Source organism: Mustela nivalis (genome assembly GCF_964662115.1).
Source record: "Mustela nivalis genome assembly, chromosome: 9".
Lineage (NCBI taxonomy): Eukaryota > Metazoa > Chordata > Mammalia > Carnivora > Mustelidae > Mustela > Mustela nivalis.
Genome location: NC_139028.1, coordinates 111070875 through 111131822, shown reverse-complemented (window position 1 = coordinate 111131822; position 60948 = coordinate 111070875). Strand labels below are relative to the sequence as shown.

The 60948-nt window shown below is 42.4% G+C and overlaps 1 protein-coding gene and 1 long non-coding RNA gene across 3 annotated transcripts; both read right to left on the bottom strand.

Annotated features, from left to right (window-relative positions):
* Positions 1-4456: 4456 nt before the first annotated feature.
* Positions 4457-26914, bottom strand: ASRGL1 (asparaginase and isoaspartyl peptidase 1). 2 transcript variants are annotated; one of them, XM_082748126.1, is made up of 7 exons: positions 26615-26914; positions 25401-25601; positions 15972-16114; positions 15233-15390; positions 7215-7333; positions 6355-6465; positions 4457-5685 (listed from the first exon to the last, which is right to left on the bottom strand). In XM_082748126.1, exons 2-7 carry the CDS (start codon positions 25588-25590, stop codon positions 5480-5482), a joined length of 927 nt encoding a protein of 308 aa, XP_082604252.1. In that variant the 5' UTR covers positions 25591-25601; positions 26615-26914; the 3' UTR covers positions 4457-5479. The 2 variants fall into 2 exon arrangements, with proteins under 2 accessions (XP_082604252.1, XP_082604253.1); XM_082748127.1 differs by having other exon boundaries at positions 26800-26909.
* A 21996-nt stretch (positions 26915-48910) lies between these two features.
* Positions 48911-53047, bottom strand: LOC309873101. The gene is made up of 3 exons (XR_014316186.1): positions 52644-53047; positions 50214-50401; positions 48911-49032 (listed from the first exon to the last, which is right to left on the bottom strand). It is a non-coding gene; the product is annotated as an uncharacterized lncRNA (long non-coding RNA).
* Between the last annotated feature and the right edge of the window lie 7901 nt (positions 53048-60948).

Genomic DNA, 60948 nt, shown 5'->3' with positions numbered 1-60948 from the left:
GAACTCCGGAGAATAGCCACGGGGCCCGTCACTCATCCAGACTGACTGTGGGATTTGGATACACCTGTTGTTGGCGGTGTTTTTTCTTGAGAAAACTGCAGACATTTGGTGAAAGTTTATTGACATGGAAAGGTGGATTGTTAACTGAAAAAGGTTTTATTATTTTTTTAAATTGTTTTTAAAATTATTTAAAAAATTTTAAAAAGATTTTATTTATTTGACAGAGCTAGAGATCACAAGTAGGCAGTGAGGCAGGCAGAGAGAGAAGGGGAGGCAGGGAGCCTGACGCTGAGCAGAGAGCCCGATTCGGGGCTCGATCCCAGGACCCTGAGACCATGACCTAAGCCAAAGGCAGAGGCTTAACCCACTGAGCCACCCAGGCACTCCAGAAGAAAGGTTTTAAAAAGCATGGATGGTATGATTTCATTTTGGAAGATAGACTCACGAATATACAACAGGTGTTAATAGCGTAGTTACCGGGTGGTAGGAAATGGTCCCTCTATTTTTTTTTTTTTTTTGTTTTGCAGGATCTATATTTTCTTGTAACTTATTTAAGAATTGCTATTTCTTCCAAGTCCTACAATGCACACATAGCTCTTTTACTTAATTACAAGGTTATTTTTAACTTAAAAATGTTGATTAAAAATTGCTACCCTGGAAGGGAACAATCCAGGGGCTGTTTGAACCAGAGCATTGGGTGGTGGACCCTCAGTCTCACCTCAGAGACTGGGAAGAACTGACCTCTTTTCTGCTTTTCTGCTAGTTATAGTTTAGAGCCAAAACCCCGTCCAAGTTCTGCACAGAATCCAGAAAGTGGTGATATTTGCGGAACAAAAAACAGTTAACTCTGAGATGATCAGTGATTTAAAAAAAAAAAAAAAAAGGAAATGGAAAAGCAAAAAGACTGAGAATCCCAGTCTGCTGTCCTCTGTCAGCCCCACACATGCCTGCTCCTTCTTGCTCACTGCTTGAAAAATCCAACTTCATTTTATTATTTTTTTTCAAAGATTTTATTTATTTGATAGAGACACGGTGAGAGAAAAAACAAGCCAGAGTGGGAGAGAGAGAAGCAGGCTTCCTGCTTAGCAGGGAGCCCAATTCAGGGCTTGATCCCAGGACCCTGGGATTATGACCTGAGCAGAAGTCAGACACTTAAGGACTGAGCCACGCAGGTGTCCCCCGCCCACAACTTCGCTCTAATAGAGGGTTAGGAGGAAAAGCAGAGTTCGAAGGATAAAGTTGTTAAAACGTGGTGTTCTCTCCTGGTTCTCACCTGTAGGCTCTTGGGATGGCCCCTATGCTCTGTGCGGGTCTTGGAAAGTGCTGGGAGCCGTGAGAGAGATCATGAGGATGGACAGGGAACAAAGAGGCTGAGATCAACCTCAGTTTAATCTGAGGAAACTCCAGTTTTCCGGCCCTTTTTTCATCTTTCAAAAGGTGTCCTTGTGGGAGTCCCCCCATCTTTAGGTCCCTGCAGGACACAAGCTATGTATGACCGTGGCAGTTGTTTTGGGGTGGATGGAAGTGAGGTAGGGTATGGGGGAAAGGCACTTGCCCACTGAATAGAGCTCGCACCCTGGTTGGGACCACTCTGGGCACCCACATCCACTCCCGGCCCCAAGCCTACCTGTGGTCCAGGCCCAGATCTCCCAACCCCTTTCCCGGGCCTGGTGCGCCTCCGTCCTTCAGTCTGGCCCCTATCGCCTTGGGGGCTACACAGGGAGGAGGAGGAGGATGCCTGGGTTTCTCCAAGCTGGACCAGCTTCTCTGGGCACCTCCTTACTCCCTGGTTGGTATGAAGTCTGAAAGCAGTGCTGGTCTATGCCAAGATCGAGGCTGCCCGAGGACCACAGGGCAGGTGTGGGGCTGAAGGGCCATGTCTCCTGCCAACTTCTCCGAACACCACCCACTTCGAATGAGAGGGATCCCGACAAGGACCAAAGCACACGTCTCATTCTACCTTCCTTCGCACTCAGAGTCTGTAATCTCTCATGCCAGAAAGGAACACGTTCGGGAAGGATGTCATTTGGGGAAAAAAAAAAAAAATATTGTGCCATAGCTACGAGGTTAAGGCTCCTTCCAGCCCACTGCTGACCAGGGCATCTGCTGGAGCAGACGCCCGCTCTGGACTCTGGGCCCCTCTTGTGCTCCTTCTCACCTCACCATTTTAGCAAGTTTAGTCCAAAGAGAGTCTTCCTGGCTGGAAGGAGCAACCGAGGGCAGAGGCTGGGGCTGTCTGAGTGTGCTCACCCGGGGGTCGCTGGCATCGGGCGTCAGGTGTGGAATGTGCTTCTGTTTTAAGAGTCAGAGATGTGGTTTAAGAGTCAGAGACATGATTGATCTTGATGGGTCACTGGACAATGCTGCTCTAAAATAAACTGTAGTGTTTGGATGAAAATGAAGGTCAGGGACAGGAGCCCTCTTTTCGTCCCAAATTTTCTGACTAGGTTATACTGATGCAATCAAAGATCGGTTGGTCAGAGATGATGCTGAGTGAAATAAGTCAAGCAGAGAGAGTCAATTATCTTATGGTTTCACTTATTTGTGGAGCATAACAAATAGCATGGAGGACAAGGGGAGATGGAGAGGAGAAGGGAGTTGGGGGAAATTGGAAGGGGAGGTGAACCATGAGAGACTATGGACTCTGAAAAACCATCTGAGGGGTTTGAAGGGGTGGGGGGGTGGAATGTTCGGGGAACCAGGTGGTGGGTATTAGAGAGGGCACGGACTGTATGGAGCACTGGGTGCGGTGCAAAAACAATGAATAATGTTGCGCTGAAAAGAAAAAATTAAAAAAAAAAAAAAAAGATCAGTTGGTCTCCCTTGTGCGCCCCGGGCAACGCTGGACGTTTTATGGTTTGCTGCCCTCTTGTGGTGCAGAAATGGTGACAAGAGTCTCCACAACATCTGGCTCCGGGGAGAATGTTCGGGGCAAAACCGCTATAGGAGGTCTCTGCTGAGGGATTTCCCAGGCTAGTGGAGGTGAACCACGGTCCGAGGGCAACAGTCCACGCCTTGGGCTGTACAGGGGGCTGACATACATACCCTTCCCTAACTGGGGCGCCCGGCCCAAGAGGTGAGAGGCCCCCAGAGCCTCCAGCGGTCTTTGACAACTAGAGTTGCTTTCCTTCGGAATGGTGGAAGTGATGGGCACAGCACGAGAAGCTTCAGCTGGGCTTCCTCCTGCCTCAGCCCCCGCCCCCCGCCCCTTATCCTCTGAGTGACGCCTACCTTCTTCCACCTCTCCTTCCCCAACCTCTCATGTCATCCTGCTTTGCCTCCTTTTCGGGCTGAATTGTATCCCCTCAAAACTGGTATGTGAAAGTCCTAACCCCCAGTACTTCCGCACGTGACCGTATTTGGAGACAGGGCCTTGGAAGAGGGGGTCGAGTTAATGGGGCCGCTAGGGTGAGCCCTCACCCAGTCGGACCGGTGACCCCATCAGAAGAGGGAAGTTGGCTACGGACGTGTGTAAAGACCACGTGAGGACCCAGTGAGAAGGCGGCCATCGGCCAGCCAAGGACAGGCCTCAGGAGACACCGTGGCTTCCAGCCTCCAGAGCTGTGAGAACGTAACTGGCCATTGCTGAAGCCCATGTCTGTGGTGTTCGTTCTTGGCACAGCCCTAGCAAACGAATACAGCCCTAACATAGTACTTTATTTCTACAGGGAAGTGGTTGTATTTTTGAGGTTTTTTTCCCCCTCTTTTTCTTTAATTTAGAGAGAGAGAGAGAGAGAGAGAGAGAGAGAGCGGGCGAGCGCCGAAGGGGGCAGAGGGAGAGGGAGAAAGAGAATCTCAAGCCGACTCCCTGCTGAGTGTGGTCAGCGCAGGGCTTGAGCTCATGACAACTCAGGGTCATGACTGAGCCACCCAGGTGCCCCAACATTTTGAGGTTTTTAAGGATAGAAATACACCCAGTCCCTTGTGGGCCCAGCCACAGTTTCTCCATCTGTCCAGAGGATCCTTAAGATAAACACGGAGCAGTTTTCCTTTAATCTCGTTTAGTCTTTATGGCAATCCATTCCACAGATGAAAACATTCCTAAAGTTAACTTGCCCAGGGTCACCCAAATGGTGGGGACAGTCAGGATTCAGACTCAGCTGGGCCCCTGAGTGCCACCTCCTTGTCCGTAGCTCAGAGCGGACGGCCAGCCTGGGAAGGTCATGGGTAAGGGATCAGGAAGGGGCTGGCTGTTGGGTAAACTTCGAGAACATTGACCATTTTCCCTGCTGATCCTTGCAAACGGTGGTCTGGTTTCTCTTTTAACCCACCAAGAAAAAGCTCCATTTCTCTGAAAAACTGTCCAATCTACTCCATGGGGCAGGACATATGGACACCCCCACACCACCCTCCACTCGAAAGTCCTCTGGAGTTAGTACGCCCGTCTGAACTGACTGAAACAACAGGAGCTTGTGGACACTCTGGTCTTTGTCAACAGTGACTCCTAACCACACTGTTATTCTTTCAAAATATATTTTATTAGTAGCACATGGAATTTAAAGTTAAGACATTTCTTTCCAGAGAGAAGGTAAGACCTGACAGACTAAAAAACCGTCACAGCAGAAATATCATTTCCAGTGTAAAGAGAGATGGGTAGGAACAGTTTCCGCCAAGGAAATTACGTTTTCTGTCACGCTGACCATGCTGAACACGCGGCACCTGCAGTCACGTGGGGGCCCACGGCCCTGGACAGCGAGGGAATGCAGTAGGTCGAGGGGCATCCCATGGGCTCTGGTTAGAGCAGCGGCAGAGAGAGAGCTCATGAGCCCCCTTCCTCAGCACGAGCACCAGGAGGGCCTGCAGCAGGTAGAGGCTGGTGGGAAATGCTAGGCTAGCAGACTCACCTGGGAGCCCACGAGACCTGCAGGAACCCCGCAGAGTCTCCGTTACACCCTTCACCTCCAGACTGGGGGCTATGGGTTACCAGAGGCTACTTTTAAAGGATCTAGAAACATGTCTACATTAGTAAGTCAGAGGAGATATGAACCTTCTTAGAAAGAAAAATCAGCTTCTCCTCTCATGGGTTCTTTTCCCTGATATTCTTCTGACTTAACATGAACTCTGCAACCAAGATAGCCCTGGGAGGTGTTGGCCTCCCCCCAGCTTTTGAGCCTGCCGTTCTGTCCCTGCGGCGGGTCTTCTGATCCCATATGGAACTCCCTGCACTGAGGTGGCTGCTGTTCTGCTCAGATCATGTCGTTTCTCCTTTCTAATCTAAGATACTGGGGACAATTCATAAGAAAGACTCAGGACGTGGTCATCTACACTGGTCTTACTTTGACCTTAGTGGGGCGTGTCTCTTGGCACTTCCCGATCCGCCCCTCAACCAAACACTCAGATACTCATTGATCAAGGCGACAAAACGAGTAACAGACTGCAGAATTTTCCATTTCTAGATCTAATTGATTAAGCCAAGTCTCCACACCAGGAAACCGGCCTCTCCCTCCAAGCTAGCTTCTACAATACAATCTTCGGGGCCCTAGGGCAGATCAGCGACACTGGTCTCATGGAGATCTATTCCAGAGTGCAGCTTGCCATCCTTGGCGGCTGCCCAGGGCATGGAGGTGGAGGTCCACTTTACCGCCCAGTCTCCTGCTTTGCTGACCAAGATGACACCGCCTAAACCCTTCAGCTTTGACTTCATATAACCCAACGACATATCGGCTGCCTCTTCCAAGGTCTTTCCTGAAAACAAGGAAAGGTTGAGAAACAACACGCATTGTAATGAAAGGAATCTGGTGGGAGAATCAGTTGCAGTTTAAAAACCTAAATGAGTTAACAAAAGGTTTTGGGCAAATGATTTCTTTTTCTTTCTTTTTTTAAAAATAGAATTTATTTTTTTAAGATTTTTATTTATTTATTTGACAGACAGGAATCACAAGTAGGCAGAGAGGCAGGTAGAGAGAGAGAGAGAGGAAGAAGCAGGCTCCCTGCTGAGCAGAGAGCCCGATGCAGGACCCTGGGATCACGACCCGAGCCAAAGGCAAAGGCTTAACCTACTGAGCCACCCAGGTGCCCCGGGCAAATGATTTCTATTTGAATGCTTCAAAGAAGGGTCCTCACCACAGAGGCCCTCTTTGCATGGAGATGGAACCCATCAGCCTAAGTGGAGCTGCCTTCTCTTCCACACTCAGACTCAAAGTCTCTCTACTGCCCCTGAGATGCCCAACATGACAGCAGTCTAAGTGCACTTCTTTCCAGATCCTAACACAAGGTGGGAAGAAGTCAAAGTAGTGTTAACAACCTGAAAGGAACATCTAAAGCAAATGGGAAAGGGTTTCAGATACTTCACAGCCTATTTATAAAGCGCTTCCATTCACTTGTCTTCAGACCATATGAACTTGCTCTATGTACCTTGTTCTACGTGGAAGAGAGTCAGTCTGGCCAGATTCACCTTCAGGATGCTCTCCCCGTGCCCCGTTGTTGAAATGGCACCAATGTCATTGTCAGCATAACCTCCGGATCCTGCTCAAAAAAGGTGGACTGGTTCTAACTGAGCAGCAACAGTGAAGAAATTCAAACACGTATCAAATCTAATGCTACCTAAATGCTAATCCCAGAGTGCCAAAGTATGAAGGAAGGTCAGTAGCCGTGACCTTGAGATGCAAAGGTGGAGTAGAAATGGCCAGGTAATGACCCTGAAATCAGTGGTGGTGGTGGTGGGGGGAGGGGTTGGCCTGAGCTCTCAGGGAGCAGCTCCTCCAGGAAGGCTCCTTCTCCTCCTCAGAGCCCATTCCGCCACTCCCAGCCAGGCCACGCACCCACACCCGGGGAACTAGAGGATGTACTTCAATGTCAACGCAAACACTTCCATTTGTAGCAGCACTACGTCACTTCCATACCACTCAAATCTAGTGGTATGAAATCAACCTAAATTCTCAGCTTTTTCTCAGTGTGTTAATTTGAGCCCATGCCTGGGCTCAAAGAGGCTTTGTGTATGTAACTCTTCCGGACTAGGACCACAGAGCCTGAACCTGGAGCTAGAGAGAAGAAAGAGGCCCTTGGGGGCTTGCTAGGGGCCACCTGAGCCTCCCCACGTCGTCCCCAGAGCCACCAGCCTCGGAGAAGCCCTCCCTTGCTCGATACAGGTGCCCCCTACCCCCACCCCCGCACTCCCGGAAATGCCGGAGCGGCTGGAAGAGGCGGGGAGGGAAGAGAGGAGACCAGTGGACGGTAGCAGAAGGGGCGGGGCAGCAGCCAGCCAGGAAGCCTACCTACGCATGGAGTGTCCCCAACCCGGCCGACCATTTTATTAACGATGCCACCCGTCGAGGTTGCGTAGGCTACGTTTCCTTTGCAGTCCAAGGCGACGGCCCCCACTGTTCCCAAGTCTCTGCCAAAAATAAAAAAGTGACAGACTGAGACGAGACACACCATCACAAGTTAACATTGTAGCTGAACGGCCCTTAAGTTCCCACCTTAGGTGCTAAGGGCAAACGGGACACGCTTTGATTCCAACATCTACGGCTCATGTTAGCTTTTTATTCTACAGGTCAGATAGGTTGCTAGACATCCCTTTAGATCTCAGCCTTGAGAGCACATCCCATCCCAGCACCACCGTCCTTTAGCCATGTGACTTAATTACTAAGTTTTTTTTTCTGTGTCTCATTTTCCCCTCCTATAAAACAGGGGTAAAAACAATTGAGTGCATCTCAAATGTTGTGTGCATAAAAATCTCTTGGATCCCTGGGCCCACCCCCGAGATCCTGAATTGGTGGGTACGGGGGACCCAAGACCTTGTATTTCTCAGAGCCTCCCAGGTAATGCTGATGCTGCCTGTCACACCTCACTTTGCCTGTGTCACAGGGCTTGCTGTAAAGATGTAATATGCGACTGTTTTCTGTAACGTATTATACATTTCGCGTAAAAAGAATTGGAAGAAACTGAACAACAGCTATAATACCCACCACCCAGATTCTATAATGAACTATATTCGAGGCATGTAGTAAGTGCTGGGCATGGCAGTGAAGTGAACGGACAAAGTCCCTTCTCCTGTGCAGCTTGCATTTGGGGGCAGAGGGCAACAGGGTGATAAAAAATTTTTTATGGAACAACAGTAAAAATGATGACTCCAGCAGTGTGGAGAAGGCTTTATGCAGGGCCTCTCTGAAGGAGGTGAGGGCAATCCCCAGGCTTGCTGGGGAGGAGTCTCCTGAAGCTGGAACATGGTTGTGAAACTCATGGAATTTGGAGGTCACTGTGGTTGCAGTGAATAAAGTGAGGGACAGAGGATAGGGGGCCTCAGGGAATGGCCAGCAGCCAGACCATGGAGGCTCTGATGGGTGGGGGGACTGTACCCTGGTGACCCAGAACGGTCCTGATTTATCCCTATGTAACAGTTCCTTCACTCTCAAAGTCAAGTTCTGATCTGAACACTAAATTATAGGGTCCTCCTACACACAGGCCCTGAGTGAGATGGGAAGACATTGCCAAACCTGAGCCGAGATGTGTCACAAGATGAGTTCAGTTTTAAAAATATCATTCTTTACCACTACACCCTTCCATCAGGATGGCGAAAAATGAAGACTGCTACCCAGTAGCAGGTGTGGGTCAGGATATGCAGAACTGGAACGCTCAGTCACTACTGCTAGAAACATAAACTGGGTCAACTCTTTGGAAAACCATCTGGCAGAATCTACCAACGCTGACTTGGCAATCACACTCCCACATTTCTGCATTCTCCCAACAGAAATGTGGAGCTCCATTCACCAAAAAACATACAGCAAAATGTTCACAGCAGGACTGTTTGTAGTAACAGAAACCTGAAAGTGATGTAAATGTCCAGCAAAGGCAGAGGGGGTGGGCTGAGATGTAGGCATGGAACAGAATCCTCTATGGCCATGAGAATGAGCTACTGTGGATGTGACACATGGAAGGGTCTCAGAAATACAATGAGGAAAGAAGGCACCAAATAAAGTACATACTATATGGTTGCACTTAAATCAAGTTCAAAAACTGGCAATGGCCGTCTACAGTGTTAGAAGCCAGGTAAGTGGCTGCCTTTAGGGCAGGACTGGGAATGGAAGGGAGCATGACGGGGTTGGGGGGTGAGGGGTGGGGAGGGCATCGGGTGATGATCTGTTTCCCCACCTGGAGGCTGGTTATATGGGTCCACTGTGAAAAGTCATCAGAGGTGATGTAAGACTTGTGCACTTCCAGAGGTAGGCTGTACATATACGAAAAGTTTCTCTTAGAATAATTACTCTGGCAATTGTGTGTGGACTGAGGGAGACCAGAGTGGAACTAGAGACTGTCAGGAGGCTTGAAGGGTCACTGGCCTCATTAGGGTGCCCCTGGGACACAGAGAAGTGGGCTTGGCTTAGGACACTGAAGGCAGAGCTGACGGACTTTGCGGGCATGCTGGGTAAGAAAGAGATTAGGGATGGCTCTAAGGCTTTGGCTTCCAGAACCAAAAGGGTACAGAAACCATTCACTGAAATGCAGACTATTAGGAATAGGTTTTTTGGTGTCTGTTGGTTCACAGTGCATGGGGAGCAAGGTTAGGTGGGGGAAATGCTGGGTTCAGTTGTGGACACAAGCTTGAGGTACCTATTGGGCAATCACACGGAGGGAGCAAATTGCAGCTGGATGTGGGCTGGCATTCAGGGGGCTACAAAGAGAAATTTGGCAGTCTGCTAGGAAGAAAACAGGAACCCTGTCTTCCTGCATTCACAAAAATCAACTCCAGAGAGTTCAAGGCCTGAATATAAAACATAAAACAGAATTCTTCAGGAAAGTCTAGGGGACTACAGACATCTCAGGGTAGGAAATACCTTCTATGTTTCTAGTCCTACAAACTATACGAGAGAGGTGGACTGTGTATTTGATTACAAAAAATTAACAACTTGTGTATGGCAAAAATACCATAAGCAAAGCAAAAGTAAGACTAAAAATAACAGATTTGGAATTTTTTTTTTTTTTTTAAACAGAGTAGACAGCCTTAAGACTGAGAAGAAGGGACCTAACAGTGAAAGAGAAAAAAAAATGATCATAGGACAAAAATAGGCAAATCCATAGAAACAAATGGCCCACCAACAAATGCCAAAAGCTCACATGTGTTGATAGGGGATACAACTTAAAGTGACAGTGTTACCCTCCTCATGCGGGGGACACCCCCAGACTCTGCTGGTGGCAGGCGCACCCCTAACATTCATAAGGTGTGGAGGCATGACTACAAGGTACAAACGGTAGCCATTACACCATCTGTTCACTTTTTAGAAGCTGTAGATACGTTCTTTTATCTTAGTGTGGTGCATATGTCTTCAAAAATATTGTAAAGCCATTTTTTTTACATGACCAAAAGTGGACAAACTACCAATAATGACTTAATGTAATTATTATTGTGCCCATCTGGGTCTTTTGTTGATCAGCTATTGATGGCTGGATGAGTGGGACACACACACACACACACACACACACCTATAAATTATTAAGTGTTTACTCCATGAGGTTGATTTTCCTGCTTTCATTCCAGGAAGCAGTAAGTTCTTATAATCGTATGTCTGTACAACATGCATTCTCTTGACAAACTGCCACCTAAGACAGATCTTTTTTGAGTCTGTGTAGTTCTTTGCAGGTTTTTAATTTGGAGAAGCTTCCCTCTGCTGAGGCAGCAGCAACTGGGATGCGCAACAAAATTCTTAACGCAATCCTCAGATTTGGAAAGGAACTCCTGATTTGAACATTACCAGCTCAAATGCTACCAGGCATGCAGGATACATTTCTGTAACAGAAGACACTATTTCATAATTTGATCATACATGTCACGATCGCTCCCCGTAGTCATTTATACCGTCTCTTCAGCGGCACCTAGATCCATGCAGCTCTTTCACATTTCACTGCCAGTGTATTATAAAGAAGACTGAAAGTAGCAGCTGTGTTGTTTTTGGCCAAGTCTCTCTTCAAATGGCAGTATGCTCTGATACACAACAGACAGAAAGACAGCCTCTATGGGAGCTGATTTGGGGATTATTTGAATGTGAATCTTCTCCTTCAAGGTAGGCAACAATTTTTGTTGACTTCTTTCAGGTTCCTTTTATTTTACGGAATGCTATTCTTCTTCTTCTTCCTTCTTCTCTTTTTAGAGAGTGCAGAGTGCTCAAGTGGCTGGGAGGCAGAGAGGGAGAGGGAAAGAGAACCCCAATCAGGCGCCACACCCAGTGCGGAAGCCTGGGACTTGATCTCATGGCCCTGAATCATGACCTGAGCTGAAATCAAGAGCTGGACACTCTTAAGTAACAGACTGAGCCACCCAGGAGCCCCTGGAATGTATTCTTCTTGCATATTTTCCATGCAGTGTGATTTTGTTTTTCTCTAAACTTATTTTAATAATATATATTCAATAATATATTTATGATATGTTTTCAATCTTTTTAAAAGTGAAATAGCCAAAAAGATTTTTAAAGCTTTTATTAAGCTTATCAATAGAAATTAAGAGTTCATATTAAGTGACTGTAGGTAGCAACAAAATTAATTTCACTAAGTCCGTAATTTACTCTTTGAGAATCTTCTGTGATTTCATGGAATTTTAAAATCTAAATTCAATGTAATTACTTTAACAGAACTGAGTTGGTCATTGCCACCATCTGTAAGAGATTTGTTCCAAGGTCAGATAGGAGTTTGAGCACGCCGTTCCATTTTGGGCCTGTCTAGAGAATCCTATGTTGGACCTTCTCCTGTCCACAACGTCGGCGCTGGTGCACACTGGGGGCACACTTCCTAGAAGTAGTTTCAAACTGTGAGCCTACACGTCACATCAAAAACTTCTGGGCTCTTGGCTAAACTTCATGTTTATCTATCTTTTATTTACCAACCATGTTCACTCCATTATCACAGGCTTGCCTTTGACAGTCTTTTACTTTTTTAAAGCTTTATTTTAGAGAAAGTGAGCATGTGCAGATGGGTAAAGGGGAGAGGCAGAGGGAGGATCTCAAGCAGACTCTGCACTGAGTGTGGAGCCTGACACGGGGCTTGATGTCACAGCCCTGAGATCATGGCCTGCGTCAAAATCAAGAGTTGGTTACTTAATCGACTGAGCTACCCAGGTGCCACATGACCTTTGATGGGTCTTTTAAACTGATGCCTAAGATGGAAAGTTCTCCCCACTTCTTCTCTAAATCCAAAATGTCTACTTCCAAAACGCAGATGAGTTAGACTTGTTTTTCTTCTCGGGGTGGCACAGCAATACATTCAATAAATGTTAGTTGCTTGACGTGTCTTCTGACCATGGTACCTTCCAGTTGAACTGAATATTTTGTTAAAACATTTTAGGTATTTGATTTCCTCTCTCACTTATCACCCACTAAATTAATGTCTGAATTCTCTATCCTAGATAGCGATAGTCGGTTTTATTATTTTTTGTCTTAATTACATTATTGAATTCTGAAATAATTTTTATTAAGCCTAGAAATGTCCCACTGTGTTTTGTAAACACAGTGCTGATGACGAGTGCCATGGCTAAATATCGGGCACACTGTATTATTCTTTCAAAAACATTACATCCTTGTTTCAGATGGTCTTTTTCTTTTTCCTCTATCCTACTGCCCAATCCTACTGCCTGCACATGTCCTTTTGGTGTGTGATTCTTTGTGATGAGCAATTAGCTCTTCCTGCAGTAAAGGACGGAGAACCGCTGGGATTTCATTGGAACTGTACAAACTGAGGATGTGGCAAGAATAATATTCTTAATAATTTCCACTGTTCCAAAAGGTAATTAAATCTTCACTGGACCAAGAATTTGGAATGTCCTGCTTGTGAACATTAGGTGGACCATCCTGAAAGACGCCTCTTTACTACGTTCCTTTTTAAAATGAATGTGGACTGTATCCTGGAAGATTATTTTCCTTTTTACCTCTCAGTTTTTTGTTTTCTTTTGTTCACTTTTGTATTCTTTTTCTATCAAAATCTTGACTTAACATGCATTTTTCAATAATCTAGGGATTAAAAAGATGTAATTGTCTTGAAAGTGTACAAAATTAGAATTATTTTAACCAAAAATGAACAGCAAATATAACTGAGTAAATACAAATGAATTGCAGATATAACTTCAAAAAGTTAGGCTTTTTCCTAAAATATACCAAATTACCTATTAATAGTACAGGTAAAACATGAATTATAATTAGTGAATATAACATTTTAAAATTCCTTAAAAGCTAAAAATTTTAACATATTTTTATAAATAAAATCATAGCTAACATACAATGTCCATTTAGTTGCCAACATAGAGCTGGTTCTTCAGGCAGGTTCTGTCTAGACCCACACTGTCCAATGTGGCTGGCATGAGCTACCTGCACCACTGGCCACTGGAAGTGTGGGCAGCCCCCAGGGTGAGGTGGGGAGGTGTGCTGCAAGCCTAGCACATGGGTCAGATTTCTGAAGATTTAGTGTGAAAGAAGACTGTAAAATATCTCAAATAATTTCTTATATTGATTACATGCTGAAATGAAAAAATTTTGGTTATATTGGGATAAATATATTAATTTCATCTGTGTATTATTATTATTATTATTTTTTTTTTGTTAGAGACAGAGAGAGTGTGAGGTGGGGTGGGGAGGAGCAGTGGGAGAGAATCTCAAGCAGACCAGCGCTGAGTGTGGAGCCTGATGTGGGGCTTGATCTCATGACCCTGGGATCATGACCTGAGCCAAAATCAAGAGTCAGATGTTTAACTGACTGAGCCACCCAGGTGCCCCATACCTGTTTCTTTTTACTTTTTTACTGTGGCCACTAGAAATATTTTAAATTGCAAATGCATTTCATCTTCCTGTTGGACAGTGCTGGTCTAGACCTACGCATGTACATATTTTAGACTCATGGGCATCTGTCCTCATATGCAAGTCTTGCAGATATTGTACTAATCCACGAATCCCACCAGAACCATAGCATAGAACATGTAAGGAGGCAAGAAAATGGATACTTGGCACTACTGGGAAACAATTACTTTGTTATATAAGAATTTATTTGACAAGTTATTAATTTGTCTTGTCTTTTCCTCTTACCTAAGTCCTTCTGCTGTTCAATTCTTCCCCCCACTCCGAAGCAGTGTCCATTTCCGGTATCAGCAGTGGCACAATCCATAAATCTTTAGATTTAGGTGGCCTTCGCTTTCAAGACATAGAGCAAGAGATGCAGAGAAGCATTTCCCTGGGGGCTGAGTGGTATTAATCACAAGAGTGGATGGTGAGGGTTAAGGGTCATGCTATGCCACTGCTGAGTGACAGAGGTGCCCCAAGTGTCGGCAATAAGCCAACTGTTTTGTATATTTGTGATGGGGGTGGTGTTCCTCTGAAGCGCAGGACCCAGGACGGGGGCCCTCTCGCTTATATCTAAGGGGAATACTGGCTGGTAGAGATGTGAGCTGTTGCAGAATTTCTGGAAAGTGATGTGGTAACATCTGGTAAAACACCCAAGAACCATCGATAAAGCAGCCCCATTCCTGTGACTCTAGCCTACACACTTGGTAAGGTTATCAAAAGCTACCAGTACATGGCTGATTTTGTAAAACAGATTCTTAATCTGGGGACACATCAGAACTACCTGGGAAACTTTCTCCTGATACATCTGCCTGGCCTCTTCACCTCAAATCTATTAAATTAAATTCTTCAGGGAAGGGGACCAGGCATGTGTATTTTGAAAAAGCTCCCTAGGTAATATTAAAGTATACTGCTGGTTCAAAATGACAGATCTTAGAAGGAGTGTGCAGAGTTAATAATTATATCCCACTATAAACTCCTAGCCCATATTCCAATTTTATTTTTCAAATTTTGCTTTGAATAAGGGGGCTTTTATTTTGGGCTTCTGAAATCTGTAACACAGAAAATCGTAATTCAGAACAAATGATTAATTCAAACTTCTACAAACTGTACGGATTTCTCTGCACTAGGGCAGCACACTCAAGTAACTTCAGAGGGTACACGAGATCCCAGACAGCTTGTTTTGTCTGCTTATGGTACAAACTGATCAAGAGGCATCGGCAGTTAATCCCGTAACATAAGGCACTCTACTACTGGAGAAGGAACTCTTGGCCGAATTTGAGTTGCTATTATAGGACTAATAAATGAGGTTAAATGTAAGAATCAAAAGAGCAGTTTTTCCATGATATAGAGTCAATTGCTCTGTACAAAAACGAAAACTACCAAGTGACTCCTGACTTATCTACGAAATGTAGATAATCAGATCCTTGTCTGATACATCTGAGTAAGTCCGCAAACTGCGAGCCATAGGTGACACTTACTGTTGGAAGCCTAGCTTCAGAGCACCTTTCTCATTTTTCTCTTTTTCTAGACGTTTTATGTTTCTCTCTGTCACCAGCTGCTCTTTAGGAATCATGGGAACTCCCATGGCTGCTGCAAATTTTGCTGCGCCCTGGTCAGTCAGAAAGCAGTGAGTTGTCTTGAGCCAGAAAGAAACAGAAACATGGTTAGTTTTTTGAAATAGTTAAAATCTTTTTAACCGTTCCAACTGTGTGGATATAATTACTTCTCTCTGGGTACAAAGCCTCAAAGATGCAAATTCCACTGGCTTGCTTTTCTGAATGTTGAACAGGGCCTGGCACTCTTGAGACCTTGTATTTTTAAAAAACTCCCAAAGTGATGGAATGGTACTAGAAAGGTATTCATGTACGATCTTAAGTTTAGAGAACATAATTCATCTTTATTTTACACAAGCTATTAAATAGTTGGTCTGTTCAGTTTGTATCTCTTATGTCATACGTGTTGAAAAAGACTTAAAAAAATACAGGAAGACAACGTGAAAACAAAGTAATTACTGGACAAGGGGTTACTAGTCAAATTCCACTAGTCAATAGCGCTGAGTCTCGGCTTATTTGAGAAATTTAAATAACATTGCTTCTGTTCTTTTATATGGTTTTAGGAGGACAGTGCTCACAAGTTTTTCCCTACAGTTAGACAACTTTTAGTTGCTAAAGTACATCGGTAATAATTTCTTACGAAGAGGATGCTTTCGTAACATACCTTTTCCATAACAAGCCGTGCAAGTTTAATGGGATTTGCTATACAGCGGACTGCAGACACAGCTCCTGCAGACAGGTCTTTTCCACTCATGATACTGGCATCCATTTCAACATCACCATTTACATTCAAGACAGATCCACAACCTAAAACCAAAGAGAAGTTGAAAAGCAAGAATTCAGAACTTAGAAATGGCTCCCAAGTTTCCTTTAAGCCACTGACTTTAATTCATCCTCTACTCCATTGCCAGACAAATAGGTTTGGAAACACACATCTAGTGCTCGTTTCGGGAGCACATATACTAAAATTGGAAACACACATCTAGCTCGGCACCCCATGACCTACAAAATATAAAATATGAAGCCCTTCTCGATCTGGCTTCTGATCTCCTTTACCAGCTGTATCCCCCTTCCTTGGCTGCATTTTACTGAGATATTAGGTTTCCATGAAAGCACCATGAGTTCTCATTGCTCAGTGCCCTTGTGCATGCTGCTCTCTTTACCACCAGCATCCTTCCTCCAACTGCTTTTGCCCAGATAATGGCTGTAAGGCTAGCTACGCTTAACCTCTTTGTGCCTGTTTCCTCATCTGTAAAATGGGATAAGAACAAAGCTCAAGAATATTTAAAGGATTATAAAATTGCTCAGTACCTAATAAGATAAAATTCACAATGTTTGGCATGCAATAAGAAATTTCCAGGCACACAAAGAAGCAAGAAAATATGATCCATAACGAGAAGGGGGAAAAAACCTTAATAGTAACAGATCATAAATGACATAATAGATAATGTATAATAGATACATTATCTATTAGATAATAGATATCTATTAGATAATAGACAATTCCTTAATAGTAACAGATCATAAATGACATAATGATAGAAAGTAGACAAGGATGTTAATAAAATAGCTGTTAAAACTATATTCTGTATGTACCAGAACATGCAGGAAAATATAAAAAGGACCCAAACAGAACTTCTAGAGATGAAAAAAAAAAACATCTGAAGTGGAAAGTACGCTGGATGGGATTAAAACAAGGTTAGACACTGCAGCAGGAAAGACTAATGAACACGATGACACAGCAATAGAAACCATCCAAAATGAAAAATAAAAAAGGATTAAAAAACCTCAAATTAACAGAGGACCATTGAGCTCAGGGACAATTTCAAGCAACCCAATCTATGTGTAATTAGAATCTCTAAAAGGAGAGGTGAGACAGAGGGGCAACAAAATGTTTAAAGAAAAACCAAGAAAAAATTTTCACATTTGATTAAAACTACAAATTCACAGATCTGAGAAGCTCAGTAAACTCCAAGCAAAAGAAACATGAAGAAAATTACATGCAAGGACATCTTGATCCAACAGCTGGGTGCTAATGAGACAGAAAATCTTAAAAGTAGCCAGAGAGAAGCATTAGGAAGAGAGGAAAAGAAATGAGAATGAGAATATGTTTCTTGTCAGAAATGATGCATCCTGGAAGATAGTGGAGCAATGTCTTTAAAGCCCTGAAATTAAAAAACAACAATGACAACGCACACACACACAAGCACAAAAGCCTGTCAAGTTGGAAGTTCAATAACCAGTGAAAGTATCTTTCAAAAACTGAAAACAAAGTCTTTGTCAGTTACATAAAAGCGGAAAGAAATGGCCAATAGCAGATGTGCATTACAAAAAATGTACAGGAAGTCTCTCAGGAAGAAGGAAAAGGACAGTGGACAGCAATCATAAGCCACACAAAGGAAGGAAAAGCACAGGAAGTGGCTGGTAAATGGATAAGCAGAAATATTTTTCCCTTTATTTTAACAATATCTTTAAAATATAAATGTTTAGGGGTGCCTGGATGGTTCAGTTGGCTAAGCGTCCAACTCTTGATTTCAGCTCAGGTCATGATCTCAGGGTTGTGAGTTCAAACCCCACGTAGGGCTCAACACTCGGCAAGTTCTGCTTAAGATTCTTGCCTTTTCCCTCTCCCTTTGCCCTTCCCCTCTACTCATGCTCAATCTCTCTCTCTCAAAAAAAATGTATATATATGTGTGTGTATATCTATATCTCTCTGTAAAACTATTTAAGGCAAAAATAATAGCAACATATTGGGCAATTTATAACATACACAGAAGTGAAATTTATGACAGCAATAGCACAAAGGCAAGGAAAGGGGAAACACGTATGCCATTACAAGGTTCTGACATTATGTATGAAGTACGACTTGAAGGTAAACTGTGACAAGTGAGAGACATATACTATAAACTCTAAAATAACCCTAAAAAAAGAAGTCTAGCTATTACGCCAACAAAAGAGGTAAGACAGAATCATAAACAACACTCAACTCAAAAGATGACAGAAAAAGAGAAAAAAGGAACAATGAATGGATTGGACAAATATAAGACAAATAGCAAGATGACAGATTAATACCTGACCATATCAATAATCACCTTAAATGAAAATGGCATAAACATCCCAATAAAAAGCAGAGATGGTCAGACTGTATAAAAAGGTAGGCTACAACTATGTGCTACCTAAAAGAAATCCACTTTAAACATAAAGATATAGATAGGTTAAAAATAAAAGGATGGAAAAAGTTATACCATGCTAAAATGAATTAAATGAAAGCTGGAGAAGCTATATTAACATCCAGCAAAGTAGACTTCAGAACAAGGAATGTTAAATAATGATGACACTTTGAACTGATAAAAGGGGTCAGTTCACACAAAGACAGCAGCCTATGTACCTAACAACAACTTCTAAACATATGAAGCAAAACTGATAGAAGTCAAAGGAGAAATAGAGAAATCCACAATTAAAGTGAAAGACTTCAACACTCCTCTCTCAGTAATCAACAGAAATAGACAGAAAATGAAGGGATAAAAGATCTGAACAACACTATCAACTAACTTGACCTTACTGAGATTTACAGAATCTTCCATACAACAATAGCAGAGTATATATTCTAAATTTTTTAATGCAAGTAGGATATATACTAAGAGACACTATATTCTGGGTCAAAACTCAAACCTTACAAAGTTCAAAAGAATGTAAATAACACAGAGTATGTCCTTTGATTGTTAACAGAATTAAAATAAAAATCAGACAGATATTTGGCAAATCCACAAATATTTGGACATTATCCCACTTTTAAATAACCCACTGTTCAATGCGGAAGTCACAAATGAAATTATAACATGTTCTGAACAGAATGAAAATGAGAAGACAACATATGAAAACTTATAGGATATAATCAAAGCAGGGCTTAGAGGAAAATTTAAAGTATTAAATGCTTGTATTAGAAAAGACTGGTCTCAAATTAATGATCTAAAAATAATAGTAAATTATTCCTAAAGTAAGTTGAAGAAAGGAAATAATACAGATAAATCAATGAAATTCAGAAGAGAAAAATAGTAAAAGAAAAAAATAATAAAAAAAATCCACAAAACCCTCCCCAAACCAAAAGCTACTGTTTTTCTGAAAACAAAAAACCAAAAAACCCCAAAAACCAAACTTGATAAACTCTAGCTAGACCAACCAAGAAAAAAAGACAAAAATTCAAATATCAAGAATGAAATATGGGACCTCTCTAGAGACCTTACAGACATCAAAAAAATAATAAAATACATTGTAAATAACTCTTACGCCAATTAATTCAACATCTTTTCTTTTCTTTTTTTTTTTTTTTTAAAGATTTATTTTGGGGGCACCTGGGTTGCTCAGTTGGTTAAGTGGCTGCCTTCAGCTCAGGTCACAATCTCATGGTGCAGAGATGGAACCCCATGTCAGGCTCCCTGCTGGGTGAGGAGTCTGTTTCTCCCTTCCTCTCCTGCACCCCCTGCTTGTGCTTTTTCTCTTGCACACTCTCTCTTATTCTCAAATAAATAAATAAAATATTTAAAAAACAAGACTAATTTATTTTAGAGAGAGAACTCATGTGCATGAGAGAGCACAAGCAAGGCGGGGAGAGGCAGAGGGAGAGGGAGAGAGAAACACAAGCAGACTCTGTGCTAAGCATGGAGCCCAAGGTGGGGCTCGATCTCATGACCCTCAGCCAAAACCAAGGATTAGATGCCCAACTGACTGTACCATCCAGGTGCCCCTATAAATGTAACATCTTAAAAAAAAAGGACTTTATTAATTACTTAATTTACAGCCAGTAGGTCAGAAGCACAAGGAACAACCTAGATTCACAGTTGGCATCTGAAGTGGAGGGTAGTCTTGTGGGACTGAGCCCTTCACCTTTAAGATTTTATTTATTTATTTATTTGAGAGAGAGAGAGAGAGTGAGCGAGCACGGGCACATAAGTCAGGGAAGGGGAGGGACAGAGGAAGAAGCAGGCTCCCTGCTGAGCAGGGAGCCTGATGCCAGACCTGATCCCCTCACCCAGGAATCATGACCTGAGCTGACACTTAAGCAATTGAGCCACTGAGGCCCCCTCACCTGTGGAATCTGATGTTACCTCCAGGGGGACAGTGTCAGAAATGAGCTAAATTATAGGATACCCAGCTGGTGTAGGAAAAGTGCTTGGTGTGGGAAAACCTACACATGCACTGGAATTGGGTTCAGAATCTTCAGACAAAGGCAATCCAGGGGAGCAAAGGTAAGTCTTTACAACAACAGTTCTGGAACAATTGGATATCCATAGGCAAAAAAAACAAATCTAAACCCATATCAGACCCTCTTCATAGAATTAACTCAAAATGGAACACACACCTAAATGTAAAATGTGAAATTATAAAACCCCTAGAAGATAACATAGGAGAAAATCCAGATGACCTTGGGTTTGGCTTTTAAGATACGACACCAAAGGCATGATCCGTGAAAGAAAAAAATTGTTATGCTAGACGTCATTAAAACAAAAAATTTCTGCCATATGAAAGACACTGTCAAGAGAATGCGAAGACAAGCCAGAGACTAGGAAAAAGCATTCTTAAAAGACACATCTGATAGAGGACTATTATTTAAAATACACAAAGAACTCTTATAACTCAACAATAAGAAAACAAAAAATCTGATTAAAAAATGAGATAAAGAAGGAAAAACAAAAAACAAAAAATAACAACAAAATGAGACAAAGACCTGAACAGACACCTTACCAAAGAAGATCTACAGATGGCAAGTATGAAAAAGATCAATTGTACTTTTATACTGGCGACAATCGTAAAAAGTAACATTTAAAATAGTACCAAAAGACATGAAATAACTAAGTATAAATCTAACAAAATATTTATAAGATATGCATGCTAAAAACCACAAAACACTGATGAGAGAGATCAAAGATTTAGACAAATGCAAGTATATACCATGCTTTGGAAGTACTGGATTGAAAGACTCAGTACTGCTCTGATCTATAGAGTTAATACAGTCCTAGTCAAAATCCTAGCAGGACTTTTTTTGGTAGAAACTGACATGCTGATTCTCAAATTGGTGGGAAAGACAAAGGGACTAGGATAGCCGAAACAATTACCCACATATGCACCAAGAGTTGCAGGACTCTTACTACCTGATTTTAAGACTTAATATAAAACTACAGTCATCCAGACAGTGTGGTATTGGTGAAAGGTTACACACATAGGCCAATGGATTAGAGTCCAGAAATAGACCCATATATACAAAGTCAAGTGATTTTTCACAAAGGTGGAAAGGCATTCCATGAAGAAAGAATTGCTTTTTCAATAATTGGTGCTGGAACAATTATGCAAAAACAACCTTGATAAACACCTCACATCATATACAAAAAATTATTAACAATGGATCAGAGATGTAAATACAAAACCCGAAACTATAAAATTTCTAGAAAACACATAAAAGAAAACATATGTGACCCTGCGTTAGGCAGAGATATATATAGATATAGATATCAATATATATATATATATTTAAAAGATTTCATTTATTTGAGAGAGAGAGAAAAAGAGAGAGAGAGCGAAAGAGAGAGACAGAGAGTATGAGCAGAGGCAGAAGCAGACTCCCCATTGGGCAAGGAGCCCAACTTGGGGCTCAATTCCAGTACATCAGCTGAAGGCAGATGCTTACATGACTGAGCCACTCAGCATAGACAGATAGGTCTTAAGGTATGATACAAAAAGCACAGTCCATTATAAAATTGGACTCCTACAAAGTTAAGAACTTCTGTTCATTGAAAGACACTCTTTTTTTTTTTAAATTTTTTATTTTTTATAAACATATATTTTTATCCACAGGGGTACAGGTCTGTGAATCACCAGGGGTACACACTTCACAGCACTCACCAAAGCACATATCCTCCCCAATGTCCATAATCCCACCCCCTTCTCCTAAACCCCCTCCCCCCAGCAACCCTCAGTTTGTTTTGTGAGATTAAGAGTCACTTATGGTTTGTCTCCCTCCCAATTCCATCTTGTTTCATTTGTTCTTCTCCTACCCACTTAAGCCCCCATGTTGCATCACCACTTCCTCATATCAGGGAGATATTGGGTATTTACCCTAAAGATACAAACGTAGTGATCCAAAGGGGCACGTGTACCCGAATGCTTATAGCAGCAATGTCCACAATAGCCAAACTATGGAAAGAACCTAGATGTCCATCAACAGATGAATGGATCAAGAAGATGTGGTATATATACACAATGGAATACTATGCAGCCATCAAAAGAAATGAAATCTTGCCATTTGCGACAACATGGATGGAACTAGAGCGTATCATGCTTAGCGAAATAAGTCAAGCATTGAAAGACACTCTTAAGAGAAAGAAAGACAAGCCACAGACCGAAAGAAATTATTTGCAAATCACATATCTGATAAAAGGCCAACATCTAGAATTTATGAAGAATTCTTAAAACTCAGTAATAAATAAAATCACAATACCAAAATTGACAAAATACTTGAAAAGATATTACAATAAACATTTGCTGTTAGGGAAATGCAAATTAACACTAGAACGAGATCCCACCACACAGCTGCTAGAATGGCTAAAACACAAATACTGACAACACCAAGAGCTGGTGAGGATGTGGAGAAACTAGAGCTTTCATACACTGCTGGTGGGAAGGGAAAGTGGGAGTCACTGTGGAAGACAGTTCGGCAGTTTCAAATAAAGTGATATACACACCTGCCCTACAACCAGCAATCCCACACCTTTGTATTCACCCAAGAGAAAGAAAAACTTATGTTCACACAAAAACCTGTATGCAATTGTTTCTAGTGATCTGTAATGGCCCCCAACTGGCCATGTCTTCTGGTTGGTGAATGACCAAGAATTAGTATATTCATACAATGGAATGCTACTTAACAGTAGGAACGGATGGACTATTTTTTTTTTTTTTTTTAGATTTTGTTATTTATTTGACAGACAGAGATCACAAGTAAGGCAGAGAGGCAGGCAGAGAGAGAGGAAGGGAAGCAGGCTCCCTGTGGAGCAGAGAGCCCAATGCAGGGCTCGATCCCAGGACCCTAAGATCATGACCTAAGCCGAAAGCAGAGGCTTTAACCCACTGAGCCACCCAGGCGCCCCACGGATGGACTATTAATACTCATGTCAACATGGGTGGCCCTCCAACGCATTATGCTAAATGAAGAATCCAGAAAAGCTACAGATTGTACGATTCTACTCTCTTCTCCCTCAATGTGCTGCATAGTAGACACCTGGGACAGAAGAAGTGGGTCACTTAGAAGGCAGGCTCTGGTATAGAGCAAAGATGAGAACTAGCCACTCCAGTTCTGAATCAGTACTCCCCAGGTCATGCAAATGACTGATCCCAGTAGTTTAGAGAGTGGCAGACCAGGAGACCTGTTCCAAATCAAAGTCCTTTGGGAATAAGTGGGTGTTTGTCAGCCAGAGGGTCCCAACTGCAAATGGCATGTCCTTGAACAAGACTCCCTTGAAACAGCAGACCCCTCCCTCTGCTGGCAACAGGGGAGGCAGGTCACAATGGTGGGGGAGCATCTAGTAAATTCCAACTCAACCAACATAGCCATAACAATGCACTTATGCCTTATTCTATGTTCAGGCTGACTATGAAATCTTGCATTTAAGTGTTAAAGAGTGCTTTATTGAGCAAGTTTTATTGAGACAATGTACAAACAGGCCAAGGAAACAAGGGTTCTGATGCCGGGACCAGTAACGTAAAATGAATACAAAAATAAAAAGGCACTAATCTGTTAAGAAAAGACACTCGATATTCTAAGAATATAAGTCATTTAATACTGTTAATTTTATAGCACAAAATAAAACAAGCTATGATCCCCCAAAATAATTTTAAAAGCGTACACAGAAAATATTATTGCCTGAAGTTTATGATCTTTAAGTTACAGGTCAAAAGTTTTGTGTTGTTGTTGTCTCAGACGTGAGAGGCTGGAACAAATACTCAGTATTTCATAACTAATTGGTTCAGATGTCCTGAAATTCTTTTCTCTGACAGATGTTGGGTGGGTGGTATCATCCCAAGCAGTATTTTTTTTTTAAAGATTTTATTTATTTATTTGACAGAGAGAGATCACAAGTAGGCAGAGAGGCAGGCAGAGAGAGAGAGAGAGGAGGCAGCGGCTTAACCCACTGAGCCACCCAGGCACCCCCAAGCAGTATTTTAATCCCTAGATTTTAGGTTCTCTATTTTAAGATCAATGAGCATAAGAATTATACCTAACTCATAATGCAGATTAAATGAGTTAATCATGCAAATTTCTCAGACCATTGGCTGATACATAGTAGATACTTGTAGTAATTACGATGATTACTAGAAAGGGATCAACTTAGAGAAGAAGCCAAACAGAGAAGATTACACTCTGCATGATTCCATTTATATGGAATTCTGGAGAAGGCAAATTAATCTATAACGACAGAAGAGCAGTGGATAACTGGTAGTGGGGATGAGGGCAGATTAAATGCAAAGCAGCATGAAGGAAATTCTGGGTTACGATGGTAATGCTTTATTTTTATTTTTTTTAAAGGATTTTATTTATTTATTTGACAGAGAGAGAGAAAAATCGAGAGTGCACAGGCAGGGGGAGCAGCAGGCAGAGAGAGAGGGAGAAGCATTGGCTCCCGGGATACGGGGTTCCTGGGGCCATGATCTGAGCGGAAGGCAGACACTTGACCGACTGAGCCACCCAGGTGCCCTGATGGCAATGTTTTAAATCTTGTGGTGTGGTTACACAGATGTATATATTTTTCAAAACTCAATATGGGTATGCTTTATAGTATATAGTCTATTCCCACACCCTCATGAAAAGATCTACTAAAAAAGCATCTCAGTATGTGAATTCTCTGAAGCAAGTTAAAAAAAGTGAACTGATGGATTTAAAAATTCTTAAAGCAATTTGGTCAACAGGTAAAAAGAGAAAAATTAAATATTTTAGCACATTTTTACCAAAAAGCTTACTAGATTCATTGGCACTTTAGATTCTATTTGTTTCGGGGGAAAGCTTAACCTCACTTGGCATCAGTTACTAACTGCACCGCAAACATACCTGCGTTGAACTCAGGATGATCTTCGAGGAACGCCACAGCTCCTTCCACAGCGTCAACTGCGCTCCCTCCCTCCGTCAGGATTTTGTAACCCACCTCGGCGGCTTTGATGATGCCCTGGCGCACCCGCTCTTTCCGGTCCTTAGAGATACTGCTGGCTCCGCCACCGTGGACCACGATGACGGGATTCATGTTGACGGATCCTAGGGATCAGGAAGATGGAAGTGTCACTTCGAACAGGTCCAAGAAAACTACCCTGGGCATAATCTCCTGGAGGAGATTCCACCGGAGACTAGGTCCAGTTTCTACCCCGGGAGGGAGGCCAGGTTTACAGCCACAAAATTTTTCCTGAGACCGAGGGTCTGGGATTGGAGGACAGAGACAGAGCTTGAGCCCTACTCCTGGGCTCTTTCTGGTCTTGGGTTTCCCCTAGGATGATGGCCCCTTTTCCAAGCCTGTAAGTCCTGGATATTTGAAGGCAGGTACCACACCGACTAGGCAACCAAGAGCCCTGAGATTGGTCTGGAGTCTGGACCATGTAGGGATAGTTAGGGACACAGGTGGAGCCTCTGGGAAGGATACCAGGCTGCTGAGGGTCATCCCGCTTCAAAGCAAAGTTACTAAATCCTCTAAAGCCGGATCTCGCAGGACCTCAGAAGCCATTCAGGGGCTGTCAGAGTTTAGGGATGGGAGACAGCTGGGAATCATGAACGCCAGGCAAGGAAGAAGAGTCTGAGGGTAACCACCAATTCCAACCTCCTCATCACGACCTCAGTGGGAGGAAACTCTGGCTTCGGGATTATTCCTGGTGGGGAAAGACAGGCCCTATCCAACAGGCCCCTAACAGGCCGGGAAGGCTGCAGAACCAGGGGAAGGTGCTCCGGTGTGAACTGCGCATACACTTGCCAGTGACAGTATCCAACTCCCTGGGATCGTCCAGTCCAGGCCGTGTGGGGACATACTGTGCCACGCACACGGATTTCTGGGGGATACCCCGAGTTGCAGAGGTCCAGGTCCCCCTCTCCGGCCCCCCCAAAAGAGATGTGCCACATCTCACTGGAATCCCTTAGCCTTGACATTCTCAGGCAGTGCCAGTTCGTCGGCGGCCCCCCACCCCCACCCCCGGCCCCCACCCCCCACCCCATCCTGGACCCCCGCCACTGGGCAGGGTGCTTCCCGGTCTCCGGCGGTTGTTCCGGCTGGACCCTCGACTTACTGAGGACGCCGCGGGAGGCAGACACTGGGGATTCAGGCTGGGCCGAGCCGCCCAGCTGGCCTCCGAGCCTGCGCGGTTCAGCGCCTGGGCGAGCCTGTGCGGGAAACCGCTGGGCTCGCAACCGCTCCGCGGACAACGGCTCCGCGCTTGCGCACGAGGGCGGGGCCGGCGCGCAGCTCAGTTACCGTAAAGTCCCGGCCGCCGAGCAACACCTCACATCTTTGCCCGCGTTTCAGCTCCGGCCTTACCCCAGCAGGCTGTCTCCCTGTGCCGCTCCTCCACTCACCCGAGCTTCTTGGCAGAAGGGGGAACTTCCTCTTCCTCTTTATGAGGCTGGGGTGTTGGCTTTGGGGACGAAATGCGTGATGTGCCAAGGTTTTGTAACTGAAAATTTGAAAGACTGGGTGCCTGGGTGGCTCAGTCGTTGAATCCCAGGGTTCTGGGATTGAGCCTCGAATATGGCTCCCTGCTCAGCGGGAGGCCTGCTTCTCCCTCTCCCGCTCCCCTTGCTTGTGTTCCCGCTTTCCCTGTGTCTCTTTCTGTCGAATAAATAAATCTTAAAAAAAAAAAAAAAAAAAAAGAAAAAAAACCCCAACTCTGTGCGCACTAATATATTTCCTCTGCTCGAAATATTTCTCATTCTTGTAATTGTTTAAATTCAAATCTTTCCCTTTTAATCGTCTTTTCCCTTAACCTTTTGTAAAGAACAGAAAGATAAACTTAATTGGTCTGGTTCTTCAGAGCCGGGAGTGCTCTGAAGGATCTGAAACCCTAGGCTACTCCCTCCTCTGAGTTTCCAGGAACCCACCTCTTAATTCTTTAAACCACTGTGCCCTTAGTTTTTGTTGTTGTTGTTGAACATTTTTTTCAACCTGCCCTAGAGAGTTCCCTTAAGGCTCTGATCCCCCTGGACTTGGACCAATCACCTGTATCTGCATAACCTCCATTCTCATTGTCATGGTGTCCTTCCAATGGGAGGAGTTTAATTTCTATCCAGTAAAACAACTATCTGATACTAGATTAGTGGCATGAACCAAAGGATACATTATTATAATATGCAAAGTAGCCTTTTGAATTATAATTTTATTTTCAAGAGTAATTTGCTTTAAACGTTTAATTGGTTGGATGAGCCAATGTCAAAAATAAGTTTTCACTGTGTCCAACAAATAGCATCACACAGCCTCCCCAATTTAAGACACTGATAATGCAGGACCTGATTCTGAGAGCAGACTCTTAGTTAAGAGCTGGAGACAAAGGTGGTGATAAATAGATGACACATTTGAAGTCTGACTATGGCTTTTTAAAAATTTAAATTAGCCAACATATAGTACACCAAAAACGATGTACTATTCAATGACTCATTAGTTGCATATAACAACCAGTGCTCATCACATCACATGCCCCCCACTTTTGGTTTTTCTTTTCTTTTTTTAAAAACTTTATTTTATTTTTTCAATGTTCCAAGATTCATTGTTTATGCATGCCCTCCTTAATGTCTATCACCTAGGTACCCCATCCTTCCACCCACCTCTCCTTCCACAACCCTCAGTTTGTTTCCTGGAGTCAAGATTGTCTCCTGGTTTGCTCCTTCTCTGTGGCTTTTAACACTCTCCTCATCAACCTCTGCCCCAGGGTAACCATAACTTCATTGTAATATATTTATATGGTGGCTTCAACACTCCCACCCCCCATTCCCACACTCCCTGGAGGAAGATGGCCTTGACAATCTAGCAAGAGCCTGATAGGTCCCAAAACTCTCCCTCCCAACCAGTAGGAGTGCCCTAGGTGATTGGAAACAACCTCTGTGGGAGATTACCCTAGCCACGACTCATTGCTTCTGCAAACATAAAAAGAAGAGACATTCTCTAACCATAGTGCAATTGCCAAATCTGGTTCTGCCCACTCTCCCTTCTTCTTCTTCTTCTTTTTCTTTTTTTTTTTTTAATTTATTTGACAGGCAGAGATCACAAGTAGGCAGAGAGGCAGGCGGCGGCGGGGGGGGGGGGCAGGGTCCCTGCCGAGCAGAGAGTCCGATATGGGGCTCGACCCAAGGACCCTGAGATCATGACCCGAGCATAAAGCAGAGGCTTAACCCACTGAGCCACTCAGGCGCCCCCCACTCTCCCTTCTTGAGAGTGTACTGTGCTTAATAAACTGCTTGGTGCTGGCTACTTTCCTTCTATCTTTATTCCAGTATGGATCCTCACATAAATCTTTCCTGGGGAATCCAAGAACAGAGACCTCTGTCCACACAACACATACTCTTCCACCCATAACAACTTCTTCCTGAAAGACTGAATTCAAAAGGGCAATGGCCAGACCTTATACAAAAATAGAACTCTGAACCACAACTTCTGCAGCAACCAGTCCAGAAAACCATGTTAGTTGCACAGATTAAATGAGAAAATGTGTGCAAAGTCCTTAGCACTAACTTGGTGCATAGTAAATGCATAATACAGGGTTGATGTTGTTTCTGCTATTATTATTTTTAATATACTTATTGTTCACTTACCTCCACTGCCCCAGAGAAGGAGAATAACTAGCTCCCTCTCTTTCATCATTAGGAATTTCTTAGTGAAAAAGTTTGAAAGTCACCGTACAGGAAATGAATGCACAAGGGAGAGACTCAATGACAGGAAGGGAGGAAACTTCAGGTGTGCTCTGACTGGAACTTATCGGTGTGGGAAAGCTGGGGGCTGGCTGATCAGAAGTGGACATCCTATGTCATCGGTTAGGGGGATACATTTGGTCTTCTCTGGTTGGTCCTAAGCTGGAAGTTGGGACAGTTGTTGGGGAGGCTGGCATTTATTGATCAAATCCTGGCCCTTTCCATCCCTTTTTTTTCTGGTTATGGACCCTCAATCCATAACCATAGACATGGACACAAAAACCCAACCTGGTCAATCACGTTATTCCATTTGTTTGGCAACAGCAGTTGGCTAGAAAGTAACTGTGTGATCCAAGCAGGGTCAATTATATAACTTCTCTAGAATTGAAGTTTGGACACAAAAAGAAAGAAGTTTTTTCTCCTGCAGTAGCTAATTAGAGAGACTGTTGATTCGGGGCTGTTGGTGGTCATTTTTCCCACACGGAGAGTCTGTTTATGGAATGAAGCTGTGTAATAAAGAATTAATTTTACTTGAAGAAGGATCTGGCCTTTGCCCTTTGCTTCTGGGAGCACTGGCATATCCTATCTGATAACGGTGTCTTTGTTTATCTGGGGGACTCGGGCCACAACAACTGGTCTAACAATGTGATTTTAGAAGGAAATTTGGATGCAAAGAGGGAGAAAACCCTGTGGAGGTGGAGGTTGGAGTGATGCATTTACAATCCAAGAAACCCAAGGGTTATCAGCAATGTCCAAAAACTAGGAGGAGGCAAGGGAGGGTTTTCCCCTAGAGTCTTCAGAGAGAACCTGGCTCTACCAACATCTTGATTTTGGACTTCTAGCCTCCAGAAATAGGAGGGACTATCTTTCTATTGATTTAAGCTGGCTGAGTTGTGACACTTTGCGTCAGCAGCCCTAAGACACTAATACAACCACCTAGCTCTCATCTGATTCTGCACTCTTGGGATCCAGGTGGGCTCCTTGTCAGTACAGGGCTGGGAGATCTTATAGAAGCTTCTCATGTTGCCTTTCCAGGAGTCATGAACTGCCACACTGCAATGTTTTACTTCTGTTGGAAGCTCATCTCATGAAGCTTTGAATCCAGAGACAAAACAAGCATTAGGCATTGCATAGAGAGAACCAAATTTCCCTGCTGCCTTTTCTTAGAGTCTAGACCATGGAGATAGGGTCTGGATGGTATCAGCAACTAAAATAGTTTTATTTACTTTCGACCACTCTCTGGCTAACATAGCCCCACACCTGGCGAATATTAGTTATGAAATTTCCCTTAGATAACTACGGAGGCTTTTTCACTGGACTATTGTACACAAAAGGCATTCTAGAAACATTTTCCTACCTCTTATTCATGTAGTTGAATCAGTGTATCATATGCTGTGGCTTATCTGCAACGACTTTGAATCCCAGCCAACATTCCCTTATGGCTGGCATACCTCTTGGGGGCCCAGTTTGATAGCGCAAATCAGGGCACATAGATAATTTCAGCATCAGCCTAAGGCCAAGACCACAGAAAGAAAGATGACTGCTTGACGGACCCTGCTTTTCCCTCCTGCGCCCTAGTTGTCACTGTATGTTTTCAATTCACCACCAGAGTGAACCCAGGAAACCCTAAGGCACCCCACCCTCAGCTCCAAAAAAGGCAGAAGCCCAGGTCAGAACTCAATCTCTCTCTCCCGGTTACTTCCAAGTGCGACCCCTGCATGCAGTATTCCTCCCAGGACTTGTGAGTAATCAACCTTGTTTTTTGAAGCTCCCGTATGGTTGTTGCTGAGCTGCTTCTTGCGGTCATAACAAGAACCTTAGGCTTGGTCTAGCCACCACGTAAGCTCCAGTTGGAATGTGGGGGATCAATACAGGTGGTACTGGCTCAGGGAGTCCCCAAGGCATTGCTAGCTGATACCATCACTATTGATAAGCTCAGACAAACACAAAGCTGGAGGACCAGGAAGGACTCACCCAGGGCATAACGCTTCAGCCCAGCTCTGAGGGAGGTGAGGGAGAGAGGGTGAGGTGTCTAGGAATGAGCATTCTTGGTGGAAGGACTCTCCAGAGTCTGGTCAGACAGTTCTCTTCGTTTTTATATAAACATGTGTTGTCCTCGATTATTCTAGAGAACACATTCCCGAAAATAGCACATTTAGGTTCTGTTGACCAACATATGGAATAACCATCACAAGGCCCTGGAGGGTGACTGACTTCTCTTTTTAACCTTCCATTTACTCCTCACCCCTATGTAATCTGGCTTCCAGGCATGTGATGTGGCAACATTTAAGACTGAAGTAAATATGTAAAACCGGCTGTCTTCTATTGAGACTAGGAAAAATCTAAAAATGCTATTCTTCTCTCTGAGAAAGAGACATTTGAGTAAAGACCAAAGAGGGGAGAGGAACTGAAGAGAAAGAAAAACAGGATTTAAAAAAAATATTTTATTGATTTATTTGAACACAGAGAGAGAGAGAGATCATATGTAGGCACAGAGACAGGCAGAGAGAGAGAGGGGAAGCAGACTCCCCCTGCGGAGCAGAGAGTCTGATGCGGGGCTCGATCCCAGGATCCTGAGATCATGACCTGAGCTGAAGGCAGAAGCTTTAACCCACTGAGCCACCCAGGTGCCCCAGAAAAACAGGATTTAAGAATTGCTGCACACAATACGGCGCCTGGGTGACTCAGTCGGCTAAGCATCCAGCTCTTGGTTTTTGCTCAGGTCATAATCTCAGGGTTGTGAGACTGAGTCCCATATTGGGCTCGCTCTACTTTGGGCTCCCTGCAGGGGATGGAGCCTGGTTAGGATTCTCTTTCTCCCTCTCTCTTTGCTCCTCCCCTGCCTCTTTCTCTCTCTCAAAAAAGAGAGAATTGCTGCACACTACGTATTTCTATTTGTTAGCTAACATAACATAATAAAAAAATATAAAAAATTCCAAATAATCCTTAAAATGCAATTAAAAGTAATTTTTAAAAAACCATTATTCAGTGGTTGGACTGTGTATTTTTGGAAAATACACTGCTCAGAGAAGGGCCAAATGGCAATTGATTCCATTTGGTCGCAGAAGTCATTTCTGAGTTCCTGATCTTCTTCCTTTATCCCCAAAATACATATATATATCTCCATTTTTCTACTTATTTTTCTTCATAGAAAATAACACATAAACATTTATTAAGTTGAAAATGTGAACATATTATTTCCCAAGGATCATTGTTTTATGTGGTAGTTCATTGTAATTTTACAGGCGTGTAATGTTCACAGTAATACTATTATAGTAGCCCCCAAATGAAAACTCCTCAAATGCCCCTAACATTAGAATAGAAAGATAAATTTTGGTATATTCACATAACAGCATGCTATACAGCAATGAAAAGACCTGCTATTACTTGCCAGAGTATAGATGAATCTCACAAACTTTATATTAAGTGAAAAAAGCCAGACACTCAGAGAATGCAAACTGTATGAGTGCATTAATATAAAGCATAAAAATTGGCAAAGCTAATCCATGCTATTCAAAGTCAGCATAATTTATTTTATTTTATTTTTTTCAATGTTCCAAAATTCATTTTTTATGCACCACACCCAGTTCTACTTATTTTTTTATTATCTCAGTGGATTAAAAAATAATGGCTCATAATTATTAGAATATCTCAGTGCAACACACTTGGCCAGTATAGGGGAGAAGCTCTGTGACATGCTGGTGGTGGAGGGTGGTGTGGGGGGAGTGTTCCCACAGTGTATGGAGAATGAATGGGTGCCTGTGTGTGGAGGATTTAAAAACAACAGTGAAATGGAATAAAAGTCAACTGCCTTTACTGATCATCATGAGCTAGTTTTCCTAGACAGTATCAAGGATAACATGCCCCATCCTTGTTTGACATTCTAGATTTTTTTTAAAAAAAGATTTTATTTATTTATTTGAGAGAGCAAGCATGTGGTCCATGTACATTATGGAGTATGATGCCTCCATCAGAAAGGATGAATACCCAACTTTTTTTTTTTTGAATACCCAACTTTTGTAGCAACATGGATGGGACTGGAAGAGATTATGGTGAGTGAAATAAGTCAAGCAGAGAGAATCAATCATCATATGATTTCACTTATTTGTGGAGCATAGCAAATAGCGAAGAGTCAGATATTTAACTGACCGTGACACCCAGGCGCCCCTGGGCTGGACATTCTAAATAATTGTTACATTGACCTGGAACAGGGTGCTCCTAGTGGCCTGTCCAGGACACATCCTGACCATATCCGGTCATTCAGGAGTCCAGGCTCCTCCCACTGAGTGGCTCCTGTGTCTAAGGGGCTTAGGGCTCTGCTGGATCTCTGCATTCTGTAGCAGACATTCTGGAAAAGTAAAAACTATGGGGACATTAAAAAAACCAGTGGCTGTTAAGAGCTTGGGAGAGGAGGGAAGGAATAGAGCTTAGATGATTTTTAAGGATGGTGAAACTCTCAGTACTACGGGAGGGGGGAAGATGCTCATCACATAGATTTCACAAAAGGTGTAGACTGTAAAACACCAAGAATGAACCCTAAGGTGAACTATGGACTTTGTGTGATAAGAGTGTGTCCACAGAGGTTCATCCTGTGTAACTGATGTACTACTGCCGCTTCCTGATGGTGCACGGGAGACGAATGAGGCACAAACAAGTCAGCTACAAGAGAAAGAGCGGGGGACAACAGTAGAAAAGACTGTTGCCCCGAACAACTCCTCAGTCTCACTTTTATTAGATAGAAACAGTAATCAACAGAAGAGCCGAAGAAGGCCAAACGTTAGTCATATGCCTTGTAGATAAAAAGAAGGAAGGCGAAATCTGTCTGGACAAGCAGTATAAAGTTTATAGTTGAACAAGCACACTCAAAGGACTTATCTAATTAGCCACAGGTGCTCTCCGAGGGGGAAGGGGAGATAAGGGAAAAATGAAGTAGGCGGCATTTCCTGTTGCTTAGCTTCAAGGCCATTTATCGTCCTCTCCCCCAGAGGCCTGTTGCCAGTATGTGTGTTTTTTTTAAGGTTATATCTAAACGTGCTTGGTAACTAGTAAAATTTCCCATGGGTTATATTGCAAGTAATACATTGTTCTGAGGGACAGTTACATACTACCTGGTGGGGCATGTTGTTGTGAGGGAGGCTGTGTGCGTGTTGAGTAGGAGATATGTGGGAACTCTCTGCGCTTTCTGCTCGGTTTTGCTATATACCTAAAATTACTCTTAAAAAACTCATCAAAGACAAAAAGGAAGGAAAACACATTGAGAATATTCTCTGGGGGCACCACACAGAAAACAAATAATCCAATTGAACAATGGGCAGAAGACGTTCAGATGACCAACAGATACATGAAAATGTGCTCGATATTCTTATTACCACGGAGATGAACAAAGAAGCTGTGTTCATCACAATACATTTTTTGCCTCAGGAAGACAGTTTTTAACTTTGTACTTGAAAATAACTTCAAAGTTACAGAAATGATGCAGTGATATGTGCACTGGATAGAACACCCACGTACTTTTACCTGTAGGAACTTTTGTTGATGTGCTATTCCATTTACTTCACTACAATTTCCTTTCTTTCTTTTTTTCCCCTCAGTTCTAGAGTTAGCCCTGTCTTCTCAAAGAATCAATCATTGGACATCCTTTATCTTCCCTTTTTATTGCTCCATTCCTTCAATTACCTTTATTATCAATTCTTGCTTGAAAATTGCTCCCCTCCCTATGTAGACACCTTCAACAAATGGGTCAGTGTTCATCTCTACAGATGCAAATTCCTGCAAATCTGTGTCACCATCTCCAGTTCTGCAGCTGAATGTCTTCCTTTTCCTCTTTTATGGTCCAAAAGTGAGAGAGGGTGGACTGAGGTCCCCATTTTTGAGAGACAGAGAGAGATGGTGCGACTTCCCTCTCAAGTGAGGATATACCCAGAGCACTGAGAACTGAGTATGGTCCATGTGGTCTTACTAAATAATTGTGGGAAAGCCTGTTCATGAATGTTCAGAGTAGTTTCGTTCAAATTCGCCATACACCGGAAACAACCCAAGTGTCCTTCAATGGGTAAAAAGTTAAACAATTTGCAGTGCATTCAGAACTACTACTCAGTAAGAAAAAGGAGCTAACTATTGATACACACCCATGAAAGGAATTCTACTGAATGAAAAAAGTCAATTTCAAAAGATTAGAGACTATAAAATGGTAACATAAGGTTCTAGAATATTCTAGAAATCTCAAAATTATAATGCTTGCCAGGGATTAGGAATGGGTTTGACAGAGCCGGTGTGACTATAAGAGAAATGGCTCGAGGTAGACTTTCGGTGAAGAAATGATTCTGTATCTTGGTTATGGTGATGATTTCATGAAGCTACACATGTAATAAAGTTGCATAAAACTATACAGACATGCAAATGAACAGGAGTGAAACTGTGGAAATCTGAGTAAGTGCTTTGTATCAATGACGATTTCTGGGCTTTAATATTGTACTCTAAGTATTTAACGTGTTACGATTGAGAGACCAAGGCTGAAGGAGGCACAGAACATCTCTGCACATGTTTGTGGCAACTTCCTGTGAAACTATATTTTAAAATAAAAGGGTTAAGGAAATTACAATCAATCAATCAATCAATCAATCAATAAATGTGTGTGTGTGTGTGTAATAGTTGGGATCTTTTAAGATGTGGGTCTTGGGAGGGTATGTGTTATGGGGAGTGCTGTGAATTGTGTAAGACCTGTACTCCTGAAGCAAATAATACATTATATGCTACTAAAAAAAAAAAAAAAAAAAAAAAAAAAAAAGATGTGGGTCTTGGGCAAGGGTCCCTTTGGCGTTACAGACACTGAGGTGTTTGGGAGAAGGAGAGGGGAGGGAGTCCTTATGGCTTTTGTGAGCCTTATGTACTTTTGGCCTATGTGGGTAAAAACCCAATTAAACATCATAAAACCACATCGGTATAAAGAAGAATACCACGTACCTCCTCTAGAGGGCAGACTTCCCTCATCCACAGACTTCAGTAAGGCACTTGACCTTTGAGAATACTCAGTGCCTTATTTTCACTGAGGCTGTTTTTATAAAGAATATCTCATTTGGGGATGCCTGCTTGGCTCAGTCAGTTAAGCATCTGCCTTCAGCTCAGGTCATGATCTCAGGGTCCCAGGATCGAGCTCTGCGGCATGTTCCCTGCTCAGTGGGAAGCCTGCTTCTCAACTCTGCCTCTCCTCCCCTTTGCTCTTCTCTTCCGGTCTGCTTGTTCTGTCTTTCTCTTTCTCAAATAAAGAAATAAAATACTTAAAAAAGAGTATCTCATCTAATTTACTCAATTTCATAAATTCAGTCTATTATAGATCTATGAATTTTTATTAGCTGTTCAGGATTTTTTTCCCACCGATTCAAAGGATGATGCAAACTATAGAGCAAGTGGTTGGTCAGAGAAGGCAGTGTGAGTGGACGAAATGTGACCAGGTCTGGCCATAAACAGATGTGAATTCAAATCTTGGAGGCAACACCTAATCAGGAAGTGTCCTCAGGCAAGTGAAAGTGCTGTTCATTTCAAGTTTCTTTTTCCTCATTTCTAAAATGAGCAGGAATAATACCACACCTGGTTTTGCAAGAATGACAGACATTCTGTGAAGAGCTTATTCAGGCTTCAAACAAGGTAATTAGGAATAAATGGGAGGTTTCATCCATCCACCATCCATCCATTTGCTGTTCCACAGTAACCATGAGCTTCCCCCATGACTGGGGCTGTGCTGTGTGAACCAGATTCAGGTGTTCAACCAGGACTTTGACCCCGTGGAGCTTACTTCTCACAAGGGAGACAACAAACAATCCCATGACAGAATGAATGACATCAGAGTTTGCTGCACAGAAACACAAAACAACCATGGTGGGCCGTGTCCTGTAGAGGTCTAGGCCAGCTCCAGCAGGACGGACTTTAAAGCCTGGATGAGTGGACAATGATATCAAGGGGAAAGTGTGGGAAGGAACGTTCTTGGCAGAAAGAACAGCAGGTACAGAGGCTCTGGAGCACTTTATTTGGCAAGATAAGGAAAGCACACACCGTGTTGCCTCTGGCTGTCAAGAGAGACACAGGACAGCCTCAGACTACAGAAATAGAAAAACCACATCAGCTTAAGCAGGGACAATAGGAGGTAATAGCAACAAGAAAAACAATATTGACTCAAGTTAAGAAAAAGAAAAAGAAACTGATGAGAGAGTCAGAGAGATGAGTTAATTACTCACGAATGCAGTATTGGCTGTTTGGATTATTAGCCCATTCCCATTTCCCTCCATCATTCAGCTGGGGGCACAAGTTGCTAAGAACAATACTAATTTAGGAAGAGGCTAGAGATAGGGAAGAAGGTGATGTTCTTATGTGTGTACTTTCCCCCACTTGACCATTGCTGTCAACCTCCATTCCAAAGGCAAACAAAGGACTTTAGTGATGAAATGAGAGACTTTTTGGCTAGGTCTTAATGGGGACTATTCCTGGTGCCTCAGATACTATGGACTTTCCCTAGTACCTGTGGGGACATAAGTCCTGGTAGAGGTTTCTTCCTCATCAAGAAATAAAATAAAGGGCGCCTGGGTGGCTCAGTGGGTTAAGCCGCTGCCTTCGGCTCAGGTCATGATCTCAGGGTCCTGGGATCGAGTCCCGCATCGGGCTCTCTGCTCAGCAGGGAGCCTGCTTCCTCCTCTCTCTCTCTGCCTGCCTCTCTGCCTACTTGTAATCTCTCTCTGTCAAATAAATAAATAAAATCTTAAAAAAAAGAAATAAAATAAAATAAAATAAAATAATATCCCACATGATGTACATGGTGCCCACAATAGAGAATTGTATATATTTTTTTATTTTCATGTTTTTTCCAGAGCAGATGATGATCATTCTCAGGTGAATGAACAAGCAGTAAACTCAGCCTGCAAATGACACATTGTCAAGCCAGTGTTGACAGGGAGAAAGAGAAGAAACCAATGTCAGGATGCACGTGTAGCTAGCACGATGTTTCCTTTCCCCAAAAGGGGCTCTAAGTCAGGTCCCCAGATGATGCTCAGAAAGTAGAGGAATGAAGGAGTCTTCAGTCTGGGTGTTGGTGTGACACTTATTGATCCCGTACCATGACAGACCATGGTGAATGGGTGAATTTGTACAGGTTTTGCCCTGAACAACTTGTGTCATAGGATTTTGCCCCGAACAACTTGTGTCATAGGAGAAAGAAAGTATGCAGCAAGAGTGAGTTATATTTGGACTGCCCTCAGTCTCACAGAAGACCTGAGATATACTTACATCAAGACTTTGGTCATTGAGCCCTTGCCGTATTGCATAAAAGTAATAACAGTCAGTCAGAACCATCTTTTTTTTTTTTTTTTTTTTTTTTTAAAGATTTATTTATTTATTTGACAGACAGAGGTCACAAGTAGGCAGAGAGGCAGGCAGAGAGAGAGGAGGAAGCAGGCTCTCTGCTGAGCAGAGAGCCCGATGCGGGGCTCGATCCCAGGACCCCGGGATCATGACCTGAGCCGAAGGCAGAGGCTTTAACCCACTGAGCCACCCAGGCGCCCCAGTCAGAACCATCTTTTCTCAATGATTCATGCATTGACATAAAAGCCTATGAAGTTTTTTTTTTTTTTTTGAAATTTAGATGATCTTTAAACATTCCTAAGTTGTAAGTTACTGATATGAATTGGGGACATTTGGGGACAAAATACCCCACATTTTTTTTACTCATTCTGGAAAACCAGTTCTGCGCCTTACCTGCAGGGCTGTTGGTACATTAACCTCAGGTATATTCTTCGGAAGTGAACCTCTTCCTCATTATGATCATGTCAAAGAACTTGGGAAGGGAGGGAGTTAGTTACCCAGGCCGGCGGTGTTAAGAAAGGACCTGGCCTTGGAGACATCTCGAAGGCAGTGAGATGTTGGTTGTTCACAGTATCTAGGCCATTCCTAAACCAGGCTCACTACCAGCCTTGGGCCAGCCAGCTATGGAGATTTCAAGATTGCATTTCTTTGTACCCTGGGAATAGTCCTGGGATTGTCACAAGTCCTTAGGACTGGGTTGGGCACAGAGCAGGTGCTGTGTCCATGGCAGCCGCCTGTGACTCACTTTATACAATTGAGAAAGCTCTTATGATATATCTTGAGGGACTACTGGGACTGTCAGAGACCACAGCAAACTTGGTTGAACTTTACATTCTCTAAATGATCTAGAGAAAGTCACATTGAGATCTGAGGCAAAAGTTCTGTGTGTGATATACAGCACTATATTTTGATCCTTGCTTACTTATACTGTTCTGACTTCTTTTTGGAAGAGTTTTTATTGAGGTATAATTTACATAGCACTTCTCTGTCAAACACATTCCACACACTGTTGGTTTGTTAATCTTCTCAAAGCCCAGCAGCCATGGGTGTTTATCTGTTTTCAAAATGCAATAAAATATGAATGGCACACAATAGTAGAGCGGTCACTGGAGGCAAGGCACTGGTCAAACCTCCTCTAATCTTGTCAACAACAACCCAGTGTGTGAGGTGATAATAACAGTTATTGGCCTGAAGTGGGTAATTTAGAGTGTGAAAGAGGTCCCAAAATGAGTGGACTGCCAGGAGAGCAGCATAAGCCAGGATTCTCCTGAGAAATCTGAGATGTGTGGTCGCCCTCCCTTGGTTGGCAACCTCCTCTGCAGCTTCCTGGGTGTAATCTGAAGGCAGCCCCTGTACACAGAGAGTAGGGAGAAACCGAAGAAAAGGCCGGCCCCTCCAGTTGGTATGTGGCAGGTTTAATGAGCAAGGGGTCTTACATAAGAAGTTTGTCTTGAGTAAGAAAAAAGATGGGTAAATCTCCACACCAACGTGCCAGAATTAGAAAGTGTACAGAGGGGCCTCAAGTTTGTTCAGTCACATTCTCAGTTCAGGTGGTCTCAACCTCAGGGCACTGTGCTTGGGGCTGCTTCTGGGAGTGGAGCCGGCAAGAGGAACCTGCACTCCAAGGACAGGGAAGGTGGGTGTGGAGCCTCCAATTGCCTGGGTTCAGCTCACGGTCAACTGGTCACATCCTCTCTCCCAGCACCTCCCCATGAGATGGGCATATCATTTCTTCCCAGATGCAGACAATGGGACAAGAGAGGTCAAGTAAGTCGACCCTCAGACCATGTTTGTGGGTGGCAGGCAGGGTAAGGACCCAAATGTTCTGGCTGAGAAACCACTCTCAACATTATCGACCTCCTTGTTTGACACTTACGGACTTTCATCTATGGCTCAAATGGATTCTTGTGATCTTGACTCACACGACTGTCCTTGGTGAATTCCAGGTGGATTACTGCATAGGCCCACCAGTTTTCTGCTGAGGACTTTGCTCCCTGTAGCCTCCCCTTGCCACTGTCCTTGCCTCAGTCCCACTGGGTTGAAACTCTTTATTCTTTCCTGATGTTACATCAAAGGCAACCTTCTTCTTGTGCCCTTTCCTGACTCTGAATCGATAGGGATCTCTCTTTCCAAGACTCCTCGGCTTTGTGTGTAGCTCTCTCCTTATTGATCCCATGGTCCTTCCTCCCTGTTATGCTCTTACAGGGTACCACCTATGCACCTCTGGTCTTTGTGTGATTACAGTGATAAGGTAGGTGCTTAATTAATTGCTGTGTAACTGCTTTTCAGGACAAATTTTGGATTTATATAAAGATTCACTGATTATATTACATGTTTATTATTAGGTCTACTTAGAAAGAGAAGTGCATTTAAATTTGGATATTTAGTGAAGTCAGGGATCAAATCCCAAACTAAAACCAGTCACCAGCCTGTCATTGTGGTGCTAACATCACCTTGTTTATGTTCTTGGATGAGGACTTTGGTGTCACAATAGGGAGATGGCTGGCAGAAGCAACCATTACCTTGAGCCAATGTAGCTTTGTTTCGATCTATCCTGGATCCATCTGATGACTTGGGACCGCAAGCCGGATTTGAAAGCCAAGCCAGGACCATGTGTCACCTCCAGTGAAGTCTTGGCTCATTCACCAAAACCCTGAACTTTACACAATGTGACATTGTCAAGAAATGTGTGGTAAAGAATTTAATCCTCATTTACCCATGACAGTTCATATGGATCATTAGATATCTTCACCATTATCTTCTGTATTGAGTTAGTATTTTTTCCTCCACTATGTGCCCACCTTTTCTCTCTAATCATGGCATGCATAGTTTTGAAGCTCTGGTCCTTAGGTACATTACAAGATGTACATGGGAGAACTGATATAGTGTTTGCACTATGAAAACTGATTTTTCTACTGAACTTGACTGACTTTCTCCTTCCATTTTACACTTTTAGGCATTTGTCAATGTCTGGAGATATTTTGGGTGTCCCCACAGGGTGGGTGGTGTGCTAATGGCATCAAGAGGTTGTTCTTAAACAACTTGGGATGCTCAGGACATTTACTCAAACAGGACTTTTTCATCCTCAAATGTCAATAGAGCCTTGACAAATAACTAAAAGCATTTTCTCTGTAGCAAAATATCAGTAATGTGCTGGGTAGCCTCCCACTAAGTGGACAGTGAGAGGAGCACCAGTGCAGACAGATACTGGCAGAAGTGTGGGCATTGTCTGTGTCATTTGGTACACAGAGCTCATCTTGTTCTTTCTTGTTCACAGACAATGGTTTCTCCATTCTGTCATCCACATTCTCCCTGTCCTTCAAAGTCCAGCTTAGTCTTCACTTCTTCCCGAAGTCTTCCTTCAGAAAGAATGTTCAGCACCTAAGGGCTTTGTTCTTGGTTGAATGTCTTATGGCCTTCGAATTCTACGGTAGAATCTCAGGGATATATTGATATCTTTTCCACTTCTTTTATGTCTTGTCATTTGACATGATAATTAATTCCTTAAGGAAATCCATTAATTCTTCCAATGAAATACATAAATTGCTCCTATGTTTGGTGCAGTGTAGGTTCATAGTTGACTTGAGATAATTTGCCACATTATAACATAGTTTTGGCCAAATTTTTCTCTGACTGTTTTTTGTTTTGCTCCTCCTCTTCCCTCTTGTCCTCCCTTTTCATTTCTAACAATTCTTGTATTTTACAAAATTTTCATCTTATTTTATTTTATTTTTTAGGTTTACTTATTTTTAGTAGTATCTATACCCCACATAAGGTTGAACTCATGATTTGGAGACCAGGTGTTGCATCTTCTTCTGACTAAACAAGCCAGGTGCCCCCCAAAATTTTCCTTTTAAAATGGTTATATGGAAGCACTATTGAAAAAGGAAAGTATTGAAAAACAGCTTCCAGTGAGAAGTGCTGGAGTCGTCTCTATTCTGATCTACACCACATGGCCTCATACTTCTCTACTTCTTTCACTGTGTCTCCTGGTTCTGCTATGTTCTAATATTGTTTTAAATTGTTCTCTACTGATTCATCCATAAAAATCAAAGTTTTTTTCCTGTGTTGACTGGATTCCATGCCTTATCTTTCCTTATCTACTCCTTCTTTTTGGTAAGGCACATCTTCCCATACCTTCTGAGAAAAAGCTCACTGAAGATAAAACTTTTGAAGATATGCACTTCCAAAATATCCATTTAAAATTTATTTATTTAAAAGATTTTATTTATTTATTTGACAGAGAGAGAGACAGCGAGAGAGGGAACACAAGCGGGGGGGGGGTGGGGGTGGCAGGGGAAAGGGAGAAGCAGGCCTCTCCTTGAGCAGGGACCATGATGTGGGGCTTGATCCCAGGACCCCTGGATCATGACCTGAGCCAAAGGCAGACACTTAATGACTGAACCACCCAGGGCCTTCCCCAAATTATTTATTTATTTAATTTAATTTTATTACGTTATGTAAGTCACCATACAGTACATCATTTGTTTTTTGTAGTGTTCCACGATTTATTGTTTGCATACAACACCCAGTGCCCCATGCAATACATGCCCTCCTTAATATCCATCACTGGGCTAACCCATCCCCCACCCACTCCCCTGTGAAACCCTTGGTTTATTTCCTGGAGTCCATAGTCTCTCATGGTTTGTCTTTCCCCCTGGTTTCCTCCCCTTCATTTTTCCCTTCCTTCTTCTAATGTCCTCCATGCTATTCCTCATGTTCCACAAATAAGTGAAACTATATGATAATTGACTTTATCTGCTTGATGTATTTCACTTAGCATAATACCCTCCAGTTCCATCCATGTTGATGCAAATGGTGGGTAATCATCCTTTTGATGGCTGAGTAATATTCCATTGTATATATGGACCACATCTTCTTTATCCTTTGTCTGTTGAAGGGTATCTTGTCTCCTTCCACAGTTTGGCAATTGTGGACATTGCTGCTATGAACATTGGGGTGCATGTGGCCCTTCTTTTCACTACATCTGTATCTTTGGGGTAAATACCCCATAGTACAATTGCTGGGTCATAAGGTAGCTCATTTTTAACTTCTTGAGGAACCTCCATACTGTTTTCCAAAGTGGCTCTACCAACTTGCATTCCCACCAACAGTGTAAGAGTGTTCCTCTTTCTCTGCATCCTCTCCAACATTTGTTGTTTCCTGCCTTGTCAATTTTTGCCATTCTAATTGGGGAAGTTGGTATCTCAATGTAGTTTTGATTTGAATTTCCCTGAATGGCTAATGATGTTGAACATTTTCTTCATAGTTAAGTGATAGTTGGTTTCATATAAAATCCCAGGTTGCAGCCTCTGAATTTTTAACCTAAACTTTGCGTCTTCCAGTCCTGTGTTGAATCAATTTTTATTCTCCATTCTCGGGTGGCCTAGTGTTACCTTCTGAAAGAAATACCTTTCTTCTGATTGGTGTTCAAAAGAATCACAGAAATGTGTTTTGAGGTGAGGAGTGAGTGGGTTATTCAATTTTGTATTCTTCATTCCTACAAATTGCATGTCATTTTGCTATGATAGTTTTCTTCCCACTGTGGTCAGTCTCATTCTGCAGTCCTATTTGTTGGGTGTCACGGATTGGTGCTTTAACATGCTTTTCCATTCTCTCATATTTGTATTTTTTAATCCCTTCTACTACATATACATTACTTTTGTTCCACCATTTTGCTTTGTCTTCCAACTCATTATTATTTTTTTCCAGAGGTCTTATTTTTAATTTTTCCAGAGCTCTTTGTTTTACTTTGAATGGTTGTAAGACCTGAGGAGATGAGGAGATTTTGGTAATGTGGGCTTTCTGAAGAACCATGAAAGGATCCACAGGAGAATGAGTTGCCTGGCCCAGAGAATCTACACTAAAAGAATATGAATCTACACTAAAAGAATATGCAAAAGAATATGAATCCGTTAGGAACTTTCTTGTCTCTTATCTCACATCATTTTAGGCCCTAACTCTTCCAGAAATTGTGGTTGGTAGTGGGGAGAGAAAAAGTGATAGGAAAGGAGTGAAAGAAAGGAGAAGTCTTAATTTTGAAACAATGTGAGGTTTTGATTATTACACAGGCCTCAATATACTAATTTCCAAATGGAGACATTAGACTTCATATCCTAGGAAACAGTGGACCTTTGAAGGTTTGGTTAAAATAAGCCATGGGAAAAGCTTAGCTTTGTGTTCAGAGTGTTGACTTTTCATAGCGAGCAAGATGGATTCAGGGAGAAGCCACTGGAGGAGTTGTCCTTGGGCAAAGAGTAGTAATCTATGACCAGAGGAACAATTAGAGTCCTTGAAACAAAGCCAAAAGACTCTATATACATCCATCCTTCATGCTTGGTTAAACAGTTGTGAGTTGAACCAAAGTTTCTAGAAAATTAGGCATATGTCAACAAAGAATCTAGGAGGTGACTCAAACAGTGAGTTGACACCAGATGTTGTTTGACTTCAAGGTGTCAACAACTCTGGGGGAATATGTTCAGTGGAGATTGAACTTTAGACCCTGCTCCCATGTAGCTATCTTTCTGCTGTGTCAGGTAGCTATAGGCTGAGGAGTGTGTGTGTGTGTTTGGTAAAATACACATGAGATAAAATTTACCATTCAAACTTTTTAAATGTACAACTCCACTGCATTAAGTATATTCACAATGTTGTAATAGCTATGTATTTGCAGAAGTCATCTCAAACAGAAACTCTGCATGCAGTAAATACTTTATAAACTTCTATCCTCCAAGCCCTGACCTTGCAGTCATGCTTTATCTCACCTTGCACTCTCTAGCAGCAGCTCATGAGGGAATATATTCCTATATGAAAACCCTGGTTTATTAGTTTTATAACAGTGGAGCTAATGAGTATCCCTAAAAGGAGTAGGGTTGGTGGTTTACAGTAGTAGCTAAGGAAAGGTCTCAAGGCAGGAGGTGGTTGGCAAGCTGAGTGAGAAAAGCATGGAGCTCTTGATTTCAGGGTCATGAGTTTGAGCCCTACATATTGGATGTAGAGATTACTTAATCTCCATATTGGGTGTAGAGATTACTTAAATAAAAATAAAACATAAAACCAAAATGTCTCAAGGTGACCACCACAGTGATGCTGGGGGTTCCCTGAGTGTCATGGAGATTCTTGTCTTCCTCCCACCATGAACACATGGCAACTGACGCCCCAGACACTGGGCTACTGCCACCTAAAGAAAATGGAGATGAAGAAATGAGGATTGCATGGATTCTACCTGCAGAGAGATCTGTATATTGGTGCTGGTGGGGCTGGTGAGCAGTCTGGGCACAGGTTGCTTTTTTTTTTGTTTTCATTTATTTATTTTCAGCATAACAGTATCATTATTTTTTCACCACACCCAGTGCTCCATGCAATCCGTGCCCTCTATAATACCCACCACCTGGTACCCCGGCCTCCCACCCCCCCACACTTCAAACCCTTCAGATTGTTTTTCAGAGTCCATAGTCTCTCATGATTTACCTCCCCTTCCAATTTACCCCAACCCCCTTATCTCTAACTCCCCATGTCCTCCTGGCATAAAAACAGACACATAGAGCAGTGGAAAAGAGTAGAGAGCCCAGATAGGGACCCTCAACTCTATGGTCAACTAATCTTTGACAAAGCAGGAAAGAATGTCCAATGGAAAAAAGACAGCCTCTTCAATAAATGGTGCTGGGAAAATTGGACAGCCACATGCAGAAAAATGAAATTGGACCATTTCCTTACACCACACACAAAAATAGACTCAAAATGGATGAAGGACCTCAATGTGAGAAAGGATTCCATCAAAATCCTTGAGGAGAACACAGGCAGCAACCTCTTCGACCTCAGCCACAGCAACATCTTCCTAGGAACATGGCCAAAGGCAAGGGAAACAAGGGCAAAAATGAACTATTGGGATTTCATCAAGATCAAAAGCTTTTGCACAGCAAAGGAAACAGTTAACAAAATCAAAAGACAACTGACAGAATGGGAGAAGATATTTGCAAACGACATATCAGATAAAGGACTAGTGTCCAGAATCTATAAAGAACTTAGCAAACTCCACACCCAAAGAACAAATAATCCAATCAAGAAATGGGCAGAGGACATGAACAGACATTTCTGCAAAGAAGACATCCAGATGGCCAACAGACACATGAAAGAGTGCTCCATAGCACTCGGCATCAGGGAAATACAAATCAAAACCACAATGAGATATCACCTCACACCAGTCAGAATGGCTAAAATCAACAAGTCAGGAAATGACAGATGCTGGCGAGGGTGCGGAGAAAGGGGAACCCTCCTACACTGTTGGTGGGAATGCAAGCTGGTGCAGCCACTCTGGAAAACAGCATGGAGGTTCCTCAAAATGTTGAAAATAGAACTGCCCTATGACCCAGCAATTGCACTACTGGGTATTTACCCTAAAGACACAAACGTAGTGATCCAAAGGGGCACATGCACCCGAATGTTTATAGCAGCAATGTCCACAATAGCCAAACTATGGAAAGAACCTAGATGTCCATCAACAGATGAAAGGATAAATAAGATGTGGTATATATACACAATGGAATACTATGCAGCCATCAAAAGAAATGAAATCTTGCCATTTGTGACAACATGGATGGAACTAGAGCGTATCATGCTTAGCGAAATAAGTCAAGCAGAGAAAGACAACTATTATATGATCTCCCTGATATGAGGAAGTGGTGATGCAACATGGGGGCTTAAGTGGGTAGGAGAAGAATCAATGAAACAAGAAGGGATTGGGAGGGAGACAAACCACAAGTGACTCTTAATCTCACAAAACAAACTGAGGGTTGCTGGGGGAAGGGGGGTGGGGAGAAAGGGGCGGGGTTATGGACATTGGGGTGGGTATGTGCTTTGGTGAGTGCTGTGAAGTGTGTAAACCTGGCGATTCACAGACCTGTACCCCTGGGGATAAAAAATATATGTTTATAAAAAAATAAAAAATTAAAAAAAAGATGAAAGACCATTCCATGCTCATGAATCAGAAGAATGAACATTGTTAAAATGTCTATACTGCCTAGAACAATCTATACTTTTAATGCCATTCTGATCAAAATACCACCGGTATTTTTCAAAAAGCTAGAACCCCATATATTTTAAATGAAGGAGATAGAGGGAGATTGACAGACACAGAAAAGAAAAAGGGAATGGGACCACATAGGGCAGAGATCAGAGTGATGGGACACAAGACAAGGAATGTTGGTTTCCACCTATCAGCAGCCATGAATAGATTTTCACCTCAACCTTCCAGAGGGAGCACAATGATTTCAGGAAGGTGTTATAGACTTTGGATTCTGTCATTCAAGCATTGAGAAAAAATTGGTGTAGGCTACTAAACGTATCATAGTGTTTTGCAGCAGCCAGTGGAAACTAATCCTAATTTTCTTTTTTAAAAAAGATTTTATTTATTTATTTGACAGAGAGCGAGAGAGAGAAAGAGAGAGAGAGCGCAAGCAGGGAGAGTGGCAGGGAGAGGGAGAATCAGTCTCCTGATGAGCAGAGAGCCTGATGCGGGGCTTGATCCCAGGACCCTGGGATCATGACTTGAGCTGAAGGCAGATGCTTAACTGACTGAGACACACAGGTACCCCTAATCCAAATTTTCTGCATCAGGTGCCTTATTGCTTGTGGTCTTGGGGAAAAAGGGAGGCTCATGGAAGGTAGAGCAGGTTGCTGTAGGCAGTGCATACAGTTTTCTACATTTCTTTTAAAGTAACTGTGAAGTCTTGATTGGAATTTTCCAGATGGCAGCTGGGTGCTGTGTCTGGAGCTCTCAGGAAAATGTTAGGGAGAAGCATTAGCTTGAGGTGTTGAGTGGGCTGGACCTTGATGAGCAATGCGCAGGTGCAGACTCAAAAAGAGCTTAAGGATGAACCCTGGAGATTTACTAAAAATTGAGAAGTATATGGAAAACAAATTATATTAGAGAATTCATAGGATCAAATCCAGAGTGAAGGTGTCAGGATGGAGCAGGTTGGTTGTGGTTGTGATAAGGACAGACTATTAGTGGTGCTTCTGGTTGAGAACCGTGTGACTAGCCAGACAGTTAGGCCATGGGTATCCTCCATACAAAACCATAGCAGGAATATTTGTATCATTTATTACTCCGAAACTTCATTTTCACTCATGGCCATGTGATGGGAAATCTAAAAAGTGATGCATGATGATTCTTGGGCAAGTATTTCCTCTTGTGGTCCCTACTCCCCAGAGTGCCATGAGTAACTTGACATTAGCTTTCCAAAATTTACTATTGACAACACCCAGTGGCCACCTCATGACAAAGAACACCCCAACTCAAGGCCAGAGACTGTGGGATAATAACAAGATAAATAAAAAAGTGCAGGGAAACTGATTTATTGAAGCAAGATGTTGAAACCTTTACATTTTCCAGAATAGGTGATTATTGCAAGACAGTTGTATTAGTTTATCACATTATTGGACATTTCGCCAGGATTTTCCCCTGAAACAGATAAAGGAGAGAGAAGTTCAGTCATGATGCTCCTGGGGATGACACCTTAACCCAGACTCTACTCACAAGACCTTGTCTGTGAAGTTTCAGCCAACAAAAGGCAAGTAGAGTGGGCACAAGACAGGATACCAGGGAGGATAGTAAACTAAATACACTTGACATAATATAACAACGAAGCAAGTCAGGAAAATCTATTTCCATAGTCTGGCAAATTAAAGCCTGAGGTGACCCAAGAGTAAGACTCAAGTTTCTAACGGAAGGAGGAGCGGCCCAGGACTCTTTTCTTTGCTATCCCAGGGGGAAGGACTCCAATTTTTCACTGCAGTGGAGATATGGAGGTAGAGACTGGAATAGGGGTGGGAGAGGACTTTGGGTATGCTGCTTTCAAGAGAGTCCCAGATTCAGGGTGTGGAAAATCAACTAGATTGCACATGTCTTCTCAGCACTGAACACCCAGTCCCTGTGGGCCTTTGTGTCTGAACCTCATGACCTAAATCCAGCAGTGGATGGGCTGAGAGACACCTTCAAGTATCTTATTTCTAGACGAATACATAATTTAAGTGTTTCTCCCTCACATGTGACTACAGGAGATAGTGGAAGGACGTTTTCTGGACATGGGTGTGATAAGGGAGAGAGTTGTAGGCATGGAGTGGTGAAGTAGGCTAAGATATGAGGGTTAGGCCTTGGACTGCAGAAGCTGGCAGAGTGCCCAGCCATCTGCCCTCCAAGCTGACAGAGGTCTGAGTTCCCTTCTTTCCAGCTCTCTCCCTAACACTCCCAACATGCCCCTGGGATTCCCCTGTGACTATGTCCACTTGGGGGGGGTGGATCTTGCCCTCAGGAAAGCTCCCAGGTAAGGAGGCAGCCAGACTTTGGTCCTTCAACATCACTGCTTGGGGCCCCAGGTATCCTCCTCCTCAGGACACTATGGGGAACCTGATATCCAGGGAAGTGACCTGAGAAGGAAAAACATTCCCAGGTTTTCTCTTCAGCCTTTGTATACCTCCCCAGGTATAATATCAGCCACCCTGGGGCCACTGGTCATCCTATCAGCAGTGAACAGGGAGGCAACTACCTCCACCACCTGTGCCCGTGACAGAGCAGCACCTTTATTTCCTTCCTGGCTGCTTAGCTGAGCAGAAGCCTCTATACACAAAGAAGAAAGGAATTACCAATGCCTTCTGAATTAGCATTTTGGACACAAGGGACATTTCATCTGTGCAGGCCTTCACTTTCATCTTGGCCTCAATGATTTCTGGAGGTGCGTTATAATTCTCAAGTGTTTCCTTGTACATGGTTTTTCCTTGAAGAAGGAAGCCTTCCATATCAACTGCTAAGTCTGGACAGATGATTGCATTGGCTGGTGAAGAAAAAGAAATATAATCAATATAAGGAAAGTCAATTTTCCCCGATGGTTTCCTGATGTTAGAGCTAGACAGGAATAGAAAGGTCATATGATCCCTTCCCACCATAGCACCAATGACAATGGGTGAACAGGGAACCTGTGACTTCATATTGAAGAGCCCTCAGAGGATCTAGGACGAGAATATAGGCTTACTGATACCTAGTTCAGTTTTTATCTTTTTAAAGTCACATTCCCTTCTTTCCAAGACTCTCCTGGTTTTCTGGAATTTACTTTCTTTATATTTCAAATAATTAAGTTTTACCTGAATAGAATGACACCTTGTTTTTGTCTTGGATTTTGGGTTAGAGGAGATTTTAGTAATCAATTGTTAAGTGAATGGTAGAGTCAGGTATTTCCCGAGAGCAGAGAAGGGGTGGGTTGATCTGGAGAAGATCACGTCACACTCTTTATATGGTGGAAGATCCCACTTTGAGACAGAATAATAAGACCGACTTTCTCTGCTTGACTTATTTCACTCGGCCTAGTCAATTATCATGCGGTGTCACTTACTCGTGGAATATAAGGAATAGCATGGAGGAGGGGGAGATGAACCATGAGAGACTGTGGACTCTGAGAAACAAACTGAGGGTTTTAGAGGTGAGGGTAGGGTGGGGGGATGGATTGGCTCAGTGATGGTTATTAAGGAGGGCATGTATTGCATGGAGCACTGGGTGTTATATGTAAACAATGAATCTTGGAAAACTATATCAAAAACCAATGTCATACTGTATGGTGACTAACATAATATAATAATAAAAAAATTCAGAGCTCAGAAGGCCAAACATTAGGAATGGCCTCTCATTTAGTTAATTATTAGGTATCTCCAGCAAAGGGTCTCTTAATGGATGTCCCTGTACTCATATTTATTTAAACTTCTATTTTTATTTATTTATTTTTAAAAATCTACTTATTTTCTTTGTTTATTTAAAGTAAGTTAAAATAAATCATCTGCTATTAAAAAATAAAGAGTAAGATTATGTTATTGAATGCAGATATGGTTAAAAAGCTAAACACACGCATATAAACACAAACTCCCAGGTAAGCAGTTTGAACACATTCAAAGCTCATACACAAAGCAATGGCTAGCTCTGTTATTCTTGCATGGATGTACAGAATTCCTTAGAGAGGGTGGGAGACAGGGAATGGGGCTCTTTCCTGATCCCTCTGGAATTGTGTGGAGACCTAAAGTGACCACTTTTCCTAGTGTGGATTCTCTACACCTCATGTCTTTGTAACCATGCTGTAGCCAGGGAGGTATCCTGTCAGGATCTAATCTGACCCCTGATCAGATGTCACACCATGCAAAGAATTTGAGAGAGGTTTAAATCAGAGGCAAAGGAGGAAGTAAGAGGATGTTTAGAAAGCCAGATGAAATAGAAAGACTGAATAAGAGTTGGGTTAGTCTCAAGGTTAAGCAGACATTGTGGAATGGATGGCTAGAATTAATCACGATAAGCAGAAATTCCACCCCTCAGAATGAACATGTTCTACTACAAAATACTGGTATCACTCCTAGAAAACCAGGAGGACTGGTAGATACAGTGAAATCTATTCACTAGTAGATACAGTGAATGCTGTATATTTCAGAGCCCCCTTGAAGATTCATTATCAAATATTAAAAGAACACTGGCTCTTCTGGAAGTGAAAACCTTCCCCAAACCTTTCCAACTGTATCATTTTATGAGTCTGAATCCATGAGTGAAAAATCTGTGGACTCAACTGGCACCTGAAAAACTCTGAGAAGGATTATGTCTGGGAAGTACCAGATACTGGCTGGAGCACCAAAGCTAGACCCATGACAGACTTAATCTCACTCCACTACTATAGCTTCTCTTGTGGTATCTGTCAAACCCAACCATGACAAAGGACTTGGAGAGATAAAGCATTTTGTTGAAGGTCAAAGGTCTGATAAGTGGCAGAGCCATGATTCACACCTAAATTTATGTTCTCTTGCTTCTGAAACAGAGATCACAGATAAGGAGGGAGGCCTCAGTGGAAATTCTTAAAATTTGTCTGTAATAATTTGTTGTACAACTTCCAGGGTGTTGGCAACTCACAAAATTAGCCCTGGGTTGGGAGTGGGGGCAGGAGGCTAGTTCACAAGTAGAGGAAAAGGAGTAAAGCCACTTAAGGTCACCTAGTTCAGACAGGGGTACTCACCAGGGCTGGTGCCAGTCTGATGAGAAATAGCACTCACCTTCATAGCAGTAAAGAGCCAGAGTGATCAGTAGGACACTCAGGAATAGCTTCATGGTGTATTTTCCTTCAAGTTCCCGGCTTTAGTGAGTGGTGAGCAATTAGAAGCTTATATCAGGAGACTGGGGAACCTAGGCTACTTATACCTAGACAGCCTCCTTGGTGCTGCCCAAATAAACATGTGGTCTGGCCACAGCCCTGGCTTCCAGCCCTAGCTTCCTCAGTGAGTGCTCACGCCATCCATCAGTGTCATAGACCCCAATGACTTGGTCAAAGTTCCTGTTCAAAGAGCAAAGAAAACTTTTGGGACTTTGTCAAGATTAAAAACCTGCACAGCCAAAGAAACAGTCAATGAAATAAAGAGGCAACTCATGAATGGGAGAAGATATTTGCAAATGACACTATAGACAAAGGGCTTATATCCCAGATCTATAAAGAACTGCTGACCCTAGTGGGAGGAATGAGTGGTTTTTGTATCCCAAGAGAAGACAATGAGAAGAGGAAGACTACCTCCCTAATACTACTTTCCTATTCTAAGCTAATATTTTTAAAAATATCAACTACTTATGGAGCATAAGGAATAACAAGGAGGACATTAAGAGAAGGAAAGGATAAGTGAATTGGGGGAAATTGGAGAGGGGAGAGGAACCATGAGAGACTGTGGACTCAGAAAAAATCTGGGTTTTGGAGGGGAGGGGAGTGGGGGGTTGGATGAACCTTGTGGTGGGCTCGTATTGCATTGAGCAATGGGTGTGATGCATAAACAACGAATCTTCAAACACTGAAGAAATAAAGTTTAAAAAATATCAAGATATTTCAAGTCAAATCAGGCTCTACATGGAGAAGATGAAGCTCCTTCTTAGTTTTACTTGTCACCTGGAAGGGTCACATCTCAGAATCACCAGGATCCAGGCAATAGAGCTTCCCACAGGGGCTCTTCCTCTGCCTGTGTCCAATTATGAGCATCTTGCTCTATGGAAACACAGGGTAGGTGTTGGAAATTTTTACTAAAGGCATAGGGAAGTCACTCTGGTTATCCAGAGGAGCATATGGGAGAGCCATGCAAGGGTAAATAGAAATCTGACTGGAAGAAATGGCTGGAGGAGGGATTCCAAGGACACAGCATGAGGGGAGATGAGAGGGCACAAACCATGTTTCATGGGAGTATCAGATACTTAGGTTACCCTGAATCACATACTACATACAACAGTGCATGGTGGCAGAGAGAAGGGTTTGTATTGCAGAGATGGGATAGGCCAAATCAAGTAGGGTTTGCATTGTACTCTGTGAGATGTGGGAGCAGAATGGTGGGTGGAGTGAGATACATGTAGGTTTATTTGGCACTAGTGCTTCCATACTGGGTTTCAGATCTCATGTCAAAATCATATGGGCTTTTCACACCCATCATGACAGCTACTGTAAAAAGAAAGAGAGAGAGAGAGAGAGAACAAATGTTGGTAGGGATGTGGAGCAATAAGAACCCTTGTGCATTTAGGTGGGAATGGAAAACGACGGAGCCTCTGAGGAAAAGAGCCTCTAAATCCCTCCAAAAATTAAAGGGAAAGTTAATATGATCAGTTGAGTTCACCTCTCAGTCCCTGTGCAAAATAATTGAAAGGAGAGTCTCAAACACATTTTTGCATTCCCATGTTTATAGCAGCATTATCCACAATAACCAAGAGGGGAAAGAACCCAAGGTTTATGGGCAGATGAATAGATAAAGGAAATGTGGTACATATATGTAATGTGGGGTTATTCACATTCAGATATATAAAACAAGGGAAGCCTGTCACGTGCTACAACATGGGTAAACCTTGAGGACAGTGCACTAAGGGACAGAAGCTAGTAAAGAGAGAAAATACTGTATGATTCCACTAATATGAGGTTCCTAAACTAGTCAATTTCATAGAAATAGAGAGTAAATGGTGGTTGCCACGGGTTGAGCGAAGTAAAATATCATGCAATAAAAATCCTGTCATCACAATAAGAGAGGGCTGATGATATCTGGAAACATACCATTGTAGTCCTCCCTACAGGTCATTTGGTTGCAAACCCTCCAGTAGCCAATAATAATAGTGGCAATAAAATGAATAGCACTAATTTTTGCTTGCTAGCTATGGCCAGAGAATGTGGAAACATAACGTATCATCCTCAATCCTTGCTCTAAATCTATAAGCCATTAGGGTTCCTGTTTAATGGTTGAGTCAACTAACTTGCGGAAAGTAAGAAACTTGCTTCATCTTGTTCAGTCTGGAAGCCAGTAGGTCTAGCATAATGGTATGTGAATTAAAAAGTAACAAAGTGGTGCTCTCAATCAGGGAAGTCTGGAGGTGGTGATTTGTCAGAAAGAAGAGAGGTAATGACAGTGAAGGTCTCTGCTTACATCTCAGTTTCTGACTTAACTGAATTCTTCTGGGTGATGATCCTCAAGCTACTTTCTTCATCTTTCTCTCCAGTTCTCTTCTTCATTTACCTTTTTAAAAAGTTAAAAATATTTTTTAATAAACATATAATGTATTATTAGGCCCAGGGGTACAGGTCTGTGAATCGCCAGGTTTACACACTTCACAGCACTCACTTTAGCACACACCCTCCCCAATGTCTATAACCCCACCACCCTCTCCCGACCCCCCTCTGCCCAGCAACAGTCAGTTTGTTTTGTGAGATTAAGAATCTCTTATGGTTTGTTTCCCTCCGGATCCCATCTTGTTTCATTTATTCTTTTCCTACCCCTCAGACCCCCCACATTGCATCTCCATTTCCTCATATCAGGGAGATCATATAATTGTCTTTCTCCGATTGACTTATTTCGCTCAGCATAATACCCTCTAGTTCCATCCACGTCGTCGCAAATGGCAAGATACATTTTTTTTTTGTGTGTGAGATTTATCCATTTATTTTAGAGAGGTTGGGGAAGGGCAGAGGGAAAGACAGAATCTCCAACAGACTTCCCAGTGAGCATGTAGCATGACCAGGGACTGGATCTCATCATCCAGATATGACCTGACAAGAGTCTTTTGCTTAACCAACTGAGTCACCCAGGCACCACTTCTTTTGCTTTTTCAAAAAAGATGACTTATTGACAACACCAGATGTTGATGGGGAAGTGGAGCAACAGGAGCTCTCATTCATGGCCTGTGGGGATGCGGAAGGTACTTTGGCAGACGGTTTAGCAGTTTCTTATAAAAGTAGACATAGTCTTACTGTACAATCCATCAACTGAGTTTCTTGGTATTTATACAAAGGAGATGAAGTCATGCTTGCATGAAACCTGTACATGGTGTTTATGGCAATTTCATTCATAGTTGTCAAAATTTGGAAGCAATCAAGATGTCCTTTAGTAGGTCAGCAGAAAAAGAAAGTGTGGTATCTTCAGAAGATGAGATATAGTTGTAAAATTCTAAGGAATTGATCTTTAAAGATGAGCTGTAAGCCATGAAAAGGCATGAAAGAACCTTACATAAATATTACTAAATAAGAGAAGCCAACTTGAAGAGCTCCACAGTATATGTTTATAACTATATGACACCCTGAAAATGCAAAATTATGGAGACAGTTAAAGATCCGAGGTTTTTGTGGGGTGGGGTGGAAAGAAGGAGTATGCAGAGTGCAGAGGATTTGCAGGCATGGACACTCTTCTGTATGAGACTATGATGCTGGATACCTGTCATTATGAATCTGTCATAACCCATCAAATGTACAACCTGAGTATAATCTAATGTAAGTTACTGGCCTTGAGTGATAAGGATGTGTCAGTTTAAGTTCACCAATTATAACCAATGTCCCATCAAGTGTGGCCTGTTGATGGTGTGGGTGGCTGTGCACGTGTGGAGGTTATAGGCACATTGGGACTCTATGCTCTGCTTAATTTTTCTGTGAACATAACACTTCTCCAAATCAATAAAGGCTATTAAAAAAAGGGAAACATCTTGTTAAAAACAAGATGCTTGCTGGAAGAAAACAGTCAGAAAAAAATGAATCCATGGAATTGTCAAAACATATAGATAGTTGGTCAAGGCAAGAAAATCTATGATGATCTACTGGAAAAAAGTATCAGAACTGATAAAAGCTCATTATGTAGCTGAATATAAGATCAGCATGTAAACATCAATGACTTTCTTATAAACCTGTGAATACCATTCAACATCATGAAAAAAATGATGCCATTGTCAACAGAACAATAGCAGCAGCAAAAATACATTGAAATGATGTAAGCGGAAATATGCAAAACCTTAAGGATCAAATCATGAAATTTTACTTACAGATCTAAAAAAGAATCTTAAAACATAGAGGCACACACTTTGTTCCCAAAGGAAATAGTAGAACATTTAAGGAAGTCTACTCTTCTCAAATTACTTTACAAATCTGATCCAGCTCATATCAGAGTCCTCACTGGGAAGTTTTACACTGTGTGTTAGATCCTGAAGTGCCAGGTATTTCAAAGCAGAATGTATTCATTCATTGAATAGTGCAAGCAGTGTGTAAGGACCCAACTTTAGGGTCTGATTACTGGGTTCAAGCTCAGCTGTGTACTTTCTACTTGTGGGCACATCAGCAAGATGCTGACCCTCTTAGCCTAGTGCCTCGTCTACAAAATAAGGTGATCACAACAGTGCCTACTTCATAGGACTTATGTTAGGATAAATGAATTACTACAGGAAAAATGTTCAACATGGTATCTGGCAGTAAGGTCAGCTGTCACGCTTATGTAACAAAAAGGAAAATATACAAGGAAAATGTCAAACAAAATAAATCAACTCTCTCTCAAATCAAATCTAAACCTGAATGTACCTGACTCCACCAATGAGGAATGTTTATTTATCCTAAATGGGAACAAAGTGTGCTTCAGAATTTGACTTTAGGTTCTTTGGGATTTCTCTCACGTTAAAATGGAGTTTCTCTTGGTTAAAAATTTCCCCACAATACTTTTCAGTCACTTAATTTGTTGTTTTATTATCACATTGAAATGGCTTTTGTAATTTTAAACTCCTAAACACTGAGTATTGGAACTAAAGGTATGGGAGAGTGGTGGGTGGGGATAGATATTAGTTATTCCCAAGCCACACAAGGTCTCTGGGCTCCTTTTCACAGCAGGAGACACTAGTCACATGTGTCCTTTTGGGTGAAATCCCAGGGTTTTCTGGGGCTAAGCCTTTAAGTGCCCAACATACACATGGGACATGAAAGATTTGAGATAGCACTTCTGAATCATAAGGTCCACAAATAGTGTTACAAGGGATATATTATATGTTCACACTGGTTGTCATGTCCCAGTTCCCCTGTAATAAACATTCTTGTTCCAATTTATAAAGACAGAGGCTTCTCGGTCACCCCTCAGATCTTACACAGCATTGACACTGTGTGTACAAATCTCTAGACTCCAAAAAACAACTGAAAGTAATATTTTGTGGTCCACATATTTTTCTATAGGAAGAGTTTTTTTTTTTAAATTTAATTTCTTTTCAGTATAATGGAATTCATTGTTTATGCACCACACCCAGTGCTCCATGCAATATGTGCCCTCCTTAATACTCACCACCTGGCTCACTTGATTCTTTGAATTCCCCTAGGTACCAGCTAAAAATGACATTTTGGTCTCTCACTATGAATTATTTTTTTAATTTACTTTTTATTTATTTTCAGCATAACAGTATTCATTATTTTTGCATCACACCCAGTGCTCCATGCAATCCGTGCCCTCTATAATACCCACCACCTGGTTCCCCTAACCTCCCACCACCACCCCCCGCCACTTCAAACCCCTCAGATTGTTTTTCAGAGTCCATAGTCTCTCATGGTTCACCTCCGTTTCCAATTTCCCCCAACTCCCTTCTCCTCTCTATCTCCCCATGTCCTCCATGCTATTTGTTATGCTCCACAAATAAGTGAAATCATATGATAATTGACTCTCTCTGCTTGACTTATTTCACTCAGCATAATCTCTTCCAGTCCCATCCATGTTGCTACAAAAGTTGGGTATTCATCCTTTCTGATGGAGGCATAATACTCCATAGTGTATATGGACCACATCTTCCTTATCCATTTGTCCGTTGAAGGGCATCTTGGTTCTTTCCACAGTTTGGCGACCGTGGCCATTGCTGCTATAAACACTGGGGTACAGATGGCCCTTCTTTTCACTACATCTGTATCTTTGGGGTAAATACCCAGGAGTGCAATTGCAGGGTCATAGGGAAGCTCTATTTTTAATTTCTTGAGGAATCTCCACACTGTTCTCCAAAGTGGTTGCACCAACTTGCATTCCCACCAACAGTGGAAGAGGGTTCCCCTTTTTCCACATCCTCTCTAACACATGTTGTTTCCTGTCTTGCTAATTTTGGCTATTCTAACTGGTATAAGGTGGTATCTCAATGTGGTTTTAATTTGAATCTCCATGATGGCTAGTGATGATGAACATTTTTTCATGTGTCTGATAGCCATTTGTATGTGTTCATTGGAGAAGTGTCTGTTCATATCTTCTGCCCATTTTTAAATAAACATATAATGTATTTTTATCCCCAGGGGTATAGGAGAGGGGGGTGGGGTTATGGCCACTCCTAATTATTTTTAATGATTTATCATCCCCAGCTAAATCAAGTCCTTTGATGGTATCCAAAGCAAGGAATTAGAAACCTCTTCCTATAAAGGGAAGATGAACCATGAGAGACTATGGACTCTGAAAAACAATCTGAGGGTTTTGAAGTGGCGGGGGGTGGTGGTGGGAGGTTAGGGGAACCAGGTGGTGGGTATTATAGAGGGCACGGATTGCATGGAGCACTGGGTGTGGTGCAAAAATAATGAATACTGTTATGCTGAAAATAAATAAAAAGTAAATTAAAAAAATAATTCATAGTGAGAGACCAAAATGTCATTTTTAGCTGGTACCTAGGGGAATTCAAAGAATCAAGTGACAACACTGCCATAGACTCACTCTTTTTCTATCTGTACATTTATGTGAGGAGTATTTTTAGGGTTTCAACTATAAAGAGAAAAAACCTGAATAATACTGTCTCAATTTAGCAATAGATATTCACGATATACAAAACCAAAAAGGGCCTCATTCAGCTCTTGAAAGGATATACTTATCAATAATATTTTATATCATAGATTTAAGAAGTATAAAAAATTGAAATATATCTATCTTTATCCAAAGCTGCAAGCATCTTTGAAGGCACCCAAATCACCACTATGCCTTATCTTACACACGCCACAAAACCATTTTATTATTCCTTCCCTTGTCCTTGTGCACTGTTGAGCCTCTGAGGTTTTTGCTCTGAGGGTCCTCAGGAAAATGTGTGAGCTGACCAAGCCATCCACTACCCCCACCCATCATCTGCCAGTAACCCTCATATCCCTGACACATGCTCAGACTCTTGCTGTGAGCTGTAAGCTGTGAGCTGCAAAAAGAAGCTCATATCATGGAAAAGGCCATTGGGCATCAGAGATTGTTTCTGACACCTGTTTGCCAAATGTTGCCATAACACGATGGTCCTAAAGTATCTAAATCTCTTTTCTGTGTCATATACGAGATCAAGAATGAAGGAAAAAAAATCAGAAATTCTTGGTTACTCCAGAATTTTCCATAACAGTTTCTCATTGTATGCACTGCCCTACTCGTGCATTTCATAATGCTGGGATCGAATCCAGGAGTCATTTCAGACACAAGGCAGAGTTTGAGGACCCTTCATCCAACTGCACATTGACTTCATATACCATCACCCACCACTGGAGTCCTCCCATGGCCCGGCTGTATCAGGTACTCTCCCAGAATGATCTGACCCTTCCTTCCTGGGAAGGGAGAGGTTTGTTCATCCCATTTTGTCTCAGCAATACAAGTATTAACTTTGTCTTTGAAAATAACTAGAAATTTATAAGGATTATGCAATGTTATGTACCCTAGTAGAAGATATGTTCACATTTACCCAGACCCACCTATCACTGGTGAGTTACTCCATTTACTCCTGTGTACAGACTCTTTGTGAGAATTCTGTTCCAAAATAGAATAAGACAAAGAGTCTTAATGTCTGAGACAAATTTTCTGGCAGGTTTTCAAAGGCTTAAACATCAAATTACAATCACCTCTTGTACCCAAATCCCCAGGCTCTGAGAAGGTCATACCTAATTCGAGTGACAAATTACAGACTAAATAAATCACAAATAAGAAGCTACAGTGGCTTAAACCATCTTAATGATAAAAAAAAATACAGGCTGCATTAAAATGAGCTGTGAAGCCCTGCTCATAGGAAATTATCATGGGATCAGAATATTTCCAAGTAGGACTCCAGCAGTTTTCTTCTGCCATGAGAAGA

What these genes read in the sequence shown, in the direction of transcription:
- ASRGL1 (XM_082748126.1), bottom strand. Translation starts at nt 25,590, where the DNA reads ATGAATCCCGTCATCGTGGTCCACGGTGGCGGAGCCAGCAGTATCTCT. An exon ending in CTGAAGCTAGGCTTCCAACA is followed by an intron (nt 7,334 to 15,232) that starts GTAAGTGTCACC and finishes TATTTTTGGCAG; the next exon opens with AGACTTGGGAACAGTGGGGG. An exon ending in TGGGGACACTCCATGCGTAG is followed by an intron (nt 6,466 to 7,214) that starts GTAGGCTTCCTG and finishes TTTTTTGAGCAG; the next exon opens with GATCCGGAGGTTATGCTGAC.